This window comes from Juglans microcarpa x Juglans regia, chromosome 8D (genome assembly GCF_004785595.1).
Source record: "Juglans microcarpa x Juglans regia isolate MS1-56 chromosome 8D, Jm3101_v1.0, whole genome shotgun sequence".
Taxonomy (NCBI): Eukaryota; Viridiplantae; Streptophyta; class Magnoliopsida; order Fagales; family Juglandaceae; genus Juglans; species Juglans microcarpa x Juglans regia.
This window is the reverse complement of record NC_054608.1, coordinates 23937928-24010016: the sequence shown is the minus strand read 5'-3', so window position 1 is coordinate 24010016 and position 72089 is coordinate 23937928. Positions and strand designations below refer to the sequence as shown.

The window sequence follows — 72089 nt, the reverse complement described above, 5'->3', positions numbered from 1 at the left end:
GTATTACCTTTAATCCTTTGCCTAACTCCTTGATAAAGCCACCATACATTTTAAAGAGAATGAGTTTCTTTCCATGGAAATTGGTTGGCAATGATTGTATGTGATATTCAGACCAATTAAGTACTCTTAACTCATTAGAGAGATAATTAGGTCTAACCGAAAAACATGCATTACGATTGAAAAACACTCTAAGTGCATGTTTGTAATTACGGTGGGTAATTTAGTTTTTAGCTCAATACTTATAGTTGCAGAGATTAAGTAATAAGTGTTACTATTAAAAAGCTATTTACTGTTTGGGAACCATATATCTAAAGTACTTTTAAACATGATATATTTCTTTGAAAACAAATTTAAAAGTGTTTTTCCTGTTTTTTTTTTGTAGAAACGACATAAAAGGTCATTTAATTTTTTAATGATCACGACGATATCCTTGATAGAAATCAAATTTTACAATAAAAAAACAACGAGAATAATCTAATAGAATTCTCAGCAAATATAATGAAAAAATCCATTCAATGATGCATAAGTGAAATAACAATACAATTATGCATAAGATAAGGGCAAAGTTGTAATTATGTAAAGTTTATATGGATATTTTTACTCATTGATATTTTTTTAAAACTTTAACCTTCTTTTGTAATATCCGGAAAAGTACGTTTGGGAAAAAATATCAAATCTACTTTTTAGCTTTTCTTATATTAAAAGGTAGTTTAATATGTGTCAACCAAAAACCTAATTTTATTATTAAACTACTTTTAAGGCTATTTAAGCACTTTTTAACCCTCCTAATGCAACCCCAAACATGCCCTAAGTATTTTGATCTGTACAAATGCTTCTAGACTCAAGCTTATCACGTCCTCCTCGACTTGGGACAATTATATTATTATGCCTTCAATTTTGTTTGTACCATGGTAGAGAAAAACTAGTGACCAAAGTTCTCCATTAATTTTATATCATTTGGGCAAATCTATCATGGGGCGCCCCCGACCCCCACCTCGACGATGAGGACTGTGACGCTTGGATGTTGGCCGCTCGGGTCATATACCCCTCACACATTGGGACAAGAGGTGTATCCACACATGCTTAAAATAAATAAAAGGATCATAATCAATTCTAATTAACACTACCAGAAAAATTAAATTACATCCCAACCACAATATCTGTGGCGCCCACGACCCCCATGCAAGGAGACACGGGAATCGAGACACCGGGATGATGACAACAGGGTCACACATCCCAACGTTAGTGCCAAGTGTGTGTACATGCAACAGTGTACAAAAACAACGTAGCGGATAATTAATACAACTAAGTACCAGAATTGTTAATACAATTTAAACAATCAGTTAAAAGGTTTAAAAATTATACAGTCATCCAAAATAAATATTTACAAGTCTCAAACCAAAACGAGTGATCCCAGTTCACTCCTCGGGCGGAGCCGACTCCTCAGGCTCACCCTCATCCTCCTCTGCATCAAAATCTGCGTTACCACAAAAATGGTACTGCAGGTAAGTATAACCCAAATAACTACGAGATAAAAATACATTAATGCTACCAACATGCATGCATATGATGAGATATGCATTAAATCCAAAAATACTATTTTCCCCGAAAATAGATATTTTTAACACACGCCAAAATCTCATTTTGGCCCAAAACAATACTCTGTCATTTTTCCAGAAAATAAATTACGTAAAAACCTTTTAATCAACACATGCTATTTTCCCAGAAAACAGCCCATTATTCCATTAACTAATGCACCATGATCTTCCCTAGGGATCATCCGCACGTCCTGGCTTCGTAGCGATGCTCAGTTCTGCGCCCAGTGCGTTCGTGGCCAAGCACCCACTACGCAACGAGCGATGCCCAGTTCTGCGCCCAGCGCGTACGTGGCCAAGCATCCTCTAGCCCCCACCAGCAAAGGGGCCACAGAGTCGGCACTAGATCATCTCGTCTGATCCCATCGTCGCCCAGCGACAATCCAGGGGACGTCACTCAGTATATTCCGCTCCCGAGTGACCAGAGGAGCTCCACCGAGATAATACCCCATCTCGGCTTGGGGTTGTGATGCACACGCACCCAAAATCCTTTAACACATGAAAACCCAGTTTTCATAAAACACATGAACATGAATGCATGTACACGAAAACCCAGTTTCCTTTACAAACATGATCATGCGTGCAATATGCTATGTACATGAACACCAAAACCAACAACCAAGAATTCACAATACCAACCAATCACACAACTCCGTCCATAATCCATCCGACCCCCGAACTCCTCGGACTCAGTCTGGCATGTCCAACCAACCAGATCACAATAATATGAGTTAGTACAAAAATATATTTAAATCACAATAGTTCTTTGGAAAAATACTTACAGCGCTATAATATGATTTTCGAAGGATCACGAAGGTGCAAAAAGTGGTGACTCAGCAACGTAACAGTGTAAAATACATTGTGGCCGTGGGTCTCAAGAACCCACTTTTGAATGGGGACAAACTAAGACCCGAAATTGATAGGGTAGGGCCTAGGTAGGTCGGTGAAGCCAATGGTGGTGGTGGTTTGCCGTGGGTGGCGACACAAAGGGTGGTTTTAAGGCCAAAAAGTCGAAATCGGAGATGAGCTTGGTTGTGCTTCACCGGTGACGGATCGGAGCCGGGGTTGGGTCCATTGGGTTGCCAAGAGGTCGGGGATGAAGTGGTGAAGAGATGGTGGCCGGAGGTGGCGCGACGGCGGCGCTGGAGCTCAAGATACGCTGCGGCTTGGAGGGGCTTGTGGAGGCTAACGGCGGCGCGATAGGGGCTGAGACTGGAGGGAGATAGTCGCCGGCCAGTGAGGGAGCGAATGGGCTGGGCGGTGAGGTGCACGGCGGCGCGCGGCGGCTGGGCTGGGAGAAGATGAAATCGGACGGGGAGAGAGAGTGAGAGAGTGCGTCGTGCGGGAGGGAAAAACTAGGGAGAAAAAGAAAAAAGAGAAAGGAAAGAAAAGAAAAAGGGAAAAAGAAAAATAGAGGGAAAGAAATGAGGTCCAATCCTCACATCTTAGGTCACAGAAAATGATCCAATAAAAATGATTTTAAACAGCAAATCCATTAAAATAAATTAAACATAATGATACAATGAAAATAAAATAATTAAATCCCACAATCAATTAATTTAAAAGAACAATTTAAATGTACAACAGTAAATAAATATTAAGAAAACATAACAATTTAATTTTTCACAATTTAAAGATCATAAAATAACCTATTTAAAATATCCGATAATTATAAAATAAAAGAATAAATTTTTGAATTATTAAAAATAATACTTCAGTGAAAATATACTAAAATACGGTATGTTACAATATCTATAAGTCACCTGTCACAAACCCATAAGCGAATGAATAATACATTCATCTGGTCTTTTTTCATAAAGTTCAAATACAACACTTAATCATAATGTTCTCAATCCTCTAGTGGTGTCAGATCCTTAACTCATAATTACTACACTCAAACTTTGTCATTGCATCAAAATCTAAGGTCCTGAGGAGCGTGACCTATGTGGCACTACCACGGTGAGATTTTGTAAAATCTTAATATGTGGGACTAAGACTAGCACTCAAGAATACATGCATATGGAAATGAAAATTGTACAAACAATTTATAAACCAAGGAGAAAATTATAACATGGTATTTCACAGTTAACCACCAAGATCCCCCACGTTTTAGCAGATGTTGCTGTATTAAATATTATGATTGCTGCAAATCTTAAATTCTAAACCCAAAAGGACAGATTGTGAGGTAATAAATCAATCAGTTTATGACTGACATTGAAAGATGGTGACAAGAAACAAAAATTAAAGGAAAATCTTATCGGAAAAATCCAAAGAAATAGTAGCAATAGGAGGCAGGTGATTACAAAGATATCCAAAATAAAAGAAATGGTAGCAAAAGGGGCTGGCAGGCCACTTGGCCTATCATTAATTCAAACCATTTTTCTTCTTTTATGTGCTCCGCTTTCATGCTTGTACAATACTGGCTCCCCAACTATATAATACAGTGCCCAAAAAGGACCCTTACGAGTATGAAGTTGAACTCTCAAATTGTCTGAAAGCTTTAGCTCAAAATTCTAAATGAGAGTACCACACCCCTACTTCAGATCCATATCTGCCTCCGACTTCATTCGTATCACTATTAACCAAATGTAACACTTCGTTATAACCAATATTATTACAGCATACACGATTTGAGCTGTTAATAGTTACCTCAGCATCATAAATAGAATCCTCTTTAAAAAAACATAATGAAATATACTACAATTTCGTTTATATCCTCCTAAGAGTATGGTCCCTCAATATTTATCACCCATTCTTCATTTCCCGTCAGTTGGACATCATCATCCCCCTTCTTAACAATTTCATTTTCTAAAATTTCTTTCTAATATCGTAACCACTCTGAAATCTGATTTTCCAATAACACAGTAGCATCATAATGTTCCTGTTAAACCAATGTCGTCATCATCACCATCAATTTTAAAGAATTGCATGAGAGAGAGAGAGAGAATGAGAAGCATATACCTTCCATAGTAAAGGACTTGGGCACTTTATAATTCCAAATGTTCTTATGCATTTTGTCGCAGCTGCCCAAATCAATTCTTTTTAGCGATATGATGTGCCTTCCATTGAATTCCAATATTCTTGATACTTCTAGAAATATTTCTGTCGACTTGCATCCCATAACATATACATGTATTATATTTGATGGAAGTTAAGATTTCTTCAAGTTTCTTGCAACACCACAAGTTCAGGTGACTGATTGCAATAAATCCTTTGATGTTCATGAGAAGGCTAAGAATTTCATTTCCCGATAGATCTAAGTTATATAAAGTTGCTCAGGACTTAAACATGATAAAGAAACTTGATATTGGAAAGAAATTTGATTCTAGCTAGTTGTAAACAATTCGTTGGTGACACATTGAATAAATTAACGGTGTTTATATAAACACCGCTACTAATACAAATAACGGTGTTGCCATAAATGCCATTGCTATTAGATTGTCGATGCATCATATAAACTGGCAGCATTTATTTAAATATCACTAATAGTATGTTGGCGACACATTGAACTAATAGTAACTATAGTAACTATATAATAACTACATTATATATTATTAACTATATTTAGTGTTATATTATTATATAACTAATATTAGTATAGTTATCATAACTTCTAATAGTAACTATAGTATAACTTATAATAGTAACTATAGTAACTATATAATATATTATTAACTATATTTAGTGTTGTGTTATTATATAACTTATATCTGTATAGTTATCATAACTTATATAGTTATTATACTTATATATTTATTAATATACTTATACTAATACTATATTTATATCGATGTACCTTAGAGCCGGTCGGGCTTATAAAAGCTTAAAAATAGCCCGCCAATCCCGTGATGCCACGTATGAGGCACACCTATCCAACTGTGTGACCGTTCTTGAGTGAACCTTGCGTTGAAGTTTTGACCACTAAATGATGAGTCCAACATCGACTACTGCCTCTGCCACTTCCTCTTCCTTAGGCTCCAACAGCACCACCAGTTCATGGCTCATGCAGGGCCTACTGGCGAGAGCTGCCATTGCGGCCACGGCTGGAGCTTACACAGTGAGTTCTGCGCGTAGATTCGCTAGATTTCGGATTCAAGTGATTGGAATCATCTTGGCTCGCTTCACTTCCTCCAGATTCCAAGGCAAACCACTAGTCCCAATCCTCGGAAAACCCATGATTCAGATCTTACATTCCTACACTCCCGTTTCTTTAGTCTTTTATTCTAATTTCACTTTTTCTTCATATATTTTTAGTTATGTTTCAACGGATCTCATTTGAACTTTGATTTTCAGAATTGTAGAAGTTTCTTTTTTCTTAATGGATCGAATTTATTCTTAGCCCGCCTAAAAGCACAACCGAGGAAAATTTAGAAAAAAAATGATAATAACTAAATAACCAATTCAAGATAGCTGGATGCATGCTTTAATAGATTGAAAATGGCGGAGTTGTTTCCACGCACATGCTTTATTATACGTTCTTTTTATGGAGCAATCAATTGTTTGTAGCCAAATTCTTTCTTTATTATATGTTCTTTTTCTTTGAATGTGGGCCTGTCTGATATCGCTAATATAGGCATCGGAATGAGAGGTGGGTGTCAGCAAGAGATGGACTGTGATTCGAAAGGGAGAAACAATTTTGAAAGAGGGTTGCATGAGCTTGTGATTCTCTATGGGTGAATCTCGTATCTGTTATGTATAATGTCTGATGTGGCATATAATAAGTGGAGGCTTGTTTCTTAGATAAGATCAGCCGGACTAGCTAGAATCGCCTCTATATTTATATATCACAATATATATAGTGAATTAATAAACTAATTTAATAATGTGGTTGAATTAAATAATTATAATAATATAGTTCCATTAAAAGGGATAAAATTACTATTATTTAAATCCACAAGTACGTTCGAAAGAGATATAACGCCGTTCGACCGTATGTAATATGGTTCGAACACTACAATTAATCGTTCAAACACTTCTGCCAAAATTTTTCTAGTGGGATTATTTTGGCGCCCATTGAATTTTCGTGTTCGAACTTCGATGACCCAGGTGACAACTTATTCCGTTGTACTAAGTTGTATATTAATTAGAAAGACGTCGTTTCAAGGTGTGGAGAACTTATTACAATGACAAAACCCCTTCAAAACCCCTCAACTCACGAACTTCTCTCATTTTCTCATTTCTTCTTCTTCAACCAGCACCCAAAACACTCATCTTCTCCACAATCCTCCACTTTTCTCTCCATAATCCTTCATTATATCCATGAAATCTATAAACATTAGCACTATATTGATTCAAGGTATGTTTCTTTGTTAAATTTCAATATAAATTAACTCATTTTCTTCATTATAGTGACAATATTTGTTTAAACACCATTTTGTAGGTGTTTCTTGAGTTAATTCGGTTTGCACAGCTCAAGGTATGTCCATATTGTGAATTTATCTTCATTGTGAATTGATATTTGTGTATTTATCTTCATTGTATGCTTATCTTCATTGTGTATTGATGTTTGTATATTTATCTTCATTGTGTATTTATCTCCATAATAGTTTTTATCATCGAATCTATGTATTTGTGTATTTATCTTCATTGTGAATTGGTTGGACCATTCGATCGCAATATCAAATCGTTTAAACCATCGTCCATGTTCAAACCCGTTCAAATGTTAACACAAAAAATGGTTTAATTACTAAATTACAATTCTTAGGATACTTAGAATACACTAAATATTAAAATACATAATAATACACTTAATTTTAAAACATAAAAATTAGGATACTTTAAATACACTTAATATTTAGGATACTTAAAATACATAATAATTAAGATTTGTGAATTATCGTATCTTCTATTCCCGTATCTTGTATTCTCGTATCTTGTATTGTTGTTGTGTTTTAATATCGTATCTTGTACTTTGCACTGAAAAAAACCATAGACCTGTTCAAGAGTTATCAATTCAAACTCTTGAATTGTCCAGAGTGGACAGTTCGGAATTCTTAGATCATTCTAGCAAACTATTCAACTATATCTATTGCGTCCGACATTATGATTTTGATAGAGTCATCCCTTATTTTTCTCTGGATATGCAATTTCGGTGATGGTGCATCGAGTTATTACTCATCGATGTGCACGACCAAATGAGCATATTTGGAAAACTACGAGGAGTTGCTGCTGAAATTTTGTTGGATGTGACAGTTAATAGTTGGCAGGTTGGCGATTATGATCTTACAATCCTGAATGGGATATGACCAACTACTGGTGAAATGAAGAAATTGCATAATATGTTACATAATGTTTTGTTTCGTAATGACCGTGACTATTTGTAAGAGGATATTAGACATGGATAAGAGTTGGATGCAAGTTAGAGATCGGTTGGTTGAGGATTACAATATATATGCTGAAAGTATTAAAATTTTTTTAGAATTCACATCCTGTACAATTGATTGTAATGGTCGTATTAGATGCCCATGCCGACAATGCAAGAATTTGTGTTTTAATAAGATAGAATTGGTGAGAGAGCATCTGTTTGTCAAAGGTATTGACCAAGGTTACACCGATTGGATCTTACATGGAGAATTGTATCCAACGCCATTCAAACTTCGTGATGAAGAAGAAGACATCGATGAAGATATACATCTCGAGGTTGTTGGTGACGATTCTGAAGAGGATATGGAGCAAATGCTGGGTGACATTGGTGCGAAAATGTTGATGGATGAAGGTGGTACGGACCCATCAAATTCAAATGATTCGTGCCATAACACTTTTACCCGCTTGTGGGATGATTCACATCATGAGTTATATCCATGGTGTATAAGGCACAGTAAGTTTTCATTTACAGATAGATTGCTTCATATAAAATCCATGTGCCTAATATCTATTAAGGTTGTCAATATGTTGCTTGAGCTGTTTAAAGAGGCACTTTCATCAAACAATATTTTAGCCTGCAACTTCTATGAAGCAAAACAATTGAAAAGAGCACTCGGGTTTGATTCCAATATAATATATGCTTGTAAGAATGATTGTGTGTTATTTTGGCAAGCGAAAGAGCAGCTGAACGAATGTCCCATTTGCCATGAATCAAGATAGACAACAGAGAAGCAAAATGTGTCGCGGAAGGTTGTACGTCACTTTCTATTGATACCTAGATTACAAAGGTATTTATGTCACGTTCAACGACAATGAACATGACATAACACTCATCATCTAGAGTCAAGAATGATATTGTTTTGTCACATCCTGCAGACTCTCAAGTTTGGAAGGACTTTGACTTGGAACACCCACAACTTGCTGAAGAATCAAGTAATGTTTGATTTGGGTTAGCAACAGATGGGTTTAATTCCTTAGGAACATGAGTATTAGTCATAGTACTTGGCCAATTGTACTTGTGCCGTACAATCTACCACCGTGGAAGTGTATGAAAGATCCATATTTCATGATCAGTTTGTTCATTCCAGGTCTGAGATCACCGGCAAATGATATAGACATACACTTACAACCACTGATTGCAGATTTGAAAGATTTGTGAGAGAATAAAGTCTTAACATCTAATTCATCAATAGGCAAGTCATTCAAGATGCATGCTGCGGTGTTATGGATAATAAATGATTTTTTCGCTTATGGAAACTTGTCAGTTTGGAGCACTAAGGGGAAAATGGCATGGCCGACTTGCAAAAAACATACCCAATCTGAATAGCTTACGTATGGAAGGAAACTATGCTTTATGGGTCAACGTCAATTTTTACTTAGTGACCATAAATGGTGTGGAAATGGTAGGATGTTTGATGGTACTGTTGAAGGGGGTCACCCTCCACCAATCTTGTCTGGTGAAGATATTATTACACAGTTTGTAAATGTCAGAAGTAATGATTTTGGTAAAAAACAACGGAAGAGAAAAGAAAGTGCTAATGAGTTGAATTGGGCAAAGAAGAGTATATTTTTAGAACTCCCCGACTGGTCGACGTTAAAATTGCACCATAGTCTCAATATTATGCATATTGAGAAAAATATATGAGAGTTCGTGTTAGAAACATTTATGTCCATTGAAGGCAAAATGAAGGATAATATAAACTCATGGAAAGATCTAAAGCGATTGGAAATCAGACCTGAAATGCACTTGCAATAAAGTGGTTCGTCTATCTATATGTCAATTGGGTGGTATACATTGTCAAGGAACGAGAGCACTACATTTCTTGAGTGGTTATAGAAGATTAAATTATCGGACGGGTATGCCTCGAGTTTAACAAGGTGTGTGCGAACAAATGACTGAAAAACTACTGAATTAAAAAGTCAGGATTGTCATGTATTTTTACAATGTATCTTCCCTGTTGGTATCCGTGGGTTCTTCACAAGAGATATGTGGGTTGCATTAATTGAGTTGGGTGCATTTTTTAAAGATTTATGTGATAGAACGTTGAATGTAGAAGTTTTGGATCGTATAGAACGAGAAATTGCTATAATATTGTGTAAGTTGGAGAGCATTTATCTACTGTCATTCTTTGACATCATGGTTCACTTAGTCGTTCATTTGCCATGAGAGTCTCAACTTCCAGGACCAGTCTAGTATAGATGGATGTATCCTATTGAACGGTTTTTTGGAAAGATGAAACGCACAGTGGGTAACAAGGCCCGCCCAAAAGGATCAATTGCAGAGACATATATTAATGATGAGTGTCATAGATTCTATTCCAAATACTTCCATGGCGTTGACACAAGTTTTGATCGACTGGACAAGAATTTTGATGTTGACCAAGCAAGACAACAAAACAGGTTATTTGTATTTTCCCAACAAGTACGATCACTTGGTGCTCAGCATGGTTATGATTTGTGTGGAAGGGAGTTCGAGAAAGCTCAGTGGTACGTGCTAAACAATTGCCCTAAGATAGAGAGTCACTTGAAATAAGTTCAAATTAATTATTAATTAATATTATAATTTACTTATTAAACAATTATACGAATATACTTATTGTTGGTAATGTTTAATTTCAGTGATTATATTAACGTGCTCAAAGAATTGGGAGCAAATGATATAGACCAGAGACATGAACAGGAGTTCCTGAAATGGTTCGAACAACAGGTAATGAGAATAATACAGATGTGATTTTACACTAAATTAAAAAATAGATTGGATTGTTAACGGTTGAATGTTTATGTTTGATTTAATATGTAGGTTGTACAAATGCATGCGAGAAATCCGAATGATATATCAGACGAACTATATGCACTGGCGTGTTGCCCCTTGAGACCCACTGCTCAATGTTTTACATGTATTTCTCGAGGAAGGGAAATTTTTTGAATTTCTATGATGCAATCAGGGTCAAAAAGAGTTTGCATTTTCTCATGGTTCCAAGAGCACAGGTTCTTACCAATAATATCTAAGACTTTCAGGTGAGGATTCATCTCATTTATTTGATGCAGGGGCTTTGGCTTGAAATTTTCCAATGTAGGGATCCAAGGTTTTGACCATATGTTGACTAATGAGCCGTTAAAGATTTGGTAACGTTTTCCTTTTGAAAGTAACTCTCTTGTCTTTAGGAGTCCCTTCCATATCCAAGAGTCCGATGTTCTTTTACAGAACATTCCAAAAATATGCGGATGTAAGATGTTTTTTTTAAAGGACTTCATGCCATAGTCCAGAGTTTGGTTGGCTCATTTTCCATCTTATTTTGTAGGAAGTGCTAAGTTCATATTCTCCATTAACCTTAGGCCAAGTCTGCCTAAGTTTTTTGCTAGGCAAATTGATTTCATGAATTCAAAGTGAGCTTGTGACTTTGATTTTTGGGAAAGCCCCACTAGAAATTTTTGAAGCTTTTCTTCAAAGACTTGCACACTGATTTTGGTAGCATAAAAGATAGTATCCGATATGAAGGAATTGTGATTGCCACTAATCTAATTTAACATTGTCCTCCCTACTTGCAAATGTAATTTTGACTTCCAACCTTCTAATTTAGCATTGATTGTCTCCATTAATTCATTGAAGTTATTCTTTTTTGGCATGTTTGAAAGAGGTTGGAAGTCCTAATATTTCATTCTGCCTGAAGATGACTTGTAAGGCATGATTGGAGCTTTGATGGTGGAGTTGGTGTTTCTAGTGATGAAGATTGAGGATTTATTGAGATTGATTTTTTGCCTTGACCAACCTTGATATTTCTCCAGATTTTCATATATTACTCAAGCACTTCTTTCATTTTCCTTCTAACAAATGATTAGATCATCCATAAATAATAGATGAGTCAACTAACACCCATAGATTGAGGATCTATGGGTGAGAGTTGATTTACAAACAAAAATAAAATAAAATTAAAGGTTAAATTATTTGTAATAATATGTTGTTGCATAAAACACCAAATTGTGACTCTATTATTAGGATTATATACCTAAGCCATGTATCATACATATTTGTACATATATAAATTGATTTTTATAATGAATAAAGCTAAATCAATTTTAGCATATCGTCTATGATATTTGGATATAATGTTTGACCTAGTCATTGTTAATACAAATATAAATGATTTAATTTACCTTTTCCTATATGTTTAACCTTTTGGGATGAGTGGTGATTTTGCATGGTATCAGATTAGAGGTTTTATTCAAACCCTGAATCTACACTTAACCCATTTAATTAAATATTTTACGTGTTGGGAACAGTTATTGAGAGAGAATCTGCCCACACATGAGTAGTGTTAAGATAAATATAAATAATATGATCTATCTATTCTTATCAACTTAAACTTTTAGGATAAGCGGTAATTTCATAGTCGTGACTAGGCTCACAAGTTATTGTTTCGTCCATACTACATAATTTTGACAATTCTATTTAGTCTGTCACCATCTAAAAAAGGCAGGTTATGGTTAAAAGAGGTTTCAAATTCAGGCCCATCTCTCAGGGTCTTCCTATGAGGCGGCTCGGCAGCATGCGGAAATCATCAAGTCACAACTTTGGCTAGCTCCTGCTCTCAAGATGAGGCCTAGGGTTATGGCTATAAGGAAGGCCTCAACTGCATGCGTGACCACCTGAAGGAGAACCCTGGATTGACCTCGACACTCTTGACCTTCAATCTCTCCTTCCAAACTGCCAAGCTTATTGTTTTGCGAAGTCTCTGGGCAAGGAGCAGATGCTACTGGCTTTTCTCAGTTCTAGCTCACGGTGTTAGCTTTGTTTTGTCATTCTTTTGTTTTTTGTTCCTCTGTGCCCGTTTGAGTTTTTGATGTAACAATGACACATATACATATATATATATATACCTTGCATTTGTAGTCGTGTAACTCTGTTTGTTTTATTGTCGTATCCTTCTCCCGCTTAGATTTGCTTTTGTTTACTTTGTGGCTATTGTTTGGGCAGAGCTTAGGGACTCTAGCCTTAAGCCAATGCCTCATGGCTAGCCAAGAGACTGGCTTGTAACCCGCGAAGGTCGGCAAGTCAAGGGACTTGTGTTCCGACTGGCTGTTGTTTGGGCAAAGCTCGAGGGTTGTAACCCATAGCCAATGCATCGCAAGCAGCAACCTAGCACGAATGTAGGCAAGTCAAGGGATTTGTGTTCCAACTGGTTGTTGTTTGGGCAAAGCTCGAGGGCTCTGGCTTTTAGCCAATGCATCGTGGCTGCCAAGGGGCTGCACTTGTACCCCACGAAGGTCGACAGTTATGGGACTTCTGTTCTGACTAGCTGTTGTGTGGGCAGAGCTCGAGGGCTCTAGCCCAAAGCTAATGCATCGTAGACAACAACCTATAACGAAGGTCGGCAAGTCAAGGGACTTGTGTTCCAACTGGCTGTTGTTGGGGCAAAGCTCGGGGGCTTTGGCCTTTAGCCAATGCATCTTGGTCAGCCAAGGGACTGTGCTTGTTTGATTGAAGATTTTAGACACAAGAGAACAAAATGAGTTCTTGGGCGCTTTTTATTGACAAATTGTTTAGCTACATTGCCTGGTGGTGTCACGATATTTATGCAAAATATTTTCTCAAGTGCTTGGCATTCCATGGCAGGACGAGCCGTCAACGTAGACCTGCCAGGGTTTTCTTTGGGGTACCCTGTTATTTCTTCAAGAAAGTCCAAGAATTCAGGCACAAAGTCTTCCAAAACTTGCCCTTTAATCGTAGTGCGGGGGAGATATTCAATGTCGAACTTGCTTAACTCAATGTCCCAATTCATCATTTAGCAGGACATGTCGTGTTTCTGTAGTATTTTTCTGAGCGGGACATCTGTGAGTACCTTCATTTGATGAGCCTGGAAATATGGCCTTAGTCATCTGGCAGCGATGACCAATGTGAATGCTAACATCTCCATTCGAGGATACCTGGCCTTTACTCCGTGGAAAGCTCTGCTATGTAGTAGATTGGCTGTTGGCCTTCCTCCTTGGTCAGGACAGCAGATACAGCATTCGGGGACACTGCTAGGTATATGGTCAGGTCTTCCCCCGGGTTGGTCTGGCTGAGGAGTGGCACATGGGCCAAATACTCTTTTAATTTACTGAAGGCCCGACTAAACTCATCGTCCCACTCCCATGCCTTTCTAAGAACCTTGAAGAAAGGAAGGCAGTGGTCGGTCGACCTTGCGATAAAATGGCTAAGGGCGGCCACTCTCCCTGCCAACCTTTAGACTTCATTGATTGTCCGTGGTGGCGGCATGATCGCCTTGACCTTCTCAGAATTAGCCTCGATTCCATGCTCTGAGACCATGAAGCCTAAGAACTTTCCCTATTCAACGCTGAAGGCACACTTCAGTAGGTTGAGTTTCATCTTGTATTTTCTGAGTACTGTGAAGGCATCTATGAGGTCATCAAGGTGCTATTCCGGCTTCTTACTTTTTACCAGGAGGTCCTCCATGTAAACCTCCATATTTGGCCCAATTTGTTCTTTGAACATTCGGTTGACCAGTCGTTGGTATGTTGCACCTGCGTTCTTGAGACTGAAAGGTATAGCTCTGTAGCAATAAAGTCCTTGGTCGGTGATGAAAGCCGTTTTCTCTTCATCATCTAGTTTCATCCTGATCTGGTTGTATCTGGAGCATGCATCCATGAAGCTGAGCAAAGGATGTCGTCGAATCTACTATCAGATCTTTCTGTGGCAAGGGGAAGCTATCCTTTGGGCAGGCCTTGTTTGGGTTAGTGAAGTCCACGTACATCCTCCACTTTTCGCTTGCTTTGTACACCAGGACTATATTGGAGAGCCACTCAGGATAATGGACTTCTCTAATGAATCTTGCTGCCAAGAGCCGGTCCACTTCTTCGGCGATGGTTGCATACTTCTCTACACTAAAGCTACAGTGCTTCTGCTTGATTCTCTTCTCCTTGGGGTCCACACTGAGACGATGTTCGATGGTTGACATGTCAATCTCAGTCATATCTTCGTGACTATGCAAACACATCTCGACGTTTGGCAAGGAGTTGCTTCATGGACTGGCTCAGCTCGAGGGCCGTCTTAGACCCCGCCTGGACAGTGCGTTTCGGTCTTCTCAGATCTACAGGTACAAGTACCAAAAGTTCGTTGGGCTCTACTTGTCGTAGGTCCTCCTTGTCTCTTACTTCCTTGTCCAGCTCTATCAAAGCTAGAAGTCGCTAAAAGACTATTTCCTCCTAGTCTTCTTCAAGAGTTCAGACTTTGATTGCCTCAGGCTTCATTTCCCAGGAGTATCACTCTCTTGCTCACCACACATTTCGCCCACACCCATAGGAGTTGGAAACTTTACCTTTAGATGGTAGGTGGACGTCACCGCCATCACGTAGTTCAAGGATGGACGTCCCAAAATCGCGTAGGAGGAGGGAGCTCTTACCACCAGAATGTCCACCATGATAGCTTCCGTTCTTCATTTCCCGTTAGTTGGACATCATCATCCCCTTTCTTAACAATTTCATTTTCTAAAATTTCTTTCTCATATCGCAACCACTCTAAAATCTGATTTTCCAATAACAGTAGCATCATAATGTTCCTGTTAAACCAATGTCATCATCATCACCATCAATTTTAAAGAATTGCATGAGAGAGAGAGAGAGAGAGAATGAGAAGCATATACCTTCCATAGTAAAGGACTTAGGCACTTTATAATTCCAAATGTTCTTATGCATTTTGTCGCAGCTGCCCAAATCAATTCTTTTTAGCGATATGATGTGCCTTCCATTGAATTCCAATATTCTTGATACTTCTAGAAATATTTCTATCGACTTGCATCCCATAACATATACATGTATTAAATTTGATGGAAGTTAAGATTTCTTCAAGTTTCTTGCAACACCACAAGTTTACGTGACTCATTGCAACAAATCCTTTGATGTTCATGGGAAGGCTAAGAATTTCATTTCTTGATAGATCTAAGTTATATAAAGTTGCTGAGGAATTAAACATGGTAAAGAAACTTGATATTGGAAAGAAATTTGATTCTAGCTAGTTGTAAACAATTTGTTGGTGACACATTGAATAAATTAACGGTGTTGCCATAAATGCCGCTGCTATTACATTGTGAGCACATCATATAAACTGGCGGCATTTATTTAAACGTCACTAATAGTACGTGAATTAATAGTAACTATAGTACCTATATAATAACTATATTATATATTATTAACTATATTTAGTGTTATATTATTTTATAACTAATATCAGTATAGTTATCTTAACTTCTATAGTTATTATACTTATAGTATTTATTAATATACTAATACTATATTTATATATTACAATATATATAGTGAATTAATAAACTAATTTAATAATTTGGTTGAATTAAGTAATTATAATAATATAGTTCGATTAAAAGAGATAAAATTACTATTATTTAAATCCAGAAGTACGTTCAAACGGGATATAACACCATTCAACCGTATAGTTCAAACAGTAATATACATAAAGAAGAGAGTTCGAACACCATAATTAACCGTTCAAATGCTTTTGCCAAAATTTTTCTAGCGGGATTATTTTGGCGCCCATTGAATTTTCATGTGCGAACTCCAATGACTCAGGTGACAACTTATTCCGTTGTAATAAGTTGTATTTTAATTAGAAAGACATCGTTTCAAGGTGTGGAGAACTTATTACAATGACAAAACCCCTTCAAAACCACTCAGCTCATGAACTTCTCTCATTTCTTCTTCTTCAACCAGCGCCCAAAACACTCCTCTTCTCCACAATCCTCCACTTTTCTCTCCATAATCCTTCATTCTATCTACGAAATGTATAAACATTAGCACTATATTGATTCAAGGTATGTTTTTTTGTTAAATTTCAATATAAATTAACTCATTTTCTTCATTATAGTGATAGTATTTGTTTAAACACCATTTTGTAGGTGTTTCTTGAGTTATTTCGGTTTGCACAGCTCAAGGTATGTCCATATTGTGAATTTATCTTCATTGTGAATTGATGTTTGTGTATTTATCTTCATTGTGTATTTATCTCCATAATAGTTTTTATCATCGAATCTATGTATTTGTGTATTTATCTTCATTGTGAATTGATGTTTGGAATGATGGGGAAATATTTTCCGATTGTGTTTTGCTCTCTAGTTCGTATTTTGGGTTGGACTGTTCAATCGCAATATCAAATTGTTCAAACGATCATCCATGTTCGAACCCGTTCGAATGTTAACACAAAAAACAGTTTCATAACTAAATTACAATTATTAGGATACTTAAAATACACTTAATATTAAAATACATAATAATTAGGATGCTTAAAATATACTTAATATTTACAGTTACTTAAAATATGCTTAATATTAAAATACATAATAATACACTTAATTTTAAAACATAAAATTAGGATATTTAAAATACACTTAATATTTATGATACTTAAAATACAAAATAATTAAGATTTGCAGATTATTTTATCTTCTATTCCCGTATCTTGAATTCTCGTATCTTGTATTGTTGTTGTGTTTTAATATCATATCTTGTACGTTGCATTGAAATAAACATTAGACCCATTCGAGAGTTATTAATCCTATTGAAGGGTTTATTGATAACTCTTGAATTGTCCAGAGTGGACAGTTTGGGATTGTAAGATTATTCTCGCAAACTATCCAACTATATCCGTTGCGTCCGACATTATGATTTTGGTAGAGTCATCCCTTATTGTTCTCTAGATATGTAGTTTTGGTGATGGTGCATCGAGTTATTACTCATCGATGTGCATGACCAAATGAGCATATTTGGAGAACTATGGGGAGACGCTGCTGAAATTTTGTTGAATGTGACAGATAATAGTTGGTAGGTTGGCGATTATGATTTTACAATCATGAATGGGATATGACCAACTACCTGGTGAAATGAAAAAATTGCATAATATGTTACATAATGTTTGGTTTCTTAATACACGTGATTGTTTGCAATAGGATATTAGACATGGATAAGAGTTGCATGCATATTAGATACCGATTGGGTGAGAATTACAATATATATGCTGAAGGTGTTAAGAAATTTTTGGAGTTCACATCCTGTACAATTGACTGCAGTGGTTGTATTAGATGCCCATGCCGACAATGCAAGAATTTGTGTTCTCATAAGATATAATTGGTGACAGAGCATCTGTTTGTCAAAGGTATTGACCAATGTTATACCAATTGGGTCTTACACAAAGAATTGTATTCAATGTCATTCGAACTTCGTGATGAAGATGAAGACATCGATGAAGATGTACATCCCGTGGTTGTTGGCGACGATCCCGAAGAGGATATGGAGCAAATGCTGGGTGACATTGGTGCGTGAATGTTTATGGATGAAGGTGATACAGACTCATCAAATTCAATTGATTAGGGTCATAACGCTTTTACCCGTTTGTGGGATGATTCACAGTTTGAGTTATATCCTGGGTGTAGAAGGCACAGTAAGTTGTCATTTACAGTTGGACTACTTCATATAAAATCCATGTGCCTAATATTTATTAAGGTTGTCAATATGTTACTCGAGCTGTTTAAAGAGGTACTTTCATCAGACAATATTTTACCCTGCAACTTCTATGAAGCAAAATAGTTGAAAAGAGCACTCGGGTTTGATTACAATGTAATACATGCTTGTAAAAATGATTGTCTTACTTTGGCAAGCGAATGAGTAGTTGAACAAGTGTCCCATTTGCCATGAATCAAGATGGACAACTGAGAAGTAGAATGTGCTACGGAAGGTCGTACGTCACTTTCTATTAATACCTAGATTATAACGATTATTTATGTCACATTCAACAACAATGGACATGACATGACACTCATCATCTGGAGTCAATAATGATATTGTTTTGTCACATCCTGCAGACTCTCATGTTTGGAAGGAATTTGACGTGAAACACCAATGGTTTGCTGAAAAATTGTGTAATGTTCGACTTGGGTTATCAACAGATGGATTTAATCCGTTGGGAACATGAGTACTAGTCATAGTACTTGACCAGTTGTACTTATGCCGTACAATCTACCACCGTGGAAGTGTATGAAAGATCCATATTTCATGATCAGTTTGTTCATTTTAGGTCCGAGATCACCGAGAAATGATATAGACATACGCTTACAGCTACTGATTGCAGAATTGTAAGATTTGTGAGAGAATGGAGTCTTAACATTTGATTCATCAATAGACAAGTCATTCAAGATGCATACTGCAGTGTTATGGATAATAAATGTTTTTTCTGCTTATCGAAACTTGTCAGTTTGAAGCACTAAGGGGAAAATGGCATGTTCGACTTGCAACAAACATACCCAATCTGAATAGCTTACGTATGGAAGGAAACTATGCTTCATGGGTCATCGTCAAATTTTACCTGCTGACCATAGATGGTTTAGAAATGGTAGTATGTTTGATGGCACTGTTGAATGGGGGCACCCTCCACCAATCTTGTCTGGTAAAGATGTTATTACACAGTTTGTGGACGTCAGAATTAATGATTTTGGTAAAAAACAACTGAAGAGAAAAGGAAATACTAATGAGTTGAACTGGACAAAGAAGAGTATATTTTTAGAACTCCCCTACTGGTTGAGGTTAAAATATTGGCATAGTTTCAATATTATACATATTGAGAAAAATATATGCCAGTTCGTGTTATGAACATTTATGTCAATTGAAGGCAAAACGAAAGATAATATAAACTCATGGAAAGATCTAAAGCGGCTAGAAATCAGACATGAAATGTACTTGCAACAAAGTGGTCCGTCTGTCTATATGCCAATTGGGTGGTATACATTGTCAAGGAATGAAAGAGCTACATTTTGTAAGTGATTGTAAAAGATTAAATTACCAGACGAGTATGTCTCGAATTTAACAAGGTGTGTGCGAACAAATGATTGAAAAACTACTAAATTAAAAATTCATGATTGTCATGTATTTTTACAACGTATCTTCCCTGTTGGTATCCGTGGGTTCTTGACAGGAGATGTGTGAGTTGCATTAATTAAGTTGGGTGCATTTTTTAAGGATTTATGTGCTAGAACGTTGAATGTATAAGTTTTGGATTGTATGGAATGAGAAATTGCTATAATATTGTGTAAGTTGGAGAGTATTTATCCACCGTCATTCTTCGATATCATGGTTCACTTAGCCGTTCATTTGCCATGTGAGGCTCGAGTTGCAGGACCAGTCCAGTATAGATGGATTCAGTGGTACGTGCTAAACAATTGTCCTGAGATAGAGTCACTTAAAGTAAGTTCAAATTAATTATTAATTAATATTATAATTTATTTATTAAACAATTATATGAATATACTTATTGTTGGTAATGTTTAATTTCAGTGATCATATTAACATGCTCAAAGAACTGGGAGTAAATGATATAGACCAGAGACATGAATAGGAGTTCCCAAAATGCTTCGAACAACGAGTAACGACAATAATACAGATTTGATTTTACACTAAATTAAAAAATGGATTGGATTGTTAACGGTTGAATGTTTATTTTTTTATTTTTTATTTTTTTTATTAAAGAGTGAGTAATCACCTGTCCAATAGTGACCCCTACCCAAGTTTATTAATAAGCCCTCACTTGTGGCAGAGGAATACCATGGTAACAATCAAATGTACTCGGGCTTTACAATATTATGAAAGACAATTAAGCCCCAAGCACCAGACACCAATACAAAAACTCAAACAATATAACCAAAAATTACAAATGAACAAAACTACCCATACTAAAGACATCCACACTTCCTGCGATATGCCAATCCACATGAATCTGTTCTATGTATACCTCTTAATAGAAGAGGAACTTCCGTCTGCCCTAACCACTCATAGGAGACCCCATTACTTCCCAACTGAGCCAAAAAATCTGCAGCCTTATTCCCTTCCCGATAAATATGCTTAATAGAAAAATTCATCTCTGCCAACATATTCATAGTATCGTCCCAAAAATCCTCTAAGTACCAGAGACTACATCTTCCGTCCTGAACCCAATTAACAACCAAAAGCGAGTCCATTTCAATAATTATATTATTAAGCCCCAATCTTTTACAATGCTCAAGCCCTCTTCGCAAGGCTATAACTTCCGCAAGATTATTGCTACCACTTCCAATGGATTCAGCAAACATAAAAACCATCTTCCCAAACTCATTTCTTACTACTCCAGCACCCAAAATTCCAGGATTATTAATACTACTTCCGTCCACATTCAGTTTAAACCAATCTTCCTTCGGCCTCTCCCATCTTACTGCCATTAAAACCTCATCTTTTTTTGAATTAATTGAAAGATTCAAAGACTTCAGGATCTGTACATCCTTTTCCCCTAGTCGGGAATCCTTATGAATCTTAATACCTACCCAATTAATCCAATACTTTATCAATCTCCATAGAACCTGAACCTTCTCCTTCCTACCTTCCATTCGCGCTGTACATTGCCACTTCCATAAATTTTATGTGATGATGATAGGTATAACTCCAATAAGAGTACCTAACTGAGACGACTTCGATGCTCTTTGAAACCAAGCCTCAACAGTTGCCCTCCAACACCAGAACGGGACAAACGGGATACCCAAAGTATTTGAACTTAACTTCCATATAGCCTTAGCAATATTTCCACTATATAACACATGATTAATATCCTCAATGGCACATTCTCGACAACATTCACATTTCGAGACTAAATACACACCAGGTCTCCTTATACGATCATCCATAGGAAGGCATGAGTTTAAGGCCTTCCACATAACCATAGAAAATTTCTTTGGTAAAGCTGAATTCCAAATCCAATCCGACCATTGACAAATAGGATTATGAATCCGAACAAAAGACCAGGCGGTTTAGTCATGAAAGACCCATCCAAATTTTCTAACCAAATAAGCTGATCCTTACCAGTCCTCCTACTACTAATTTCATTGACTATTTCCTCCATTTTCTCAGATCCTACTAGCTGCTCAAGTTTCTCCATATCCCAATTATTAGTAATCATACAATTCTTCACTTTCAATTCTGGATCTCCCACCATCTGATACTGCTCCATTAGAGGTCCAGAATTAAGCCAACTGTCTCTCCAAAACGACACGTTCCCCTCCCTAATCTTCCACTTGGAACGTGAAAGTACAACAGGAATCTCTTTTACAATTGCTTTCCAAAACCTGGTGCCTCCGGATGGACTAAGCTCCAGCGGATGCTTTCCATGCATGTATTTAGCACAAAAAAATCTCTTCCATAAAGAATCTGAACTAAACAAATTCCAGGCAAATTTAAGATGCAACGATCTTTGTACATCAACAAAACTTCGCAAACCAGTCCCTCCTTCATCCACAGGTTTGCATAATCTTTCCCATTTAATCCATTTCCTCTTGGGACTCCCATTAAATGGGCCCCAAAAGAAAGTGCTAAATAACTTATTAAACTAAAGCAACACTAATTTCGGAACCTGCATCACAGACAACAAGTGAACTGGCATACTCGACATCACATGGTTTAATAAAATGACTCTCGCCCCTGTGGAAAGAAAGCTCAACTTCCAACCTTCAATCTTCTTCTGAATTTTTTGAATAACATCCTGAAAATGAATTAACTTCAATCTGCCAGAAACAACTGGCACCCCTAAATACCTGACCCGAAACACCCCTTCTGAAAACTGTGTATTCGATAAGATATGTCTACGTCTAACAGAATTAATTCTTTTAGAGAAAAAAATAGATGACTTGGCGCTATTTACCTGTTGACCTGACCACTTAGCATAAATGTGAAGAACGTCAACAATCTCTGAAACTGAAGACCTCCCTCCATTTGCGAAAATCACCATGTCATCGGCATATAAAAGATGAGAAATAACAGGACCATGTCTAGGATGGGAGAAACTTTTAATTCTACCCAACTCAAATTTCTTTTTTAACAGCCGAGAGAGAACTTCTTCTACCAAAATGAACAAATAAGGAGATAGAGGATCCCCTTGACGGAGACCACGTCCACCCTTGAAAAATCCTTTTGCAGTGCCATTCATTACCACATAATACCTAGGCGTAGTAACACATTGAACTAACAGATGACAAACCTTTGCAGAAAAACCAAAAGCTTTCAAAATATGAATTAAAAAACCCCAGTCAATCGTGTCATAAGCTTTTGCAAAGTCAATTTTCATCATAATAATATTTCCTTCTCGAATTGACTTATTAATATCATGAATAAGCTCCTGAGTAAGACTAATATTTTCAAAAATACTTATACCAGGCAAAAAAGCTCCCTGTTCCATGGAAATAATCCTACTGAAGACTGAAGTAAATCTGTTCACTAAAATTTTAGAGCAAATTTTATAAACAACTAAATAGAGACTTATGATCCTAAAATTCCCAAATGACGTAGGATTCTGAACTTTTGGAATTAAGACAATATAAGAGGTAGAGTAAAACCTTGGTAAAGCAGCCCCGCCAAAAAAATCACTAACAGCTTCCAATAAATGTTGATACACCAAGGACCAACAATGCTGAAAAAAACCTGAGCCAAATCCATCCGGCCCCGGACTACTATCCTCATGAATAGAAAAAAGTGCATCTTTTACTTCCCTAACCGATGGATTACTACCAAAAAATTGATTTTCCTCCTCCGAAACTTCCTCTAAAATTAACCCAACCAAATCTGGCACTGAACTTGTTGACTTAGCTTTGAGGAAATCCTCAAAATAAACACACGCAGCCTCATGGATATCTTTAGGCGAGGTAAGCACTCTGCCATCCGAGAGCTTCATTTCCATCACCATATTATGCTTTTGATTCTGCAAAGCTTCAAAGAAAGCAGTCGAAACCTCACCATGCGATACCCACTTTTGTTTGACTTGTTGAGCAATACGAGTGTAACCCCCGCTCCTTCCTTCTTACGTAAGCTTCTCTCTTTCTTATGTAAGGCTCCTCCTTTCTGACATAAGCAAATTCCGATGACAGAATTATGCAACAGTCTGCCATTCTTTCTGGCGACTGCGAACATCGTCATGTGCGTCGAACCATGACGACGTGCCTCTCGAGATATTAGGTGACTTCTAAGGTACGCCCAGTGTTTTAAATGTACTGGAAATATTTATATGAGGTATTTCCAGTATCATTGAGTTAAACTTGTTTTTAAATGAGACAATTATAATATTTTGAAGAGCTCCAAAATATCTCTTCAAAATATTATAATTGTCAGAGATCATTTTAATATTAATTATTAAAATGATTCTAGTTATTTGAAATATTATTGGGATTTAAATTATGTTGAAAGCTTTAATTAGTTTAATGGTTTCATCCTTTTAAAGATATTAAATAAGACTTCATCATTTATTAATGATGAGGAAATATTATTTTATAAACTAAAGTTAGTTTAAAATAATATTTACCTTAATTCCTCTGAGTGCTTTTAATTAAGTTAATGTTTACGCATTTTCAAATCAGTATTTTAATATCTCAACGTTAGATCGTTTTGAGGACCTCAAGACGAAGGGACTGGATTAAGTACCCAGACCCTCTCTCTTTCTCCTCACTTTTCCCCAGCCCTCTCTCTCTCCTCCCTCTCCCCAGCGTATGCAATACACGGCTCCCCTACGCATGAACTGCTCCATGCCTTAGCCAGGTGCCGCCGTGCGTCGGCAACTCTCACTGCTAGCACCGTTGGCCTCCTCTCCCTCTGGCGAGCCTCCCCGTAGCAACCTCTCCCTCTCACGCTCTCTCCTCCTCTCCGCTAGAAGTGCAAAGCCCGAATGGGCTTGCTGTCCTTAGCGCCGCCGTGCGCCGTCCTCCGACGCCACCACTTCCACGGTAGCTTTCTCTGCCACCGGCCACCACCCTCCAGCAATCTCAGCTCCTCCCATGCAGCCACCTTCGCCCTCCATCGCACACACGCACACACGAGGAGACCCACGCAAGGCTTCACAGTGCACGGCCTCTAGCGCTGCCATGCGCGGCACCCACGGCCACTAGGTGCCACCAGGGACATCCCTCTACCTCCCTCTTCCTCCTCCCTTGGACCCGATGCCCATGGCCTCTCCTCCATGCACGGACGTTGCTCCTCACACGTACGGGTTGAACGCCATGCACCGCCGCGCACCGCCACCCACGGTGGGTAACCACCGTCATCAGCCTTCTCAGGCCACCACCAAGTCAACCTAACCAACTACAGCCCCGATCTGTCACCCATGCACGCACACTCTCTCTCACTCTCCCACGACCTTTCCTCCACTGTGCGGCCAGATCCGCCGCCATGAGCCACCGTGGCGCCACCTCGACACCACCACGAGATCCACCGCATTTCCCTTAGCCAAGCCCTAGGTCCAAATCCCCACTTTATGTGGTGGGTAACCACTGCACGTGATGGACAGTCACTGCATGTGATTGACCGGCACTGTACATGGCTAGAACTGCCATGTTATGCCCCTCACCACCATCATGAGGCCATCACGAGCCCTTCCAAGACCGAACTTAGCTATCCAAATGCCCAAATAGTCAACGCACGTGGGTTAGCCACCACGTACGACCTCTCCAATGTCATTGGCCGTGACGATCAGCGAGCAACGCACGGGTTATCCCATTGATGGTATAATCCTCTATCTCTCGTTGTTTATGTTAGATATTGATTAGCTAATTAGGTTGTGGACTGTGCTGTTAGTATCTGTGGAGTTCGCTATATTGAGATACACTATGTAGTGCACTGTGAAGTGTTGGGCATATCTGTGTAGTGTGGTGATGTGATGTGCAGTGTATGTGAAGTGTTGGGCATATTGTGTAGTGCTGTGTATGTGAAGTGTTGGGAGTATGTGTGAAGTGTTATGGACTGTGCTGTGTAATGTAGTTGTGGAGGTTGTGTCGTAATGATGGCATGGTTGTGCTGTGCAGTGTAGTTGTGGGGCATGTGCTGTATGGATGGCGTGGCGTTGTGTGGAACGGACAGAGTACACGCTAAGTGTACTCTGTGTGATGTAGCATGTGTATGAAGGGAGTATATGTAAAATGTACTCCATATGGTGGAGTGAGGCACCATACGGCGAGTATGCCGTAATGGTGAGGTGGCATAACGTGTATGGAGTACACGTAAAGTGTACTCAGTATGGCGTGATATATGTAACTGGAGGATGGAGCGATGTATTGTATGGCAGATATGCCATAATGGTGACGTGGCGTAATGTATGTGAATGGAGTACACGTGGAGTGTACTCCATGTAGTGGCGCGATGCACCATATGGCGTGTACGCCATAATGGTGATGTGGTGTGTATGAACGGAGTATACGAGGAGTATACTCCATGTGGTGGAGTGATGCATCGTATGGCGGGTATGCCATATTGATGATAGGTTGTAGCGTGTGGAAAGGGAGTATGCGTGGAGTGTACTCCACAGGGCAGCGACACTCCGTGTGACGTGTCGCAAAGATAAGGACTGTTGTGCAGTTGATGGGCGTGGAATGCGATGAGTAGTGTCGTGAACTGTGAAACAGTGTCCCGAAATAGTTATAGCCTGTAGTCTGAAGTGACAAGTGTCACCGTGATGGACTTATGGCTAGGAGTATGCGTGAAGTAGTAGAACAAGTGACGTGGTTATTGACAGTCGTGCTTGTGATGGATGAGACGTTGGCGTAGAACGTGGTGAGTTGTGTAGGGAACTGTGGAACAGTGTCCTGAAGTAGTTGTGACGCGGCCTGTAGTCTGAGGTGACAAATGTGACTGTAATTGACTTATGACTGGAAGTATAGGTGTAGTAACAGAATAAGTGTAAGAGTGCGTAGCGAAAGCATGATTGGGCAACGTCACGAAGTGACGTGGTTACGAACAATCATGCTTATGATGGGTGAAGACTTAGTGTGGAAATGGCGTAACGGGAAGGTGACGCGATGTCACATTGTGATGGGAGTACGTGAGGAACCGTACTCGTGATGAGTTAAGAGTTGGCGTAGAAGTGACGTAACAGGATGTCGGGTGACGAGACAAGGTCACGATGTAGCTTGGGACTAGTCTCGAGCTATATAACGTGACATAAGGCGTAGTTGTGAACGGAGTCTTGTCATGATTAAGTGTTGGGATGAACTATCAAAAGGGAAGGATAGCATGAAGAGTCATGCTAGCCGAGTTAAGAGAATGTTGGTATCAAAATATGGCCCTCATCCCTACGAGCAGGTGATCAACATGTTATATGTTGATCTTAGGTGATAAAGGGGTAAGGAACATGTGTAATCTGGTCAGACACATGTACCAGACAGATTCACCATATGTAATGGGTAATCTGTCCTAAACATAGTTACACGATGCTTAAGCCTCAGAGTTGGCTTAGAGTTGTGTGACTTGTATGGATGGGAATGAGGATTAGTATGGGCTAAGATGTATGGAGGTAGTAACGGGTGTATTGTCTAGGATTGGGATGCGTGACTTAGTTGGTCTGATTCATGCATCAAGATGAGTTCAATAAGGAGAATAAGATGAATGTCTTAGTGTCTTAATCCTAAGGTGAATCATGGGTTCACTTTAGTGAATGAGTACTTGAGGCAAGACGTTGAGTTGGAAGATGCGGTGACCGCAATGGGTCCCTGAAGGTTTTAGCATAGTAAAGGGCACGTAAATGCACGTGATAGAAGGAGAGTGTTCCAAGTATAGCGTAGTTCTATTTATAGTTAAGTTGCTTATGCACTAGGTAGAGAATGACGTTAAAGTTATGTATGCATGTAGGTTGCCAGCTGACACGCGCATGAATGGACTGCATGGTATGGAAGTAGCATGGAGTCTAGGTAAGTATTACGTTCATGCCCATCTGGAGTTCTCTATAAATCACGAAAAGAAAAGGAAAAGCTTTTATCCTTAAGAAAATGCTCACGAAAGAAGATGCCATGCTTTCAAACGTATATGTACGTACGGCCCTTCCATGAAAGCCCCTTTTTACGCACCCAAAGTTATTAATTGTACGCATGCGAATGGATGACTATAAGATGTATCTATTGTACGTATTTTCAAAGAAACGAACTGATGTAAATGCACGAAAGACGAGCTTGAGCCGACGTCTTCGTGGATCCCAAGGACCAACGCCGATGCGAGCGCCACGAGGTGATGCTCGCGGACGCCGCGAAGGCCGACGTTCAAGGTGATGCTTGGGGATGCCGCGAAAGGCAAAGTTTTAGCCCGTGCTTTATGTTTTATGGACGGTACGAACCGATACTTTCGTGAATGCCACAAGGTGATGCTCGTGGACATCATGAAAGAGGACGTTCGAGCCCACGCTCACGAAATGATGTTTTCTCATGAAAAAAAAATGTTTTCTCATGTTAAATGAAAGAAATAACTGAATGAAAGCTCCAGCTCTTCAAAGCTGGCATGAATGAATGAAGCTCCAGCTCTTTTGAGCTGACATAAATGAATGAATGAAAGAAAGCATGAAATGTATGAAGATACGTAACGGCCACATGAATGAATGAAAGGGTACCAATCAATGGGCAGATTGCCAATGCCGGGTAAGTTTTACTGGCAGTGCACCCAGTGCTGCCCCTATGAAAAGGGATTCCCAACCTGTGACCACGGGCGGAATCCAGGTCAAAGGGCTGCTAACCCTAACACACAGGGTGTAATAGTGTGTACCGGCCTATGAAAGTGAAAAGAAAGAATGTATGTATGTACGTATGTATGCATACATGAACGCACTTTAAGAAATGAAGGCACTGCACTCTTGCAGAAATGAAGGCACTGACGGGTGAAACGTTTTACGAAAAGAAAGGAAAATCCCGTCTAGTGACGTTTTCAAACGAACACACGTATGCACGCATGCATGTATGTATAGTATGTACGAATGATGAATGCATAAAGGAAAACCTACGTTGTTATATTTTAACTGCATGAAGTAATGCTTACGAGTCTTGGACTCATTTTAGTTTTTATGCATGTCCCTCCCTCCCCACAGGGAAGGAAATGAAGTACACGTCGGGACGGACATGGCCCATGGGGAAGAGCATGGAAGTCTAGGCATGAGGTTCAAATGTAAGAGAGGCATTTTATTATTAAAATTGATGTTTTCCGCTGTAAACCTCTTTTATTGCAAAAGCACATTTTTATTTTATAAACGTAGAGTCTTGCACCCTGGGAAGAAGCAAAAAGTTTTAAATCGGACGGTAATTCCCGTCGTCCTTTCTCAAAATATTTTATTGACGGGCATTACAACGAGACTCTTCCCTTTTTAACCAGACATCCAGCTCAACCTTGTTAGCTAAAACGTCTACTTCAACATCCTCTGAGTAACATTCTTGTAGCCTAAATTCACCTTCCTCCACTTTTGCTTCTAATTCTTTAATATGCTTTCCTGTCCAGCCAAACACATCCTTGTTCCAAGATTTAAGAACCAGTTTTAACCTCTACAATTTTGCGGCAAGCTTCCACAAACCCGTACCATTAACCTCCACCTACCAAGAACTAGAAACACATCTCCAAAAATCTTCATGATTAGTCCACATATATTGAAATTTAAATGAAGTATGACCATACCTAGTAGATGAAACCGAAAGACCCAAAACCATAGGGGAGTGATCGAAAGTCCTCCTAGGAAGATACTGAATTCTACCCGACGGATAAAGATCCTTAAACATGGAATTACATAAAGCTCTATCCAGTCTAGCCCATGAACGCGCCATACCTAATTGTCTGTTGCAGCAAGAAAAGCCATTACCTAAAAAAGGCAACTCAACAAATCTGCATCATCAATAAAGGAACAAAAATCCTCCATTGCAATAAGCATCCTTGGATTTCCCCCTCTTCTCTCATTATCATTACGTAAGACAATAAAATCCCCAATAATCACATGAGGAAACTGCAAATTATTTACTCCAAGTAAATCAACCCACAAAGACCTCCGATCTAAAAATCGGCACTTTGCATAAACCAATGAGATCAATAAACTTGAATTAATAAGCAAAGTAAGATGCTGATCGGAAACACCCATTACATCCACCTTCAAACCAGACTTCCAAAAACACCAAATCTTTCCTGCTTGGCTAGCATTCGACAATCACTCATCAAATTCTAGAAACGTTTTCCAATAACTCAAATGAGTATCATCCCTAAATGGTTCTACAATAACCAGAATAATGGGGCGCTGCTCTCGTACTAGCCCCCTCAAACGTTTTCTCGAGGTACCAAAGCCTCGGATGTTCCAAAGCAACACTTTATTAATCATTTCTTTTGTTGAGAGGGCTTGCTAGGAACCCTAAAGGACCTATGTAACATACGCTTACTTGGTGACTTCTTTACTACTAAATCAGAATCTGAAAATTCATCTTTTTGTTTACCTAGGTGAGGATAATTAACTTCATCCTCCGATTTGGACTCCATACTAGCTACCTGCTTGAAAACCACCATTTGCAAATCTGACGGGTCTAAATACACATCTCCTTCCGCTACTGGTATAGTCCCGCTTGGACCCACTTCAATTCTGGGTTCTAGTTGCACAACATCATCCGCAACTGGTGTATTCCCACTAGGTTCCACACTACTGGGTTCTACCTGCACTGCAACTTCCATTCCTAGTATACTCCCGCTAAGATCCTCCATTATTGGTTCTAGCTGCACAACATCATCTGCTACTGGTGTATTCCCGCTAGGTTCCACACTACTAGGTTCTAATTGCACAGGAACTTCAGTAGAAGAATCTTTCATTGTCGTTGAAAAATCAACCAACTCCTCAATTGGTAAAGTCCCACTGGCCTCTCCGCAACTCAACGAATCTTTCCTCTACACGGGAGCCTCCATATCTTCGATATCTCTCTCAGTCACCAACTTCGACTTCCCTACGTCCTTTCCTCCATCCAAGACAGGCACTTCAATCTCAACGTTTTCCAATACCAAAATAGGGGGCTCTTGAGATTTTCCCCAAATGATCTTTATTAAACTTCGTTGCATCTTCTTTATCGTTTGGCATCGAGATTCTACTAGACTTAATAACCTTCAGCCTCTTACACTCTTTTCCTTCTTTCTTGTTTGCCTTACACATCTTTAAGTTCTGCCCTTGCACCTTGCAAAGAGAACAAAATGCAGGCAATGTTTCATAATCAACTTCTTGGAAAATGCTTGTTGGATGTCTCGGCATCCCAATCGAAATGGAGTGAATCGGCTCATGATCTATATTCATCAGAACGCACACCCGTGCACCATCCGTGCTAGATGCACAACGTGTCGCATTTTCTCTCCTCAAGAAAAGTCCAATCGGTGCTACAATATTCCATAAGAACGATTCTTGATAAAGATTCGGAGGCAACCCAGGCAACATGATCCAAACTGGAACCAACGCCGGTTCCTCATCTTCAGTAAAATCTGTAGACCATTGAAAGGGCCTATAAGCAACCCCTTCAATATCACAACTTTCATAGGACAAAGACTTCAAGAAATCATCTTCATCGAAAAATCTCACAAAAACATTATGAGCCTTCCGCATTGCTGAATACTGGCTGTTTCGATAGGCCCCATTTGCTATGAATAAAACCTATGATGCAATCCAAAGATGGCCTTTGCCTTAAGAATGTAGCACCATAGAGAACCGAAAAGGGACTGCAGAACGATCTAACTCCTCCTTAGTAAACTGCACAAAGAAATCACCTTCAACACATTTAGGTGGCTTGAAAGGAATCGATACCTCAGGGAGGGCCTGAGGAACCTGGAAAACTAGTCAGCGAACGATCGTGACTTTGCATGAGACGTTGGGGGGGGGGGGGGGGGGGGGAGCTGGCTGCCCCCAGCACCATCCATGCACGTAAGCAACTAACAAGCTCTTGGACGAAACTCCAAATATCAAGACGCTATCTTGGAATTATCTTGGAGGGTTCTCTCCAGTGGTTCAACGGTTGAATGTTTATGTTTTATTTAATATGTAGGTTGTACAAATGCATGCGAGTAATCCGAGTGATATATCAGACGAACTATATGCACTGGGGCATGGCTCCTTGAGACGCGCTACTCGATATTTTACAAGTATTTCTCGAGGAAGGGAAATTTTTTGAATTTCTATGATGCTATCAAGGTCAAAAAGAGTTTGCATTTTCTCATGGTTCCAAGAGCGCGGGTTGTTACCAATAATATCTAAGACTTTCAGGTCAGGATCTGTCACATTTATTTGTTGAAGAGGCTTTGGCTTGAAATTTTCCAACGTAGGGTTCCAAGGTTTTGACCATATGTTGACTAATGAGCCGTTAAAGATTTGGTAACATTTTCCTTTTGAAAGTAGCTCTCTTGTCTTTAGGAGTCCCTTCTATATCCAAGAGTCCAATGTTCTTTTACAGAACATTCCAAAAATATGCGGATGTAAGATATTTTTTTTAAAGGACTTCATGCCATAGTCCAGAGTTTGGTTGGCTCATTTTCCATCTTGTTTTTGTAGGAAGCGCAAGTTCATATTCTCCATTAACCGTAGGCCAAGTCTACCTAAGTTGTTTGGTCGGCAAATAGATTTCCATGACTTCAAAGTGAGCTTCTGACTTTGATCTTTGGGAAAGCCCGACTAGAAATTTTTGAAGCTTTTTTGAAAATACATGCACATTGATTTTGGTTGCACAAAAGATAGCATCTGATTGAAGGAATTGTGATTGGCATTAATTTGATTAACATTGTCCTCCCTACTTGCAAAAGTAATTTTGACTTCCAACCTTCTAACTTAGCTTTGATTGTCTCCATTAACTCATTGAAGTTATTCTTTTTTTGCGTGTTTGAAAGAGGTTGGAAGTCCTAAATATTTCATTGTGGGTGAAGATGACTTGTAAGGCGTGATTGTAGCTTTGATGGTGGAGTTGGTGTTTCTAGTGATGAAGATTGAGGATCTATTGAGATTGATTTTTTGCCCTGACCAACCTTGATATTTCTCCAAATTTTCATATATTACTCAAGCACTTCTTTCATTTTCCTTCGAAAAATGATTAGATCATGCGTAAATAATAGATGAGTCAACTAACACCCATAGATTGAGGATCTATGGGTGAGAGTTGATTTACAAACAAAAATAAAATTAAATTAAAGGTTAAATTATTTATAATAATATGTTGTTGCATAAAACACCAAATTGTGGCTCTATTTTTAGGATTATATACCTAAGCCACGTATCATACATATTTGTACATATATAAATTGATTTTTATAATGAATAAAGCTAAATCAATTTTAGCCTATCGTCTATGATATTTGGATATAATGTTTGACCTAGTCATTGTTAATACGAATATAAATGATTTAATTTATCTTTTCCTATATGTTTAACCTTTTGGGATGAGTGGTGGTTTGGCATGGTATAAGAGTAGAGGTTCTATTCGAACCATGAATCTACACTTAACCCATTTGATTAAATGTATTACGTGTTGGGAATAGTTATTGAGAGAGAATCTGCCCACACATGAGTAGTGTTAAGATAAATATAAATATTATGATCTACCTATTCTTAACAACTTAAACTTTTGAGATAAGCGGTGATTTCATAGCCGTGACTAGGCCCACAAGTTATTGTTTCATCCATGCTACATTATTTTGAAAATTCTATTCAGTTTGTCGCCATTTGGAAAAGGCAGCTTATGGTTAAAAGAGGTTGTACTCCCTCTAATATCTGAAAAAGACAGCTTATGGTTTAAAGAGGTTCTGAATTCAGGCCCGTCTCTCAGAGTCTTCCTATGAGGCGGCTCGGCAGCATGCGGAAATAGTTGAGTCGCAACTTTGGCTGGCTCCTGCTCTCCGGGATGAGGCCTAGGGTTATGGCTATAGGGAAGGCCTCAAGTGCATGTGTGACCACCTGAAGGAGAACCCCACAATTGAACTCGACACTCTTGATCTTCAATCTCTCCTTCCAGACTGCCAAGCTTATTGTTTTGCGAAGTCTTTGGGCAAGGAGCAGATGCTGCTGGCTTTTCACGGTTCTAGATCACGGCGTTAGCTTTGTTTTCTCGTTCTTTTGTTTTTTATTCCCTTATGCCCAGTTGAGGTTTTTGATGTAACAATGACGCATATACATATATATATATATATATACACCTTGCATTTGTAGTCGTGTAAGTCTGCTTGTTTTATTGTCTTATCCTTCTAATGCTTATATTTGCTTTTGTTTACTTTGTGGCTATTGTTTGGGTAGAGCTTAGGGACTCTAGCCCTAAGCCAATACCTCGTGGCTAGCCAAGAGATTGGGTATGTACCCTGCGAAAGTCGGCAAGTCAAAGGACTTGTGTTCCGACTGGTTGTTGTTTGGGCAGAGCTCGAGGGCTCTGGCCCATAGCCAATGCATCGTAGGCAACAACCTAGCACAAAGTTAGACAAGTCAAGGGATTTGTGTTCCAATTGGTTGTTGTTTGGGCAAAGCTCGAGGGCTCTAGCCTTTAGCCAATGCATCGTGGCCAGCCAAGGGACTGCACTTGTACCACACGAAGGTCGGCAAGTTATGGGTCTTCTGTTTTGACTGGCTGTTGTGGGAGCAAAGTTCGAGAGCTCTAGTCCAAAGCTAATGCATCGCAGACAACAACCTACAATGAAGGTCGACAAGTTAAGGGACTTGTGTTCCAACTGGCTATTGTCGGGGTAGAGCTCGGGGGCTCTAGCCTTCAGCCAATGCATCGTGGTCAGCCAAGGGACTGTGCTTGTTTGATTGAAGCTTTTAGACACAGGAGAACATAATGAGTTCTTGGGCACTTTTTATTGAGAAATTGTTTAGCTACATCGCCTGGTGGTGTCACGATCTCTATACAAAATATTTTCTCAAGTGCTCGGCATTCCATGGCAGGACGAGCCATCAACGTAGACTTGCTAGGGTTTTCCTTGGGGTGCCACTGTTATTTCTCCAAGAAAGTCTGAGAATTCAGCCACGAAGTCTGCCAAAACTTGCCCTTTAATTGTAGAGCAGGGGAGGTATTTGATGTTGAACTTGCTTAACTCGATCTCCCAATTCGTCATTCAGCATGACACGTTGAGTTTTTGCAGTATTTTTCTGAGTGGGACATCTGTGATTACCTTCATTGGATGAGCCTGGAAATATGGCCTTAGTTGTCTGGCTGTGATGACCAATGCGAATGCTAACATCTCCGTTCGGGGATACCTGACCTCTGCTCCTCAAAAAGCTCTGCTATGTAGTAGTCTGGCCGTTGGCCTTCCTCCTTGGTTAGGACAGCTGATACAGCATTCGGGGACACTACTAGTTTGCTTGGGTTGTTTTGGTTGAGGAGTGGCGGATGGGCCAAATTCTGTTTTAATTTACTGAAGGCCCAGCTAAACTCATCGTCCCACTCCCATGCCTTTCTAAGAACCTTGAAGAAAGGAAGGCAGCGGTCGGTCGACCTTGCGATAAAACAGCTGAGGGTGGCCACCCACCCAGCCAACCTTTGGACTTCATTGATCGTCCGTGGTGGCGGCACAATTGCCTTGACCATCTCGGGATTAGCCTCGATTCCATGCTCTGAGACCATGAAGCCTAAGAACTTTCGCTATGCAATGCCAAAGGCACACTTCAGCGGGTTGAGTTTCATCTTGTATTTTCTGAGTACTGCGAAGGCTTCTATGAGGCCATCAAGGTGCTGTTCTGGCTTCCTGCTTTTGACCAGGAAGTCCTCCATGTAAACCTCCATATTTCACCCAATTTGTTCTTTGAACATTCGGTTGACCAGTCGTTAGTATGTTGCACCTGCATTCTTGAGACCGAAAGGCGTAGCTCTGTAGCTATAAAGTCCTCGGTCGGTGATGAAAGCCTTCTTCTATTCATTATCTGGTTTCATCCTAATCTGGTTGTATTCGAAGTATGCATCCATGAAGCTGAGCAAGGGATGTCCGGCTATCGAATCTACTATCAGCTCTTTCTGTGGCAAGTGGAAGCTGTCCTTTGGGTAGGCCTTGTTTGGGTTAGTGAAGTCCACGTACATCCTCCACTTTTTGGTTGCTTTCTACACCAGGATACATTGGAGAGCCACTCAGGATAATTGGAGAGCCACTCAGGATAATGGATTTCTCTGATGAATCTTGCTGCCAAGAGTCAGTCCACTTCTTCGGCGATGGTTGCATACTTCTCTACACTAAAGCTACGGTGCTTTTGCTTGATTCTTTTTCCTTTAGGGTCCACACTAAGACGATGTTCGATGGTTGACATGTCAATCTCGGTCATATCTTCATGACTCTATGCAAACACATCTCGACATTCGGCAAGGAGTTGCTTCATGGACTGGCTCAGCTCGGGGGCCGTCTTAGTCCCCACCTGGAAAGTGCGTTCCGGTCTTCTCGGATCTATAGGTACAAGTACCAAAGGTTCGTTGGGCTTTTCTTGCCGTAGGTCCTCCTCGTCTCTTTCTTCCTTATCCAGCTCTATCAAAGCTGGAGGCGTTCTGCTTCCTCCTGGCCTTCTTCAAGAGTTTGGACTTCGATTGCCTCAGGCTTCATTTCCCGAGAGTAGCACTCTCTTGCTCACCACACATTTCTCCCACACCCATAGGAGTTGGAAACTTTACCTTTAGATGGTAGGTGGACGCCACTGCAATCATGTGGTTCAAGGATGGACGTCCCAAGATCGCATTGTAGGAGGAGGGAGCTTTTACCACCAGAAAGTCCACCATGATAGTTGCCGTTCTGGGGGTTATTCTGGCCAAGATAGATAAGGTGATTGCTCTGATGGGCTGCATCATATCTCTGGTGAAGCCTTTGAGGGGTGTGGGGGTAGAGCGCAGTCGATCTGGTGTGATGCGCAGCATAGGATGTCGGCATAGCTGTCGTTGTCGATTAGTACTCTCCTTGTCAAGTACTTGGCGATTTGCACCGTCACAACCAAGGCATCATCATGGGGGCAGTATATGGAACATGCGAAGTCTCACCGCCACTCGCTCTATGAGGTTGAATCTTTTTCTATTTCCACTGCCAGGTTGGAGTGGACCATCCCACGCACAGGCTGCTCCTCCTTGCACATTGTTTCATGCACCTTATTCTTATTGCTTTCCTGACTCACCCCTCTACTTTGGCCAACTGCCTTCTTATCTGCTCTTTCTAGTTCAGTTTGTCAGGGGTTGAGTGCTCAAATCATGTCTTCAGCACGTACAAATCCATCAGCACGGTCCATGATCTCCCCTTACGAAGTTGGGATCCTTCATGCGATATCTGTCATGAAGGGGTTGCGAGGCTAGATTCCCCCAAACAGTGCTGCCATGGTGATTTTCTCATCCTGGTCATCTGTCATCATGTGCTCTCTGTTGAACTGAGAGAGGTATGACTTCAGGCTTTCAACTGCCCTTGGCTTTACTATTAGAAGGTAGGCAACAGGCCGCCTCCTTTTCTGGCTCGCCATGATTTGTGTTAAGAAGAGCCCAAGCAGCTCAGTGAAGTTGATGATGCTCCCGGGTAGTAGAGACCCGAACCATGCTCTTGCTGCTCCTTTCAATGTGAGGGGGAATGCCCTAGATGCGATTTCGTTTGGGAACCCATGCAAGGTCATATGGGCCTCGAAAGTTTCCAGGTGTTCTAAGGGGTCTTTCGACCCCTCACACGCATCTATCTGCAGAACATTGAACCTTGGTGGTAGAGGGACCACCGTAACTTCGGTGCTATACAGTAATTTGACACTGTTGAGCAGCTGGTCCACTGTGGATGGCAGGCCTACCCGTTTGACGACCTCATTGTATTTGTTCTTGAGTTTCTGGAACAACGCCCGGCATTGTTCTTCTTCAGCCACCTTCGGTTCTCCTTCGCCCCTTTGTAAGGCGATATTTTCCTGGCGAAGGGCGGTCATTTCTTCCATGAGTTTTTGTATTGTTGCAGCTTGCTCATTGATTTTTCCTTCCATTGCTACGGGTTGTTCTTCTTCACATCCGGCATACGAAAGACATGTTGTTTATAGGAAATGAGATCCCACAGATGGCACCATTGTTAGTGTCGTGTTTCGCGGCCTTGGCAACTCCACGCTATTGGGACTTGCCATATGGTTCCTAATAAGATGATGAATGGTGAGCTCGGGGTCCGTGGTACCTTTGACGTTCAAGTTAGTCTTAGTGAAGGAGATGAAAGGAGAATATCTTAAGGAGAGTTGTACTAAGAATCTATGCAGATGTGAACCCCTTTACCGATCGTGCGAGTAATCTATTTATACTTGATTGTCTGGCCTTCATGGTAGTGGGTGTGTCACTCTGTATGAGATCGGATGTTCATTCTGTCCACCTGTTGTGCTATAGGCTACTTAGATCTGATGGTGACTACTTTTGACACAAGGCCTCACATTGAGCCTACCGAGCCCCGGGATGCATTGAATGCAGAGTGCCTTCCCCTCATGGCTCTCTCCGTCTCATTAATGCAGCATGGCCTCCGCCAAGTACTCATGGTATTGCCCCTGACACAAGGCCTCACGTCGTGCGTACCGAGCCTCGGCTCACATTGAATGCGTCGTGCTTCCCCATCATAACTCTTCCCGTCTCATTAATGTGGTGTGGCCCCAGCCAGGCGTTCCTACCTTCTTGTCTTGTTTGGGCGCCAATGTTTAGGGTCAGGGAATGTCTCTATCTGTCAACCAGTGAGGTGTCAGACTGTCCGATCTGCCATATGTCTGTCATTGTTTCCTATCTAACCATCCATTCTATTTGGGCCTCTTGAGTATGCTCGGCCCAGCCCAGACCTCATATCTGGGATTGAGCACGGGCCCTTCTCTTGGTCCTACCTAGGGACCTCGGTCCCTTCTCCTAGTTTGGCCTTGGGGATAACACCCCTCACAAAAACTACTTTTGTTTTACATAGAAAACAAATGGTGTTAGTAGGAGTGTGTGATAATTTTGTGTGAAATATAATTTAAATTGATGAGATATGGAATGGTAGAGTTTAGTTTAGTGAAACTTACGAATTTTGGCCCATGCATATGGGTTATATTGACGAAATTAATATTATATAAAATAACTATATTTTCTGATCTTCTCTGTACGTAGCCATTTGGTTCTTTCTATGCGTGTTTTAAATGTACATTTTATTTTTATGTGTTTTAATAGTCCAATTTTCAATGAGGTTTAAAAAATAAATAATGAGATGGATAATTCACCCTTCAATTGGTCCAAAGAATTTGTCATTTTCTTTGTCCGATTCTGCATACATGAATATTTGAGCTCTTATTGGTTATCTCAGCATCATCAGCCATATATAGATATTAGGGGTGTGCAAGCGGATCCGGATTCGGATCTAGATATCCAGCCATAACCGGATCAGGATCCAGATTCTAAAAACCGGGCAATTATCTGCCTGTATGAATACGGATGGATAACCAGATTTTTTTTCCTTTTTTGGCTATAAATCCGGATATTTGGATAACCAAATTTAATCTAGCTTTAGATAACCAGATTTAATCTGGATTTATTAATATTTTTTTAATAAAAAAAAACTGTTTAAACTTTAAAAAATATTTTTATAGCACTTTTGTTTTTTTAAAAAAAGGGACATAGTTATGGATATTAAGGGCAATAACTAATATTGTCCTTAGTCCAAGGAAGATATTAAGTTTTTCCTTCCATATTTGTACAAATTCATCTTCGTAAGGAAGTATTTCAATGCAATCAATGTAAAATCTAGACCTAGATACCCCATATCAATTTGGGTTTGCATCATTTTCACCAGGTTGGAGAGAATTTGTAACACCCCGCTTCCCAGGTTTAAGAATAAAATTACTTTTAGAAATTTCTCGGGAGCTGGAGTGCTACTACTGAACTTTGACTTAAAATTATTTTCTTTTTTTCTAAAAGAATCGTCAGGTACAAAGATTCAATAAATAAAATAATTCTTCATTAAAATATTGAAATCATTAAAAAAAAGTGCACGAAAGCATTTATCAAAATATTTCAAAGTACATACCATAAAAATTCATAACTTAAAAATCTCTATACATGGTCTAGGCCACTATCACACCTCCCTGGACTAAGTCTCATCCTACAGCTCTGCCCTCGTAAATATTTTGACCAAGGGTGGTTTAAAAATATAAAACAAACTAAAATGAGTCGATGACTTAGTAAGAAATCAATCATAACCTAGACATACTTAACATAAGATTTTCATAAAATATTTTATGCTAAGAACTTAAAATCATGAGTATTCATAGATATACTTATGTCATGCATGACTTATCTTAAATTATTTGACTTATCATATTTATCTTACTGGTGCACACACTTAACCCTGTGTGCAAAGTTGTACACCGGCCCCACATCCCGCAACCGTGAGGGGAGCTACTAATAGTATTCTAACATACTATGATGGACCGTGCTTAGATCCATGGCTTGACCTCCACTCATAAATCGCATTGGTATCATGTATCTAAATGAACATCTAATTAACTGTTCTAACCTTATCTTACACTTGATCATATGAAAACTTACGTGTCTTATGCAATGTAAGATGTATGAGATGCATAATAAATACCTAACTATAATATGCAGAATAAAACATGATGAATGACGTGCTTGCAAATATTATGACATGCATGATACATAAACACTAGCTTTCGAAGAACTGGATTTAATAATAATATATATAACTAGCTAACATATGATAATTCTAATTTATGATCAAACTACTTACCTTACAGTATTAACCCAATTTTTTCGGCATGAAATCGATCACGTGAACTAGAGGAGAGAGAAAATGTGAAGGATGTTATGAGAGTTGGTAGTCTGCTATAATTGGCGTGGTGAACGTAGGACACGCACGGTGCTGGACAGGGTAGACATGGGTCTGGCCGCTGCACTTATAGAGGTTTATGGTTTTTTTAGAATAACACATGGAAAAGAGATATTTATATAGAGATTTGGGAGATGGTGCTGAGGAGTTCGAGTTCGAGTTGGACTTGGTCGCGATCATTCAAGAAGAGAGTTTGAATTTAAAAATATGATCTAGTAGTTCATTTAATGTAGGATTGACAGTGACTGAGACTTCGTAGGAGATTGTAATGGCATGTCTTTAAATTATAAAATGAATCTAACTCGTTTAATAAATAATAAATGAGATTTTACCTAGTTATTGAGCTTAATTGAAGCTCTTAATCAACCTCAATAGATGAGATTGTGTGCCTGATGAGGTTTCTTCCTGATGTTGATAACTAGGGCAACAACCCGACCCGGTAAAGCCGGGTTTGTGCCCAACCCGATCCGAAAATCTCCATCAAAGGCACCAATCCGAACTGACTCGACCCGAAGAAAATCAAACCGGGTCAAACTCGTATGACCCGACCTTTAAAATAAGGTCGTTTTCATGCTTCCAGAAACGAAAACCAATTCAATTAGGAAAAAAAAATGAAAACCGATTCAATGATTTACAAACCACGGGAGAGGAAGAGAGAGAAGGGGTCTTGGGATCGAAGGAGAAGATCTCGAGGTGAGGTGAGGCATCTCCAAGCCTCAACCTGCCCAGCACCAGCAGCCGCAACGGCAGCAACAAATCTGTAAATAGCGGCGTTTAGCTCGAGCAAAGTTACACTGAAGGCAGAGAACCAGATCTGTAAACGGCATGCTGAATTTGATCAGGGGGAGACCCGCCTTAATGGAAGAATTTTTCTTGGTATCTCTAATTAGTTTATTTTCTTTCTCCCAATTCATCTCTGGTTTTCGTCTCGTAAATTTTCTGTATGGTGAGCTTGCATGTGGGCTGTGTGGGCAGCTAATGGTTTGGGTTTGAGGAATCAAAGGTCTAAATAATGATATTTGTTCAAACCTGAGGGGAGAAATCGTGCTAGAAAAATAGAGACGGAACAGATTCTGAAGGATTTTTTCTCTATGGCATTTTAATGGAGTCTTCGCCATTGTTTTTAATGCAAAAAATAAAGAAATTGGAAGATATGAGTATAAAGCATGCAAAGGCAATGGACAGGGGAGAGAGAGAGAGTCTAAGAGGCAAAGGATGAAACTGAACCTTCAGAACTTGTGCTTCTTGAGGCATACCAACGGCTAGAAATGATGAAGCTTTACTAGAGATGTAAAGTTGGTGTCAGAGCCAATAAAAAAATTTGCGGGAGTCACTCGTACGCATTAACTTCCGCAGCAAGTTCTAAATTTATAGTCGGTGGAATTAACACCCAAAGAACAAATCTGACATTAGGTGGGTTGAGAACCGATTTGTAATGACCCATCATATTATCGGACGGATCCGATTGAATAAATCGGGCCAATCGGTTCACCTGCCCATGTGCACAGGCTTACTGATAACTACTCTTCTTTTGTAGCTCCAAGGTGAAAGTCAAAATCTGATGGTTGACAGATTCAGATTGGTGTTTTAAAGCCAAAATCTCTGTTTCTATTGTTTTAAATTAGGACTCAGTTGATTTCTTTAAAGAATTTAATCCATCTTTTGTAATTGGTTGGATCGTGTACGGCCTTCAGCTATTATTGTAATGGGAGATACCAATTTATAATAGTCAAATTAGGGAAAAAAAAAATATAAGTGTCACTCCGAGGGTGAGGGACCTCCAAAGAAAGAAATAATGAAAGAAAGAAATAGAGTTTTGAATTAAAATCATCAGTAGCTATTGTTCCCCTATAAAGGGTATCTGAAACAAACTCCATGGAAATAACACTATAAAAATAAAGTCTTCTGAAAGAGTTCCTCCACGTCAGCAAGATACCACTTGCCTATTGCTCAGATCACCACCATTCCTCCATCAACGGTCCGCAACCAATCTTAATCAAAATTACAGTAGTACTACTTCAACGTACGTTGGTGCTATATGTATACACATAAATAGGGAGGCTCCCTCATAGACGGAAGATTTGTTTTCTTCGTTTAGGCAGTATTAGACCGGATAGGATAAGGTCGCGCGCGACTATCGGACAAGAACTTAAATAGACATTCGTCCCTAACAAATTCATGTTTTTCAACGTTTTTAGTGTTATGGTCCGCCACGTCTAATTACTTTATTGGTCTATATACCTTCCCCTAGCTGTCAAATTCCAACAAGAACATTCGAGCGTCCTTAACAAATTGTTTGTAAATGTTTTAGTTTTATGGTTCACCGTGTCTAATTACTTGAGTCCCTACACGTACTTTTCCCAAGAAAAACACAGGCCCCGACAATTTATTATTCAAACTGTAATATTTCGTGACAACCTCATACGGCGGAAAATTTAATTAGCTTGGAGTTGTTGGAGACAAGTCAAACTTATTTAAACCTTCTTGATCTTGTAATCTGTGGAATGGACCAAATTCATCGTCTAACTTATTTATTGCATGATTGCATGAATTTTGTTCGATCCAATATTTATGGCAGCAACAGGACCTAGCTAGTCCATATATCGTTAGTACCTAATATTAAAGACCTCGCCTCAAATTAAATTCTTCCTTTTAATTAAATTGGTCAAGAGCCCATATGTACTTACTCAATATTAATTAAGGTGGCTTGTGTGACGCCCTCAACACCCCACTTGGGATGGAACATAGACTTCAAGTGTCGAGACATACAATACATAGTTACATATCTCAATTCATGACAGTTAATATACAATACAACCTAGTATGCAACTAACAGTATGTAAAAACACAACTATCAACAGAGGCCCGTGCAAAATCAATGAAGGTTCTTACTCCACGCGCATAGGGTACGTAATCATTTCCAAGTCTATCGTCCAGACGCATCCAATTTTTGTCTATTTCTAAAAACATCTATCTATTAATAACACGTACACAAAAAATTCACATGCATGTCATGCTCCAATTCTCATTACTTTTTCGATAAGGTAGTTGGTCCTATCCCATTCGAGATTATATTATCCATATTGCACAAATCTCGTCACTCTACTACTTTCCACGTTTGTAGAAATTTCGGCAGCACCTCTCTATAGTTCTCCAAGTATACATGTTCAAGTAGAGGAATTGTGACCCTATGAATAGTATACCGGAAAAAACAGTAGAGGAAGACACTGAAATTTCATATTAAACGTGGAGAGTAGGCGTAACAAAAATGTACAATACAGATAATATAATCCCAAACTATCTACTCTGGACAATTCAGGAATTAGTGGACACATAGATGTACACTAATTCCCAAACGGGTGTAAGGTTATTTATGCAATGGCACACCATATCTATCAAAAAACACAGCAAAAAATATCCCCATGTTGTTTGAGTTAACAATGTCAAACAAATAGTATTGCATGTTATATTGTTAAACTAGAAAGAGATGGAAGAATATGTTCACAAGTTTCATATCACGAGTAGATAACAAGGGAGAACAATCTTGAAGAAATGACGATTAAATTTTAGTTTAATTACTTAACTGTCATAGACTCTCCAACCTTGACAACTCTCAAGGTCGGAGAGACTACAACAGTCAAGTAATTAGATTAAAATTTAGTCAATCATTTACTATCATTATTCGTAAACTATAATTTTAATTGTTATTATATATCTTAGGACATTGTTAATTGATACCTATGTAATTTTAATTGTTATCATTCCTAAATTATAATTTTAATTATTATACTTAATTAAGTGAGTTATTTATTTATATAGACAATAAGTATATAATTTCTATATAAGCATTTATTTGATCCTTATTTAATAAGTAATTATCAATTATAGTTATTATATGTATATTATACTTTATATATAGTTAAGTTATATACTTTTTTTTTAAATTAAGTTTTATACTGTACTTATAATTTGCATAATAATCATATTCTAACTAAATTAGTATGAATATATCATATATACTTATTAAATATTAAATCTACAAACAATAATCAATATATTTCAAATCCATATCAAAACATATTCACAATATTCCCACAACAATATTTATAAACATATTAATTCATCATCAATGAACACCATAAACTCACAAACTATTCCCACAATTCACAAATAATAATCACAATATTTCAAAAGTAAGCATAAAATCAAAACAAAATGTATAAACATATTTCTAAAATCACAACAAAATGCATAAACATATTTCTAAAATCACAAAAAAATGGATAAACATATTGCTAAAGTTTAGAAATATAACTAGCACTCACAAATTCAAAAAAACCAAAAAATAACCAATCAAAAAATTCATATAAATCCACAACCTAAACACAATTTATTTCTAACCATATGAACATATTCAATAAAAATTCACAGACAATAATCAAAATATTTCAAATCCATATCACAACATATTTACAATATTCCCACAACAATATTTATAAACATATTAATTCATCATCAATGAACACCATAAACAAAGAAACTATTCCCAAAATTCATAAACAATAATCACAATATTTCAAGAGTAACAATAAAATCACAACAAAATGTATAAACATATTTCTAAAATCATAACAAAATGTATAAACATATTGCTAAAGTTTAGAAATATACTTAGTACTCACAATATCTTTTTACAAATCAAAAGCTTTCAACTTGCCAAAACAACCAATCATTTAAAAAAATACAAGCTAACTTATTAGAAGCATATATATAAAAAAAACATAAGACAAATATCATAAAATTAAAAAAAATATAAAAGAAAAATAGTTTTTCCTTACCAAGATCAATGGAACTAGAGTTCCAAAATATTAACTCTCTCTCACTCTAACCCTCTCTCTCTCTAACCCATGACGTCCCACTATCTCTGTAACACCCCGTATTTTAGTGTATTTTTACTGAAAGAATTATTTTTATGTAATTAAAATAATTTCTCTTATTTTAAATTGGTTGGATTTTTAGTGAGTTTATTTCTATGATTTTAATTGGTGGAAATTAATTTTTATGTGCTTTCTTAATATTTATTTATTGTTGTGCATTTAAATTGTTTTTCATATTTAATTAATTACCGTGGGATTTAATTATTTCAATTTGACTTTACCATTACGTTTAAATTATTTCATTTAACTTGTGGTTTTAAAATCGTTTCCGTTGGATCATTTTCGTGACCCAAGTTATGAGGATTGGACCTCATTTCTTTTCCCTCTATTTTTTTCTTTTCCTTTTCTTTTTCTTTTCTTCTTTTCTTTTTTTTTTTTTCTTTTTCTTTTTCTTCTCCCGGTTTCCTCCCCGGGGTGCGCGAGTTCTCTCTCTCTCTCTCTCGCCGTGCGTGGCTTCCTCCCCAGCCCGCCGCCGTGCGCCGGCGGTGGTCGACACCGCCCGGCTCCACCGCTCCCCCTGCCGCCGGCGATCACCTCCCTCCATTTCCAGCTCCTCCATCGTCGCCGTTAACCACCACGAACCCATTGAAGCCGCGGCGTTCCATGCACCACTGCGCCGCCGTCGCGCCACCTCCGGCCACCATCTTCCTACCACTTCATCCCCGGCCTCTTGGCAACCCATTGGACCCAACCCCAGCTCCGATCCGTCACCGGTGAAGCCCCACCAAGTCCATCTCCGATTTGTACTTTTTTGGCCTAAAACCACCCCTTGCGCCGCCACCCACGGCAAACCACCACCACCACTAGCTTCACCGACCTCCCTAGGCCCTACCCTATCAATCTTGGGTCTTCGTTTGTCCTCGTTGAAAAGTTGGTATTTGTGACCCACGGCCACAGTGTATTTTACACTGTGGTGTTGCTCAAACGTCGCCTTTTTCAACTTCGCGATCCTCGGAAAATTATTATATTGCACTGTAAGTATTTCTCCAAAGAACTTTCGTAATTTAAATGTATTTTTGCACTAACCCATTTCACTGTGTTTTTGGCATGCCGGACTGAGTCCGAGGAGTTCGGGGGTCGGATGGATTTGTGATTGGAGTTGTTTGGTTGGATTTGATTGGATTGGTATTTGTTGGTTTGGATATTGTGTTGGTACATGTGCATTTCATCATTTCATGCATGATCATGTTTGTAAAAGAAAACTGGGTTTTCGTGTATTGCATTCATGTTCATGTACTTTGAAAAGCTATGATTTTATGTGTTAATATTTTTGGTGCGTGTGTATCACGACCCCAAGCCGAGATGGGGCATTAACTCGGTGGAGCTCCTCTGGTTACTCGGGAGCGGAATATACTGAGTAACGTCCCCTGGATTGTCGCCGGGCGACAATGGGATCGGACGAGATGGTCTCGTGCCGACTCCGTGGTCCTTCTGCTGGCGGGGACTAGAGGATGTCTGGCCACGTACGCGCTGGGCGCGGAACTGGGCATCGCTCGTTGCGTAGTGTGAGTGCTTGGCCATGTACGCGCTGGGCGCGGAACTGAGCACCGCTGCGAAGCCAGGACATGCGGATGGTCCATAGGGGAGACCATGGTGCATATGGAAATAATGCATGGTGCATTTGGGATTAATGCACTATTTTCTGGGAAAATAGTGCGAGTTGATTTTTGGGTAAATAATTTTCTGGGAAATGATTTACGGATAATTTGGACCAAAATGAGATTTCGGTGTGTGTTGGAAAATTTATCATTTTCGGGGAAAATGATGTTTTGTGGAAAAATGCATGTTTTCATGTGCATGCATGTTAGTTGCGTTTAATGCATTTTATATTACGTTGTTGTTTGGGTTATACTTACCTGCGAGACCATTTTGTGGTGTCGCAGATTTTGATGCTGATGAGGAGGAGGAGGGCGAGCCTGAGGAGACGGCTCCGCCTGAGGAGTGATCTGGGATCACTCGTTTGTACATTTAAAACTATTGTAAATTATTTTATGGATGACTGTATAACTGCTATTTAAATCTTTACTGATGTTTGATTGCAATTAAATTCTGGTACTTAGTTGACTATCCGCTGCGTTATTTTATTTGAACACTGTTGCATGTACACACACTGGCACTTCGTTGGGATGCGTGACCGTGTTGTCACCATCCTGGCGTCTCGATCCCTGTGTATTTTTATAAGGGGGATTGGGGGCGCCACAGGTGGTATCAGAGCAGTTCGGCTCTGGGTAAAACCACATGTCCCTTAGGATAGTACCAGAAAATTATTTTTATTATTATTTTAAAATAATAAAATTTTTGTTTAAGTGGTGTAAGTTAAGTTATTTATTTTATATTATGAGTTTATTGCTATTTTATTTTATGTTAATTGATGTTATTTGATTTATTTGATTTTATTGCTTTAATTAGTGTTTACCTTTGGTTGAGTATGGTTTTTTTGGCTTTATTTATTTTATTGTATAATAATTCTGTTGTTTATTTATTTTATTGTATAACAATTTCGTTGTTTATTTATTTATTTGTATGTCATTTTAATTTAATTGTTTTATTTTATGGCGGATTATTTTATTGTTATATTTATTTTATGGTGAACTACTTCATTGGTTTTATGCATTTTGTCGTATGTTATTTTATTTATGGAATTTTATTTTATTTTGTTTTGTTCGAAATTGAAAGGCGGGTTAAGGGTTATGTTATGACAGGAAGATGGTACGACTGAGAAGGCCATTGTTAGGCTTAAACATTGGTATAGTAGGCCTGAACTCTTGGTGATTGGTTGTTTTAATATCAAGGCTCGAACATCAGGGTCTGGGAGAACTCTTTGGATTAGGTACTCAAGTTGCTGCTAAGGAGGGGAATAGTTTTTAATCGCTTAGGATAATTGAGGATTTAGGTTCCGTAGAATTTAGGTAATGAGTCTTTGAGGTAGGGGGTTGTAAGTTCAACGAATGTCAATGTTAGATTTATGAGATGTTCATCTAAGGTTTGTGGCCCCATAGTTTTTTTTTAGAAAATAAGTTAATGGGATTTAAGCTGGTAGGTTCAACAAGCAATTAAGAGATTACTTAGACTAGAAGTTTTTGATCTTGCCGACCTCGATAAGCAATTTGATAACATTTGGGGTTTTAGAATTTACAAGTTTTATAAGGCGAATGTTTTAGATTTGAGTTCATCGATCTTGAGGGTTTCAGGAAATGATTTATATCTGGGTTAAGGTTTTAGAATTGCAGAGTTGAATGGCTGAATTAAAATAGGATTGATCTGAGTTGAGTTATTGGTATGAGAATTTTTTTTTTTTTTTTTTTTGGGGAGAATTTCTTTGGAGATGGAGGATGTCGATCTAGTTCAGTTAATGATTGATTTTAGCTTGAGGTTACAGTGTCAGGTTGAGGATTTAATCCATATCAATTTTAAGGATTATAGATGGTGACGATTAAAGAAATGATTCTTATTGATTTCGAGGATATAGGTTTAGTGATGGAAATGGTAATGATGACCACCTGCACGTTTGGAGGATTATTGGTTTTGGCTAAGGGTGCGTAAGATTGATGTTTAGTAGTGGTGAGTGGTTATGGATTTCGGAGAGTATAGGTCCTAGTCTCATTTTGGTTTGAAAGAAGTGGTTTTGGTAGGTGTGGAAGAGGAGTCGACACAATAGTAATAATTCAAGAGACCTTGGCTTGGAGTTTTTGGTGAGTCGATCGAAGTGTGCAATTGAAGTGGGTTACTCAATGAATCATGGTTGGGAATAGTTATTGTGATTATCTTCAGGAATTAATTGTGACTTGAGGTTACCTAGGAATTTAAATTTTAAGGTTATACTTTCTTTTGAAGTTTGAGCATCTAGTTGGTTGAATGAAGGACATTGTTATTTAACTTGAAGAGAGATTGTTAGGATGTCACGTATGGTATATGATAAGATCTTGGAAGTTGAAGTTTAGACGTTAGCGATTAATGATATGATCAAGTATGTGGGGGTAATAAAGCATTAGGATCCTTGGGTGCTTTGTAATGGCTTTTGGTAGATTGAAGATTTGATCAGTATGGTTTGCCCTGAGGTTTAATAGTGATGTGCTATTGAAGGAACTAGTTGTGTTAATACTAGCTTATTGGAGTAGAAATAGGTGGGCGAGTTACCAAGGAAGTTTTGTTAATGTTTTGGTGAAGTCAATGGTGGTTCGCTGTGAGTTTAGTCACCATTAGATTAGATGATGTTTAGAATGTAGATGGTGAGCTTTCGGGTTTAGGTTGTTAGGTAGAAGTCTCTAGGCACTCTTTTTGATTCGCTAGGTTGGAATTGAGTCTTTTAAAGGATGTTTCTTATCTTAGAAGAGATGAGTGTATTTTGGGTTGAGGTTGTTTATTTTCAATTTGGGATGCTGAGGTTGTTTGATATTGGGTTTCTGTCTTTGATCATGGTTGTATTTTATAGAATTTGATTTTGATCAAGGCAGCAGAAGTTAATTGAGGAATTTGAGTTATAACTCGTGGTTTTGGGAGAGAGAGTGTTTTTCTACCAAATTGTGATAAGGGTTTTGGTTAGTAGGAATGGAGCCACCTTGTACTCGATGGTGTTAGTTTCATGAGGACGTAAGTTTTATGCATGTGGCGAATATCTGAGTGCGCAGCAGAAGCGTGGTATTTTTGTTGTAGTCAGGAGTTCAAATTGTGCTGATTTGAAGAATTAATGGTGACTTGAATTTTGAGAAGATACTTGTGATTGGCGATTAATCATTTGGTTGTGCAAAATCTGTTACTGATGGTTAACATTGGAAGTGGCTATTAGGTTTCCAATAGTAGAATTCAATAAAGGTTTAGAAGTTGGAGCATAGGAGTTGATTGCAGTTGGCACATATTATTGTAAGGGCTTTTGATCATTGGAATTTATTGGATGTTGTATTAAGGTTCTTGAGGAAATGAGATTTTTGGATAGCAGTCACTCTAGGAATACTGGTCGTGATGTGTCATTGGGGGACTAAAATGAGTATGATGGATAGTGCCATGCTCATTGAGGAATGTGCCATGTGCCGTCTAGTTAAGGTTGAGCATCAAGGTAGACTTCAACCTCTCCCTATTCCAGAGTGGAAGTGGGATGATATTTCTATGGATTTTGTGGTAGAGTTGCCGAGGACTCCTAGTGGGAAGAACTCAATTTGGGCGATTGTTGATGTCCAAGATATGTTGGCCATTTTCAGATCGTAGAGAAGGTTGCGCTTGTTGCTTATAGAGTGGCCTTGCCGGACTATTTTGGCGGTATGTTCTTAGTCTGCTCTTAGTTGAATCTTATTCCTGTCTTAGTCTTAATGTTGACCTTGCCAATTTCGAGGACGAAATTTTATTTAAGGGGGGGAGGATGTAACACCCCGTATTTTAGTGTATTTTTACTGAAAGAATTATTTTTATGTAATTAAAATAATTTCTCTTATTTTAAATTGGTTGGATTTTTAGTGAGTTTATTTCTATGATTTTAATTGGTGGAAATTAATTTTTATGTGCTTTCTTAATATTTATTTATTGTTGTGCATTTAAATTGTTTTTCATATTTAATTAATTACCGTGGGATTTAATTATTTCAATTTGACTTTACCATTACGTTTAAATTATTTCATTTAACTTGTGGTTTTAAAATCGTTTCCGTTGGATCATTTTCGTGACCCAAGTTATGAGGATTGGACCTCATTTCTTTTCCCTCTATTTTTTTCTTTTCCTTTTCTTTTTCTTTTCTTCTTTTCTTTTTTTTTTTTCTTTTTCTTTTTCTTCTCCCGGTTTCCTCCCCGGGGTGCGCGAGTTCTCTCTCTCTCTCTCTCGCCGTGCGTGGCTTCCTCCCCAGCCCGCCGCCGTGCGCCGGCGGTGGTCGACACCGCCCGGCTCCACCGCTCCCCCTGCCGCCGGCGATCACCTCCCTCCATTTCCAGCTCCTCCATCGTCGCCGTTAACCACCACGAACCCATTGAAGCCGCGGCGTTCCATGCACCACTGCGCCGCCGTCGCGCCACCTCCGGCCACCATCTTCCTACCACTTCATCCCCGGCCTCTTGGCAACCCATTGGACCCAACCCCAGCTCCGATCCGTAACCGGTGAAGCCCCACCAAGTCCATCTCCGATTTGTACTTTTTTGGCCTAAAACCACCCCTTGCGCCGCCACCCACGGCAAACCACCACCACCACTAGCTTCACCGACCTCCCTAGGCCCTACCCTATCAATCTTGGGTCTTCGTTTGTCCTCGTTGAAAAGTTGGTATTTGTGACCCACGGCCACAGTGTATTTTACACTGTGGTGTTGCTCAAACGTCGCCTTTTTCAACTTCGCGATCCTCGGAAAATTATTATATTGCACTGTAAGTATTTCTCCAAAGAACTTTCGTAATTTAAATGTATTTTTGCACTAACCCATTTCACTGTGTTTTTGGCATGCCGGACTGAGTCCGAGGAGTTCGGGGGTCGGATGGATTTGTGATTGGAGTTGTTTGGTTGGATTTGATTGGATTGGTATTTGTTGGTTTGGATATTGTGTTGGTACATGTGCATTTCATCATTTCATGCATGATCATGTTTGTAAAAGAAAACTGGGTTTTCGTGTATTGCATTCATGTTCATGTACTTTGAAAAGCTATGATTTTATGTGTTAATATTTTTGGTGCGTGTGTATCACGACCCCAAGCCGAGATGGGGCATTAACTCGGTGGAGCTCCTCTGGTTACTCGGGAGCGGAATATACTGAGTAACGTCCCCTGGATTGTCGCCGGGCGACAATGGGATCGGACGAGATGGTCTCGTGCCGACTCCGTGGTCCTTCTGCTGGCGGGGACTAGAGGATGTCTGGCCACGTACGCGCTGGGCGCGGAACTGGGCATCGCTCGTTGCGTAGTGTGAGTGCTTGGCCATGTACGCGCTGGGCGCGGAACTGAGCACCGCTGCGAAGCCAGGACATGCGGATGGTCCATAGGGGAGACCATGGTGCATATGGAAATAATGCATGGTGCATTTGGGATTAATGCACTATTTTCTGGGAAAATAGTGCGAGTTGATTTTTGGGTAAATAATTTTCTGGGAAATGATTTACGGATAATTTGGACCAAAATGAGATTTCGGTGTGTGTTGGAAAATTTATCATTTTCGGGGAAAATGATGTTTTGTGGAAAAATGCATGTTTTCATGTGCATGCATGTTAGTTGCGTTTAATGCATTTTATATTACGTTGTTGTTTGGGTTATACTTACCTGCGAGACCATTTTGTGGTGTCGCAGATTTTGATGCTGATGAGGAGGAGGAGGGCGAGCCTGAGGAGACGGCTCCGCCTGAGGAGTGATCTGGGATCACTCGTTTGTACATTTAAAACTATTGTAAATTATTTTATGGATGACTGTATAACTGCTATTTAAATCTTTACTGATGTTTGATTGCAATTAAATTCTGGTACTTAGTTGACTATCCGCTGCGTTATTTTATTTGAACACTGTTGCATGTACACACACTGGCACTTCGTTGGGATGCGTGACCGTGTTGTCACCATCCTGGCGTCTCGATCCCTGTGTATTTTTATAAGGGGGATTGGGGGCGCCACAATCTCTCACCGTCTCTCTCTCTCAGATGTTACTTACGCACATTGGAGAAGCAACAGAAATGAGTCTGCTTCCTCCCGTGCATGGTTTCATGCAAAAACTAAATCATTAGATTTAACGTTTGAAGATTTAAGTTGTACGTTTGAACGTTAAAATATCCTGCCCAATTTTTAGATGACGTTCGAACGTTATATAGACACGTGCAAATGTATCTTACTATGATAGAGCCCGAAATCTAGCGGGAAATATCCCGCACTTTTCTTTTCGTGTTTGAACGTACCAATAATATGAGAACGTTTATAAAGCCATTCAAACCCAGTTCTTGATTGTACCACCTCTCATGAGGTGTAGCAAACTCTACAAACCTTATATTCAGCACAATCAGCTGCACATGCCATTCAAACCCAGTTTCAACTAGCTACCCTCAAGAAGGGTTTTGAATCTATATCTACATATTTTCACAAAGCCCAAACGTTGGCTTCATCCCTAGGTGCCGCGGGTCACCCGCTCTCTTCATCACAATTTTCTATTTACCTCTTAACTGGACTTGGTCCTGAATATGAGTCCATTGTGACCTCCATCACTACTCGTCCTGAGCCCTTATCTTCCCAATAGATTTACAGCTATTTATTAAATTATGAATCACGTTTGGCACATCAAAATGCTTCCTTGATTTCAAGTACATCTCTTGTAGCTCATGCCACCAATGTCAGGCCTTCTCCTCCATCGGGTCTCTCTACTAGAGGTTGTAACTCTAACTCTCGAGGAGGAAGACAAGGTCGTGGTAGAAGTCTAAATTTTGCCACTTATTAAAACACCACACGGCCACAACTCTTTTGCCAAGTGTGTCGAAAACCGGGTCACTCAGCCCTCTCTTGCTACCACTGATTTGATCAGTCCTATCAAACCCACCTCCATCATCACTCATGGCTAACTACACCTCCATGTCTTCTTCTGCGCCATCTACCAGCAGCTGGTTTCCAGATACAACTACCGCCACCCACTTCACACCAATTTTTTTCAACTTAATATCGAGTCCACCCCTATCACGGCAGATGGATCTTCACTTCCTATTCAGAATACTGGATCAGCTCACTTGTCTACTCCATCTAGCAGATTTCTTTCACATAAGCTTCTTCATGTTCCATTAATTATAAAAAATCTTTTGTCTGTGCATCACGTTTGTCTTGATAATAATGTTTAGTTTGAGTTTCACTCTAATTTTTTTCTTGTGAAGGATTTATGCACCCAGGAGCCTCTTCTTTGGGGAACTGTTGAAAATGGGCTCCATGTTCTTCCTATGCAATCAGACACTATGAATGCATCCACAGCTTCAACATCTACTTTTCCACAGGCTTTTCTTAGTGAAAGGATGTCATCACAAATATGGCATGCAAGACTTGGCCACCCCTCACCTAAAGTCACTTCTTTTACTCTTAGTCATTTTACACTTCCTGTTAGTTCGAGTAATCTGTCCAACCCGTGTCCTACATGCTATCAAGCTAAGTCTCATGCAATACCCCATCCTCCCTCCCCATCTCGATCACAAAAGCCATTTCAGTTACTTTTTCTTAATGTTTGGGGACCAGTGCCGATGTCGCTTTTATTTTTCAATAATGGATGGATACTCTAAATATATATGGTTGTTTCCTATTCAATCCAAAACTTGTGTTTCCTCTTTATTTATAGCCTTTTTACATTATGTTCAAAATACATTTTCTGCTAAAATCATTGAGGTATAGTCTAACTAGGGTGGGGAATTTCGCCCCTGCAACCAATTTTAAATTCAACTGGCATTTCACATTGTATCACCTGCCTATACACTCATGCTCAAAATGGTAGTGTCGAATGTTGACATTGACATATTGTTGAAACAGGTCTATCACTTTTAGCATATGCCTCTGTTACTCACAAATATTGGGTTCCTGCTTTTCAAACTGTAGTTTTTCTCATTAATAGAATGCCCACTCCAATCCTTCAACAACAATCTCCATTTCAAACATTGTTTCATCAAACTCCATATTAAAAGTTTCTACGTATTTTTGGTGTGGCCTATTGGCCTAATTTGAGACCTTTCAACAGACATTAGCTTGATCTTCGGTCTCAACTATGTGTATTTATGGGCTACACACCCGATCACAAAGGGTATAATTGTCTTCACTTGCCTACAGGTCGCACCTACATCTCATGTGGTGTTATTTTTTATAAAAGTGTGTTTCCTTTTTCTCAACCCACTCCACAACAATCTATTCAACCCACAACAATCGGCCCCTGCACAAATCCTGTTTTTCTCGTCTTGGTGTCTTGGACTCCTTCCCCAACAGACCCTACAAATCTCCCACTCGGCCCAGCTTCCTTCCCCAATACAAGCCCATCACAAAATCCTTATGTGACACCCTCCTTCTCTCTCATCCCTCACCAACAAACCCAACACAAATTAGCCCAACCTCATGCCCTGCGAGCCCACCTCCCGAAACACCTTCTAACCCATCACTTGATGTTGTTACCCTTTCCGCTTCATTGAATCCTACCTCCTAAAACACTTCTAACCCTAGCTCTCTTGCACCATGACCCTCCATCTCTCAACCTTCCCATTCAATGCTTACCCAATCCAAATCCAAAATTTTTCGTCCTCTCCTTCAATCTGATGGCACCATTTTGTGGCCCTCATCTCGCCCTTCGGCTTCCCTTAACACATCCTCCCTTCAATCGATTCCTAATGAACCAACATGTTTTACCGAGGGCTCAAAGTTTTTGGAGTGGTGTCTAGCTATGGATTCTGAGTTCAAAGCTCTTATTCAAAACCATACATGGAATTTAGACCCCTTTTCATTTGGTCTCAACGTTCTTGGCTTTAAGTGGGTCCTTAAGATCAAATGAAAATCTGATGGAACCCTAGATTGCCGCAAAGTTCATCTAGTGGCTAAGGGCTTCCATCGACAACCCGGTATTCACTACACAGAGAACTTCAGTCCTATGGTCAAGCCAGTAACCGTTCGTCATTTGCTTTCTCTTGCAGTTACTTCACAGTGGCCATTACATCAGTTGGACATCCATAATGTATTTTTGCATGAGGATCTTGAAAGGGATGTCTTCATGCTGCAACCCCCGGGGTTTGTAAAGCCCGACTTTCCATCTTATGTTTGTAAATTAAAAAAAATCAATTTATGGACTCAAACAAACCCCTTGGGCTTGGTTTTCCAAGTTAATTAATAAGTTGATTTCTTTGGGTTTTCGTGGCTCTATATCAGATTCTTCATTATTGTGATGCTCCCAACCTCCTCTTGGATGGAATGAAGACTTAGAGTACCAGAACATGCAACACAAGGTTACATACTCTCGTACATGACAGTTAATATGCAATACATTCTAATATGCAACTAACAATATTCAATAATCGTAGCGAAAATAAAGGTGAAAGTATAACTTATGCTAGAATAACTAAAAACATCCCAATTTCATTAATAAATGTCAAGTTCAAAATACCAATATAGCATAGATTTAGTATAACTAAGAGTTAAAGTCAAATCATTCTCTTCATGCGATTTAAAGCATGGAGGACTTGGGTTCTAAACATTAGAATTAAATCCAATCTCCTCTCAAGGTATGGTTCCTCCTTAATTAGTCGGATCCAATGCTCCATCTAGCTTGATCTCCTTAAGACCTAACACAATTTCTGTCATTCCAAGTGGAATGATAGTGGTTCCAAAAGGGGTAAGATTTACTCAAAATCTTAGTAAGTTAAACAGCCAACATGTACAAAAATAAATTAAGCATGAAGAATGATAAATATGTAATGTATGAAATGTAGAAAGAAAATCAATATACATGTCTCCCATCCAGATTCTTCAAGATTTTAGAAAAATGGAGACACAGGCTTTCCTTCAATAAACATTTTTGCCATCATTTTTGAAAATATAACTTCATCATAACTTCCATCATTAACTTTCATCATTATTAGCAATAACATTATAACGTGTGATAACGTCACAGTTCCCCAAATGCACTGTGAGTACCTATCGGTAACCGTAGTGCAACTCACGTTGAAATTACATTGTCTATAGACTCGTTCTCAATGCATTGGTAATATAACATAACATCATAAAAATCATAACGTGTACACCCATCAGCGTTAAGTGCCATAACATGTTGACTTCGCTCCGGTATTCTTTAAAAAGAACCAATTTGAAGCCTGTTGACTGTTCTTCATCAACTCAGGAGTTACCACTCCATCATTAAATATTCTAGAGTGGACAGAGGAGTTCCACTAGGATAATTTCCCATCCTAGCCTTTGGGGTAGTGACAAAAATTATTTTTATGCTATGCTTAAAAAATGTTTTTCATGACATGTGCATATGTGGCAAACTTTCATGCAAAAATGACGTTTATAGATGCAATATGCAAAAAACAATGGTGAAAAATATCACATGTCATGTAAGTATGCATTCAATGTATCATATAACATGATATTTTATACACAAAATGATAATTGAAATATGAATGAAATATTTATCAATAATTCATAAATAATCTATCAAGGTCTAAGTTAGAGGCCAACTTACAAACTTTCTGAGTAATTCGAAAAACGTTGTAGCAGCTAAAATCAAGTGCGTACTAAGTTAGGATTAATACTTCTATGGTTGAGGTTCAAAATCAAAAATTTCAAAAATGGGTATTTACAAAAATACCTCTAGACTTTAAAAAATTGTCGTTAAGGTACTAAATTTTCACTAATTTCAAACGAACTTCAAATTTAACCAAAGTTCATGGATTTCATATTTTTGGCATTCTCAAATCATTTATGCCCTTAGATTTTCAAAAATTGAAGTGGAACTTGTCCAAACAGTCCCAACCCGTGGCATGCACTTAGTGGATGCCCAAGTGTGTTTTCAACAATTGATCTCTATAAATGCTTGCATATAGGATTTTCTTTAATCACAAATGATCACTAACATCATTAATGACATAATGAAGGCTAATTATTGGGTAATCAAGTTCATCCCAACACTTAATCTTGGCTAAAATATCCTTAGTCTCCAATTTATTTAAAACCGATTCATACTTGATGATCAAAACAAGATACATTTAAAGCATGCCATTTTAAAACCTGCCATGGCATGCTTTAAATCACAATTCAAACCTTCCATAATCATTCTAAGACATTAAGAAATCATATCAAATCATGCTTAAGATATGCCATAGCTAAATTTTCAATTAAAACATTTAACCACTCAAAACACCCTTTAATGATCTAGTTTTGAACTAAGCATGATGACCTTCTCAAAACTTAACCAAATCTCATACCAACACTTGGAAACAAAGCTTAACATGCTAACTAAGATCAAGAACAATAAAACTTATAAATTATGTGGCCTTCCAAGCACTCAAGACAACCTTGCTCCTGAACACCCAAGAACTCACCAAAATTCACTCGATTTCACTCTATTGCTCGAAGGGGAAGAAATGCTCTCAAGACTCAAGAGGAAGCTTGGAGTTGAGGTGTAGAGGAAATGAGAAACTGAGGGAGTTATTTATAGGGTTCAAGAGGGGAGGGGATGTTGGCCTTGGTGCTTGGTAATTGGGTGGTGAATGATGTGGTGTGGGGTGGGGTGGTGGCTCAACCATGGCAGATAGTTGGTTAAATTCCAACCAAACTGGTTCTCACTCAAACTAGACTAAGGTGCACTCGGTCTGATCAATTGAATTGGTTTGTGTAACTAGTTTCATCCAAGGATCAAACTGGGTTTGAAGGGATCTCATGAGGTGTTTAAGGACCATGTTACCCTTGAGGTCAAGCCACAAAAATATTAGACCCAAGGGCAAAACAATTCAAGTATTCAAAGAACAATGCACATAACCGATTGATGCAAAGTTTGGGGTTTGACATGTCATTTTCGTTAATGACATGTAGGGCGGTTTAGCTAGGGTATTAGTAATGTGTAAGTATGATCAAATGAAATAATTAATCAAGAAAATTTTGAATTTGAAGGTTAAGAGAAGATTAAACAAAATTAAGCTTCAAAGCATAGCTTAAAGTTCACTAACCTCAAGCATGATGTTTAATGTTCATAGCCAACTTTCAAACTTAATTTGGGTACTAAGGGTATGATTTGGGCTTAAGGAAACTAATGGTATGATGTATTGGACTTTTGGTCTTGAGTGGTGAAATAAACCCAAACATGGCTTTGGGCCTTGAGGGCTTTGAAAGGGCCAAGTGTGTGGGCTTCATGGCTTATGTGCTCTTGGGCTTGAATAAGAGGGCCTCATTTCCAAATTTTTAGGGTTGAAAAAAAACCTCAAGATCCACTAAGATGGGCTTGAAAATGTTTGACTTGGCCTAATTGGGCCATGGGTCCATTCTACACCAAGTTTGGCACAAAGGCCTTATGCCTTCCTTAAGTTTGGGCTAAGGCAAGCTACCAAGTCTTGAATTCCCTATGGGCTTAGTTCAGGACTTTTTGGGCTAGGCCCATGAATGCTCTAAGATCCTAAATGCCTCACCAAATTCCCTAATGGGCTTGCTTCTCTAATCCTTAGCTTAATGCTCTAAGATCCTAAATGCCTCACTATCAACATTGATGTTAGTAATAGCCCAAAATTAAAAACCTAATCTAAAGAGTTTAAGGGTTAGTCCTAATGGTTAATTAGGTGGGTTGTTACAATTATTCATTATGCAACACTCATCTAATTGCTTATATGTTTTAGTATATGTGGATGATATAATTGTCACTAGGTCCAATACAAGACTTGTTTCAGATTTTATTTCAGATTTTATTTAAGCTCTTATTCAATTTTTCCATGTTAAAGATTTAGGGCCACTTCACTATTTTCTTGGAATAGAGGTCACTTGAAATTCTTGTGGTCTTTTTCTAACTCAAGCTAAAAATATTTCTGATTAGCTGACCTGCACAAATATGCACAACTCCAAAACTGTTTCCACACCGATGTCACCTTCGGTTAAATTGTCTACACTTGAAGGATCTTCCTTTGAAGATCCTCATCTATACAAAAGTATTGTTGGCAACCTCTAGTAACTAGCTTTCAATCAGCCAGATATTTCCTATGTTGTCAACAAAGTTTGTCACTATATGCACTCTCCACGCTTGCCCCATTAGCAAGCTGTGAAAAGAATTATTCAGTATCTCAATCTTACTCGTAATTTTGGTTTGCACTTTGGTCCTTCCATTTGTCCAAAATTATCTCCATTCTTCGATGCTGACTGGGCCACTTGCCTTGATGATCGCAAGTTCACAAGAGGGTATTATGTGTACTTTAGCTCTGACCTAATTTCTTGGGGCTCCAAGAAACAGCCCACTATTGCTCGATCTTTAATTGAAACTGAATATAAGGTTGTAGCCAATACAGCATGTGAGCTGCTTTGGGTTCAGTCCGTTTTGACAGAACTTGGCATTTTACTCTCTGATCGATCAATTTTATGGTGTGATAATTTGGGAGCTACCTACTTAACTGTAAATCTTGTTCAACATGCACGTACTAAACACATTGAGTTTGACTACTATTTTGTTCGAGCACGAGTGGCAGCTAAAGCACTTCAAGTAGCATTTGTCTCTAGTAAAGATCAACTTTCAAATATCTTTACTAAACCGTTGTCATTAGCAAGATTTTCTCAGTTACGCTCCAGCCTCACAATTTTTCCTGCGGTGCTTGAGGCAAGGGGGGCTATTAGGGCACTACCTATTGCCACAACACAGAATGAGAATTTGCACAAGGCACAGCCTCAACACAGCAGTGCACTACCTCTTGCCACAATAGACAATGACAAAATGCACAAGGCACGTCCCCATCATAGCATCATCATACCAGAGGAGTCCAGCATTGTTTCTTTACAAGAGTCCAAAATAACGGATTGTAATGGTTGTGGTCCCAATCCTGTACATAGCTAGCTGTCATTTGTTGTATATATAGAGCTGAAAATAGCCATACATGTACTGAGGAAGAGTTCTGTAATTTACTCTATTTTCTACAATGAAATCAATCTTACTGAGACCTTTTCACAAACATGTGTCCTGCATTCTCTTCTCCTTACTCTGATATAGTTCGACTAGGGTAAAAAAAAAAAAAGAAGCGACCAAAGAGATCCTCAGAGTACGATTTTTGCTACAAGCTTGCATGAGAGTGATAGTAGATAGCTTAGTGAAAATAGAGAACTTGTATTAAAACTCTATTTATAGATTTTGCACACCAAGACCCATGAACATAGGCCACAATCCGAAACCATATAAATTATTGTCTCATTTATTTTCGGTCATTATCATTAAGTTAATCATAGATAAACACTTTATACATTGCCCCAATCAAACACCACAATAATGAGAGAAGAGGGTCATACGACCATACTATTGATCTCACAAGGCCAAAAAAGGCATCAATAATTTGGCACCATTTGTCGGATCAATTATTCATTCTTCAAATGAAGGGTCGAATGATCCATGAAAAAGTAAGTGGATGAAGATGAAGAAGTCACTTGGTAAGATGAATATAAGCGGAAGGACTCAAGTATTTGATGTCCACCTATACATTTCATATTGAATCTGTGAGCTAGAAAGTGTGGGGCCCTCCAATTTCTCATAACACTTGATCACACATGAATGTGTGTATGGAGGAGAAGTACAAAGGCAGACATGGAGCCCACCATCACCATATGCACAAAAGTGCATGCACATTGCATGCTTATGAATGAAGGCCACAAGGGCGAGAGCCCAGCCACCACTGGGCATAACAGGGTGCATCGACTAGCACGATAGTCAAATTGGTAGGAATGGACTCGAGCATCTATAGACCCTGCATCTGCAAGCAAAGCATGTATGTGGCGCCCCCAATCCCCCTTATATATATACACGGGGATCGAGACGCCAGGATGGTGACAACACGGTCACACATCCCAACGAAGTGCCAGTGTGTGTAAATGCAACAGTGTTCAAATAAAATAACGCAGCGGATAGTCAACTAAGTACCAGAATTTAATTACAATCAAACATCAGTAAAGATTTAAATAGCAGTTATACAGTCATCCCTGAAAATATTTTTACAATAGTTCTAAATGTACAAACGAGTGATCCCAGATCACTCCTCAGGCGGAGCCGTCTCCTCAGGCTCGCCCTCCTCCTCCTCATCAGCATCAAAATCTGCGACACCACAAAATGGTCTCGCAGGTAAGTATAACCCAAACAACGACGTAATACAAAATGCATTAAATGCAACTAACATGCATGCACATGAAAACATGCATTTTTTTCCACAAAACATCATTTTTCCAAAAATGATAAATTTTCCAACACACACCAAAATCTCATTTTGGTCCGAATTATCCGTAAAACATTTTCCCAGAAAATGATTTACCCACAAAAATCAACTCGCACTATTTTCCCAGAAAATAGTGCATTAATCCCAAATGCACCATGCATTATTTCCATATGCACCATGGTCTCCCCTATGGACCATCCGCACGTCCTGGCTTCGCAGCGGTGCTCAGTTCCGCGCCCAGCGCGTACGTAGCCAAGCACTCACACTACGCAACGAGCGATGCCCAGTTCCGCGCCCAGCGCGTACGTGGCCAGACATCCTCTAGTCCCCGCCAGCAGAAGGACCACGGAGTCGGCACGAGACCATCTCGTCCGAACCCATTGTCGCCCGGCGACAATCCAGGGGACGTTACTCAGTATATTCCGCTCCCGAGTAACCAGAGGAGCTCCACCGAGTTAATGCCCCATCTCGGCTTGGGGTCGTGATACACACGCACCAAAAATATTAACACATAAAATCATAGCTTTTCAAAGCACATGAACATGAATGCAATACACGAAAACCCAGTTTTCTTTTACAAACATGATCATGCATGAAATGATGAAATGCACATGTACCAACACAATATCCAAACAACCCATCAACAACAAATATCCAATCAACCAAATCAACCAAACAACTCCAATCACAAATCCATCCGACCCCCGAACTCCTCGGACTCAGTCCGGCATGCCAAAAACACAGTGAAATGGGTTAGTGCAAAAATACATTTAAATTACGAAAGTTCTTTGGAGAAATACTTACAGTGCAATATAATAATTTTCCGAGGATCGCGAAGTTGAAAAAAAGCGACGTTTGAGCAACACCACAGTGTAAAATACACTGTGGCCGTGGGTCACAATTACCAACTTTCCAACGAGGACAAACGAAGACCCAAGATTGATAGGGTAGGGCCTAGGGAGGTCGGTGAAGCTAGTGGTGGTGGTGGTTTGCCGTGGGTGGCGGCGCAAGGGGTGGTTTTAGGCCCGAAAAGTGCAAATCGGAGATGGACTTGGTGGGGCTTCACCGGTGACGGATCGGAGCTGGGGTTGGGTCCAATGGGTTGCCAAGAGGCCGGAGATGAAGTGGTAGGAAGATGGTGGCCGGAGGTGGCGCGACGGCGGCGCAATGGAGGAAAACGTGCCGCGGCGTCGTGGGTTTCGTGGGCTTCGTGGAGGCTAACGGCGGCACGAACGGCGGTGATACTGGTGGGGTAGGACGGCCGGCGGCTGGGGAGTCTAATGGGCTGGGCGGTGACGACCACCGCCGGCGGACGGCGGCGCTGGGAGTGGATAAGGGAAACGGGCGGAGGAGAGGGGAGGAGAGAGAGGAATCGCGCGGGAGAGGAAGGAATAAGGAGAAAAGAAAAAAAGAAAAAAAAGAGGAAAAGAAAAAGGAGAGGAAAGAAAAAGAGGGAAAAAGAAATGAGGTCCAATCCTCATAACTTGGGTCACAAAAATGATCCAACGGAAACGATTTTAAAACCACAAGTTAAATAAAATAATTTAAACGTAATGGTAAAGTCAAATTGAAATAATTAAATCCCACGGTAATTAATTTAAATATTAAAAGCAATGTAAATGCACAACAATAAATAAATATTAAGAAAGCACATAAAAATTAATTTTCACCAAATAAAAATCATAGAAATAAACTCACTAAAATCCAACCAAATTAAAATAAGAGAAATTATTTTAATTACATAAAAATAATTCCTTCAGTAAAAATACACTAAAATACGGGGTGTTACATCCTCCCCCCTTAAAAAAAATTTCGTCCACGAAATTGGCAAGGTCAAATATTGCACCAAGACAAGATCAAGATTCAACCAAGAGAATACTTAGAACATACCGTCAAAATCAATCAAACAAGTATGGATATTGCTCCCTCATGTCGGCCTCTCTCTCCCAAGAGAAATCTTGAGCCAACGGATCACCCCACGCCACTTTCACCATAGGTATTACCTTGGACCTTAACTCTTGCTCTTTCCAATCTACGATCTGGGTCGGGGCAACTTCATAAGTAAGATTGGGCCGCAGTTGAATGCGTTCGGGATCCACAAAACGTGGCTCTTGCTGTCCAAAACTCTTCTTCAATGAGGACACATGAAACACATTATGAATATCTCCAAAATAATCTGGCAAGGCAACTCTATAAGCAACAAGCCCAACCTTCTCTACGATCTGAAAAGGGCCAATATATCTTGGACTAAGCTTTCCTTTCTTACCAAAGCGCTTAACCCCTTTCATAGGAGAGACTTTAAGATAAACCCAATCTCCTTCTTCAAAAGATAAGTCTCTTCTTCTTGTATCTGCGTAACTTTTCTGGCGATTTTGCGCTTCAGCCATCTTCTTCCTGATAAACTGAACTTGATCCTTCATTTCTTGAATTAACTCAGGCCCAAGCAATTTGTTCTCGCCAACTTCATCCCAACATAAAGGCGATCTGCATTTCCGTCCATATAAGGCTTCATACGGGGCCATCTGGATGGAGGAATGAAAACTGTTATTATAAGAGAACTCAATAAGTGGTAAGTGATTCTCCCAACTTCCCTGGAATTCCATGACACAAGACCGCAACATATCCTCCAGAGTCTGAATAGTACGCTCTGATTGGCCGTCTGTTTGGGGGTGATACGCCGAACTAAACTTCAATTTAGTGCCTAATGCCGCCTGCAAACTCTTCCAGAAATGGGACGTGAATCGCGGGTCTCGATCTGACACAATACTCTTGGGTATTCCATGCAAACGCACTATCTCCTTGACATATAACCGAGTCAACTTACCCAACGAGTCAGTATTATTAACAGGCAAGAAATGGGCACTCTTGGTCAACCGATCCACAATCACCCAAATGGAATTCTTCCCACTAGGAGTCCTTGGCAACCCTACCACAAAATCCATAGAAATATCATCCCACTTCCATTCCGGAATAGGGAGAGGTTGGAGTCTACCAGCAGGTCTCTGATGTTCAGCCTTCACCTGTCGGCATGTGTCACATTTCTCAATAAACAGGGCGATGTCCGACTTCATTCCTTCCCACCAGAAATTCTTCTTTAAATCCCTATACATCTTTGTGCTTCCTGGATGAACCGAATAAGGAGCTGCATGAGCTTCTGCTAAAATTCGCTCTTTAAATTCAGAGTCTCGGGGAATCACTCTACGATCCCGAAACCTAAGAATGCCATCCTTATCCAAGCTGTAATGCAAGGGTCCTCTAGACTTTCTGACTCTTTTCCTGATAGCCAACAGATTAGGGTCCTTTCTTTGAAGAGTCTTCAATTCATCAAAATCCACTACTCGGACATCCAAGACTGAAGATAATAATTCTTCTTGCTGTGAACTCTCGATAAGAAGTCTCCTCATTCCACAAAGGAGAGAGTCCACATCTGAAGATTCCGCTTCATCCACTTGTTGTGACTTCCTACTCAAGGCATCAGCGACTAAATTTGCTTTTCCTGGATGATACTTGATTTCACACTGATAGTCGCTAATTAGCTCTAACCACCGTCTCTGCCTCATGTTTAGATTCTTCTGAGTAAATAGATGCTTCAAGCTCTTGTGATCAGTATAAACTTCACAGGCTTCGCCATACAGATAATGCCGCCAGATCTTAAGCGCAAAAACTATTGCCGCCAACTCCAAATCATGCGTGGGATAATTCCTTTCATGAATCTTCAGCTGACGAGATGCATAAGCAACAACCCGTCCCTCTTGCATAAGAACGCATCCCAACCCGAATTTGGATGCATCACTGAAAATCACAAATGGCTTGTGTGGCTCCGGAAGTGCCAAAATAGGTGCCGTTGTCAATCTTCTCTTCAACTCTTGAAAACTTCTCTCACATTTGTCAGACCATACAAACTCAGTATTCTTCCTAGTCAAGGCAGTGAGAGGTCCTGATAGCCGAGAAAAACCTTCCACAAATCTTCGATAGTAACTGGCAAGTCCCAAGAAACTTCGTATCTCACGAACTGTTGAAGGGCGAGGCCACGACAAAACAGCTTCTACTTTACTGGGATCTACAGCCACCCCTTCTTGAGAAATCACATGTCCAAGAAACTTAACTTCTTCTAACCAGAATTCACACTTGCTCAGCTTAGCGTACAATTGATGTTCTCTTAATTTCCCAAGTGCCAGGCGAAGGTGACAAGCATGCTCTTCAAAATCTCGAGAATAAATCAAAATGTCGTCGAGAAACACCACCACAAAAGAATCCAAGAAAGGCCGAAACACCCTATTCATTAAATCCATAAAAGCAGCAGGGGCATTAGCTAACCCAAAAGACATCACCTTAAATTCATAATGCCCATACCTCGTCCTGAAAGCAGTCTTGGGCACGTCCTTATCTCTTATTCTCAACTGATAGTACCCTGACCTCAAATCAATCTTCGAAAAGATAGCCGCTCCCTGAAGCTGGTCAAACAAATCATCAATTCTAGGTAGAGGATACTTGTTCTTAATAGTCACTTTGTTAAGCTCCCGATAATCTATACACATTCGAAGAGTACCATCTTTCTTCTTGACAAACAACACGGGCGCTCCCCACGGAGAAGTACTAGGCTGAATAAATCCCTTGTCGACCAGTTCTTGCAATTGAGTCTTCAACTCTTTTAATTCAGCCGGTGCCATGCGATAAGGTGCTTTATGCACAGGAGCCGCACCAGGTTCCAAATCAATAACAAACTCCATATCGCGAACGGGAGGCAATCCGGGCAAATCATCTACAAATACATCAGGAAACTCGCCCACAACTGGAATATCTACTAACGACTTCTTCTCAGATGACGTAGACTCAACTTGGACCAAAAAAGCATCTGCTCCACGAGCTATCTCTCTCCTAGCTTGAATTGCTGATATAATTGTTGGTTTTGCCTTCAACTTACTTCCCGCGAATTCCACATAATCATCATCCGAGAGTTGAAAACCAATTACCCGACTTCTACAATCAATATTTGCTGAATATCGATATAGCCAGTCCATTCCCAGAATTATATCAAATCCCAGCAACTTGAATACAATCAAATCTGCATCCAGTGTCCTCCCTCCAAAATCCAAAGGACAGCCCAAAGCAACTTTAGAGCACCACACCATCTCACCATTTGGAAGTGCCACTACTAGAGTTTGCGATAAAGGCTCCGTGACCAGATTACACATCCGTGCAAAAGTGGCAGACACAAAAGATCGAGACGCCCCAGAATCAAACAAAGTACATGCATAGAAATCATATAGGCGAACTCTACCTGAAGCAAACACATCCACCAGACAATCCCAAATAATCCAACCATAACAAATATTAAATCAAATTAAAATAATTAAATGCATACCAGTAATAACCCCAGCATCGTGGGTCTCTGGAGCTCCGTAATCCACATCACCAGGGGTCACTGCATAAACCCGAGCTTGTACCAACTGTCTCTGGTTGCCCCTTCCTCCCCGTCGACCTCCTCGTGCTCCTCGCGCTTCTTGTCCTCCTTGAACTTGACCAGGACACTCCCGAGCAAAGTGACCCGGCTGGCCACATCTAAAACACTGAATTCCTCTCTGGCCACACTCACCCTCATGGGCTCTATTGCACCTGTTACAAACTGGAGCTCGACCTCCAGCACGAGCACCGGTGGTCGTCTGCGGACGGGCACTAGTCCTTTGCACGAACTTATGAGGCGACCCAGAACTACTCCCTTCGCCAAGGTAACTCCGCCTTTTCTGACCCGGAGGGGAACCTGCTCCAAAACTGTTTTCCCGCTCTGCAATGCTGGCTAAATCCACTAACTCTTGAAAGTCCTTAATCCGAAGGCAGGCCACTTGTTTACGTACCTCATGGCGCAAACCCTCCAGGAAGCGCTCGACCCGCAACTCCTCCGTAGAAATGAGGTGAGGAGCGAACCGTCCAAGCTCCATAAACTTTCTTGCATATTGCTCCACAGTCATGCCACCTTGGACCAAATTATTGAACTCCCGAGCCTTTTGCCTTCTCACTGAAGCAGGAAAGAACCGATCATCGAACTCTTTCTTGAAACGCTGCCAAGACACAGCAGCCAAGGAACCCAACTCCATTTCTAATAATGTCCGCTTGGTCTCCCACCAATTTGCCGCTTCACCTTGCAGCATATAACTTCCATATAATACCATCTGAGCTTCCGTGCATCCACAAACTTCAAATGTTCTTTCCAAATCTTGAATCCACCTCCTAGCACGCATTGGGTCCTCCTCCCCAATGAAGGCAGGGGTCCTATGCGTTAAGAAGCGCTCATAGGGACACCCCACTTGAGCTCCCCTACTTGAATCTCCCTGCGGCGGTCGGAAATTCTGTTGAAGAAATTCTGTCATTCTATTTAATGCTCTTGCCATAGCATAATTTCCATCACCTCTAGGTAACTCATCTTCAGGCACCTCAGCTTGCCTTCTTGGTCTCACCATAATCCTGTCATAGAACATTCTCCAACCCCGCTTAAATCCATATAATTTATACTCAACCAAAAATAAACAATAATTAAAGCGATAAATAAAATAATTTAAATAACAACAATTAACATAAAATGACATAGCAACAAACTCATAATATAAAATAAATAACTTAACTTACATAACTAAATTTTTTTTTTTTTTTTTTTTTAAATAAAAAATAATAAAAATAATTTTCTGGTACTATCCTAAAGGACATGTGGTTTTACCCAGAGCCGAACTGCTCTGATACCACCTGTGGCGCCCCCAATCCCCCTTATATATATACACGGGGATCGAGACGCCAGGATGGTGACAACACGGTCACACATCCCAACGAAGTGCCAGTGTGTGTAAATGCAACAGTGTTCAAATAAAATAACGCAGCGGATAGTCAACTAAGTACCAGAATTTAATTACAATCAAACATCAGTAAAGATTTAAATAGCAGTTATACAGTCATCCCTGAAAATATTTTTACAATAGTTCTAAATGTACAAACGAGTGATCCCAGATCACTCCTCAGGCGGAGCCGTCTCCTCAGGCTCGCCCTCCTCTTCCTCATCAGCATCAAAATCTGCGACACCACAAAATGGTCTCGCAGGTAAGTATAACCCAAACAACGACGTAATACAAAATGCATTAAATGCAACTAACATGCATGCACATGAAAACATGCATTTTTTTCCACAAAACATCATTTTTCCAAAAATGATAAATTTTCCAACACACACCAAAATCTCATTTTGGTCCGAATTATCCGTAAAACATTTTCCCAGAAAATGATTTACCCACAAAAATCAACTCGCACTATTTTCCCAGAAAATAGTGCATTAATCCCAAATGCACCATGCATTATTTCCATATGCACCATGGTCTCCCCTATGGACCATCCGCACGTCCTGGCTTCGCAGCGGTGCTCAGTTCCGCGCCCAGCGCGTACGTGGCCAAGCACTCACACTACGCAACGAGCGATGCCCAGTTCCGCGCCCAGCGCGTACGTGGCCAGACATCCTCTAGTCCCCGCCAGCAGAAGGACCACGGAGTCGGCACGAGACCATCTCGTCCGAACCCATTGTCGCCCGGCGACAATCCAGGGGACGTTACTCAGTATATTCCGCTCCCGAGTAACCAGAGGAGCTCCACCGAGTTAATGCCCCATCTCGGCTTGGGGTCGTGATACACACGCACCAAAAATATTAACACATAAAATCATAGCTTTTCAAAGCACATGAACATGAATGCAATACACGAAAACCCAGTTTTCTTTTACAAACATGATCATGCATGAAATGATGAAATGCACATGTACCAACACAATATCCAAACAACCCATCAACAACAAATATCCAATCAACCAAATCAACCAAACAACTCCAATCACAAATCCATCCGACCCCCGAACTCCTCGGACTCAGTCCGGCATGCCAAAAACACAGTGAAATGGGTTAGTGCAAAAATACATTTAAATTACGAAAGTTCTTTGGAGAAATACTTACAGTGCAATATAATAATTTTCCGAGGATCGCGAAGTTGAAAAAAAAGCGACGTTTGAGCAACACCACAGTGTAAAATACACTGTGGCCGTGGGTCACAATTACCAACTTTCCAACGAGGACAAACGAAGACCCAAGATTGATAGGGTAGGGCCTAGGGAGGTCGGTGAAGCTAGTGGTGGTGGTGGTTTGCCGTGGGTGGCGGCGCAAGGGGTGGTTTTAGGCCCGAAAAGTGCAAATCGGAGATGGACTTGGTGGGGCTTCACCGGTGACGGATCGGAGCTGGGGTTGGGTCCAATGGGTTGCCAAGAGGCCGGGATGAAGTGGTAGGAAGATGGTGGCCGGAGGTGGCGCGACGGCGGCGCAATGGAGGAAAACGTGCCGCGGCGTCGTGGGTTTCGTGGGCTTCGTGGAGGCTAACGGCGGCACGAACGGCGGTGATACTGGTGGGGTAGGACGGCCGGCGGCTGGGGAGTCTAATGGGCTGGGCGGTGACGACCACCGCCGGCGGACGGCGGCGCTGGGAGTGGATAAGGGAAACGGGCGGAGGAGAGGGGAGGAGAGAGAGGAATCGCGCGGGAGAGGAAGGAATAAGGAGAAAAGAAAAAAAGAAAAAAAAAAAAAGGAAAAGAAAAAGGAGAGGAAAGAAAAAGAGGGAAAAAGAAATGAGGTCCAATCCTCATAACTTGGGTCACAAAAATGATCCAACGGAAACGATTTTAAAACCACAAGTTAAATAAAATAATTTAAACGTAATGGTAAAGTCAAATTGAAATAATTAAATCCCACGGTAATTAATTTAAATATTAAAAGCAATGTAAATGCACAACAATAAATAAATATTAAGAAAGCACATAAAAATTAATTTTCACCAAATAAAAATCATAGAAATAAACTCACTAAAATCCAACCAAATTAAAATAAGAGAAATTATTTTAATTACATAAAAATAATTCCTTCAGTAAAAATACACTAAAATACGGGGTGTTACAATGTAAGCGTGCGCCCATGGTACTTGGGGACCACTAGGAAAGCTTGCCCACTACACTTCTAACAGCAAGCTCCATGCTCTCCATGGCCTAGATCCAGGAGTGAGTTTAGTGCTCAGAGCACCCATAGCACTTGCAATGTTGCACTCTGGTGCCAACAACCAAAGACCTCGACTTAGCAAGCTCCTCAAAAGCAGATGGTGCACACCACCTCAACAAGCACCATGAGGCAAAAGTGCTTATGGTGAGCATGGTGAAAGAATAGAAAGTGCTGCCACCTCAACGACCACCATGAAGGGGAAGACAGTGCTGAAAACCTCAACAAGTATTGTGAAAGCATAGAAAGTGCTCGCGGCAAGGACGGGTCAAAGACGGAAAGTATTCATCACTTCAACAAGCATCATGAAGGGGAACACACTGCTTGCTACCTCGGCGAGTACTATAAGGAGCATGAAGCTTGCCATCCCAGTGAGCTCCATGGAAACAGCAATAGCTCACCACTTTGGTGAGCTCCATGGGAGTAGAACTAGCTCACCACCTTGAAGAGCTCATTGAAGCCAATGGGAGTTTGCCACCCAGACAAGGTCTATCGTTCAACCTCGGGGCCATTGCAAGCATCACTGCTCGTGATGTCAAAGAAATGGTAGGCAAGCTTGGACTTCGCCCACCATGGCTCACAAAGGTGACCATCACTACTCGCAACCTCGAGAACTAGTGGGAGAGCAGTTTTCTCGCAACTAATGTGGGTAGAGTTACATGCCACTGCCATGAAGCTCCTCG

General features: G+C 39.8%; 1 protein-coding gene across 1 annotated transcript; it reads right to left on the bottom strand.

Moving 5' to 3' along the window:
• Positions 1-20686: 20686 nt before the first annotated feature.
• Positions 20687-23715, bottom strand: LOC121242329. Its single transcript, XM_041140208.1, has 6 exons — positions 23369-23715; positions 22678-22975; positions 22485-22596; positions 21843-22187; positions 21442-21723; positions 20687-21306 (listed from the first exon to the last, which is right to left on the bottom strand). Exons 1-6 carry the CDS (start codon positions 23713-23715, stop codon positions 20687-20689), a joined length of 2004 nt encoding a protein of 667 aa, XP_040996142.1.
• Positions 23716-72089: the final 48374 nt, after the last annotated feature.

What these genes read in the sequence shown, in the direction of transcription:
- LOC121242329 (XM_041140208.1), bottom strand. Translation starts at nt 23,715, where the DNA reads ATGGTGATGGAAATGAAGCTCTCGGATGGCAGAGTGCTTACCTCGCCT. An exon ending in GGCGGGGCTGCTTTACCAAG is followed by an intron (nt 22,976 to 23,368) that starts GTTTTACTCTAC and finishes TACTACGCCTAG; the next exon opens with GTATTATGTGGTAATGAATG. An exon ending in AATTCAGAAGAAGATTGAAG is followed by an intron (nt 22,188 to 22,484) that starts GTTGGAAGTTGA and finishes TGTTTAGTTCAG; the next exon opens with ATTCTTTATGGAAGAGATTT.